Source organism: Helicoverpa zea, chromosome 20, assembly GCF_022581195.2.
Source record: "Helicoverpa zea isolate HzStark_Cry1AcR chromosome 20, ilHelZeax1.1, whole genome shotgun sequence".
NCBI lineage: Eukaryota > Metazoa > Arthropoda > Insecta > Lepidoptera > Noctuidae > Helicoverpa > Helicoverpa zea.
This window is the reverse complement of record NC_061471.1, coordinates 221,868-285,201: the sequence shown is the minus strand read 5'-3', so window position 1 is coordinate 285,201 and position 63,334 is coordinate 221,868. Positions and strand designations below refer to the sequence as shown.

At 39.1% G+C, this 63,334-nt stretch overlaps 4 protein-coding genes across 7 annotated transcripts; 2 read left to right on the top strand and 2 right to left on the bottom strand.

The window, feature by feature from the left end:
* Window positions 1–3,061: 3,061 nt before the first annotated feature.
* Window positions 3,062–27,231, bottom strand: LOC124640465 (paired box protein Pax-1-like). The gene is made up of 5 exons (XM_047178245.1): window positions 27,091–27,231; window positions 7,673–7,829; window positions 6,472–6,604; window positions 5,908–6,153; window positions 3,062–5,600 (listed from the first exon to the last, which is right to left on the bottom strand). Exons 1-5 carry the CDS (start codon window positions 27,170–27,172, stop codon window positions 5,508–5,510), a joined length of 711 nt encoding a protein of 236 aa, XP_047034201.1. The 5' UTR covers window positions 27,173–27,231; the 3' UTR covers window positions 3,062–5,507.
* A 14,709-nt stretch (window positions 27,232–41,940) lies between these two features.
* LOC124640368 (pinin) lies at window positions 41,941–45,306 on the top strand. The gene is made up of 6 exons (XM_047178110.1): window positions 41,941–42,166; window positions 42,237–42,374; window positions 42,858–43,080; window positions 43,167–43,461; window positions 43,905–44,174; window positions 44,296–45,306. The coding sequence occupies exons 1-6, from the start codon at window positions 42,039–42,041 to the stop codon at window positions 44,436–44,438; spliced, it is 1,197 nt and encodes a 398-aa protein (XP_047034066.1). The 5' UTR covers window positions 41,941–42,038; the 3' UTR covers window positions 44,439–45,306.
* LOC124640369 (ADP-ribosylation factor-like protein 2) lies at window positions 45,258–47,442 on the bottom strand. Its single transcript, XM_047178111.1, has 4 exons — window positions 47,173–47,442; window positions 46,937–47,092; window positions 46,180–46,378; window positions 45,258–45,928 (listed from the first exon to the last, which is right to left on the bottom strand). Exons 1-4 carry the CDS (start codon window positions 47,235–47,237, stop codon window positions 45,794–45,796), a joined length of 555 nt encoding a protein of 184 aa, XP_047034067.1. The 5' UTR covers window positions 47,238–47,442; the 3' UTR covers window positions 45,258–45,793.
* A 265-nt stretch (window positions 47,443–47,707) lies between these two features.
* On the top strand, window positions 47,708–57,743 carry LOC124640367 (protein kinase C). Of its 4 annotated transcripts, none has more exons than XM_047178108.1 (19): window positions 47,708–48,012; window positions 48,186–48,318; window positions 48,689–48,803; window positions 49,862–49,922; window positions 50,524–50,710; window positions 50,962–50,993; window positions 51,071–51,141; window positions 51,559–51,709; window positions 51,953–52,089; window positions 52,501–52,588; window positions 53,534–53,602; window positions 54,564–54,682; window positions 55,005–55,237; window positions 55,377–55,525; window positions 55,875–55,927; window positions 56,192–56,378; window positions 56,739–56,878; window positions 57,182–57,280; window positions 57,370–57,743. In XM_047178108.1, exons 1-19 carry the CDS (start codon window positions 47,916–47,918, stop codon window positions 57,445–57,447), a joined length of 2,199 nt encoding a protein of 732 aa, XP_047034064.1. In that variant the 5' UTR covers window positions 47,708–47,915; the 3' UTR covers window positions 57,448–57,743. The 4 variants fall into 4 exon arrangements, with proteins under 4 accessions (XP_047034064.1, XP_047034063.1, XP_047034062.1 ...); XM_047178107.1 differs by having other exon boundaries at window positions 47,709–48,012; window positions 51,071–51,147; window positions 57,185–57,280; XM_047178106.1 differs by having other exon boundaries at window positions 47,710–48,012; window positions 51,071–51,147.
* Window positions 57,744–63,334: the final 5,591 nt, after the last annotated feature.

Here is a 63,334-nt window from a genome sequence, read left to right as displayed (position 1 = left end):
GCGAATAAAAGCAATTCGGCTTCGCTATTATAGCACAATTTACCTGTATAATAGCAAATCGAATGCGTTTATTGAACTAAATATCCTATATACCACTTTTACTCAAATCTTACCGCATGTTTTAGTTGCTTACTCAGCGCTTATTCCACTTTAATAGGACTTTAGTCTGAATAATTTGCGCCTTTTTCGCGTTGAGTAAACGTTTCGAGCACTTTTACTCGACTGTTTTTAGGACTTTTATTGAACTTAAAGGCGAAAATAGAACGTGCCCTCGACCATTATAGCACGTCTATTTGCTGCTTGGGCGCACATTGGATTCGATATTATATTTTGAAGACATTGATTGCACTTGTTACTTATATTATAACAGCTGATTTGCTCTTCAGATTTATTGTTTTTTAATTCATTGTCCGAGTTTTGGATTATTTTTTCTTGACGTAAAAAGAGCCCCCTCTAAAGTAAAAAGAGATAAGTTTTTACTGTAGGAAATTCAGATCATTTTGTATTGTGTCAAGAAAGATCTAGGAAGCCTTGAAAATAAACCGCCTCTAGATACCATGCCAATACCAGTATAAAATGAGACATGTTAATATTTGTACAACGTTCTAACTGGCGCCAAATCTTAAAACAGTAAATAAAAACTTATTTTTATATATAGGAAAGATTAGCTCTAAAGAGGTTCTATAAATACTAAACAACGAATGAGTTCTGGTTGATTTGGTAGAAAAAAATGTTAAAAAGCCATTAAAATAAAATAAAAACATATAAATTAAAAATAAAATTCTAATGGCTTTTCAAAATTATTTTCACGAATGACGGCCAGGGTCTCACTTTAAATATGGAAAACCATGGAGTTTACGTCAATGTCATTGACCTTCTTGAATTTATTTTGTCATAAAACTTTAAATAAATAAGGGCTTATTCATTTCTAAATAACCGTATAAATTTAAAAATATATTCAGAATTTAATAATTATTTATACTGTAGGAGTTTTGATTCTTTATTTTTAAGCTGTGGTTTTAATTTAGAAACTGTGAATGAACTCTTTGTTAGTGGAGATTGTGATGTTATCTTGAGGAAAAAATACTATTGTAAATAGGTTTGGAGTCATCATGTTGTTGCGCTGTGATTCCGATTCAATATGGTACTTATAACATATTAGGAAGAAAGTAGGTATGTTTTACCATCGTGCTTTCGTGCCATAGCGGTCCTTATACAAAAATTGTACCTACCTACATATATATTCGGAAGTAGCTGATAGAATTCGAATTCCCAAAATTCGACAATTATTTACCGATTTCTCTAAAAGTGTTTATCTACAAGACCCATTCGAACACAACTTATATAAGAAGTTGTGTCAGATTCCTTTACTCATCTTATGATAATTTAGTTATAGTGTAAAATTAAAACGGAAACGAAAACTGCGAGCCATTTATTAGTGATTGTTTGTTTTTTTTTTGAAGGGCATCATCATCATCTCCTGAGCCTTTTCCAAACTAAGTATGTTGGGTTCGACTTCCAGTCTAACCGGATTCAGCTGAGTACCAGTGCTATACAAGGAACGACTGCCTATCTGACTTCCTCACAAAGTTACCCGGGTAACCCGAACCCGATTTTTTTTAAGATCTTGGATCATGTTTTAAGAAGAGTGTTGAGTCATTGAAAAAGACCAAAACAAACGATAGAAGAAACAGACAGAATTTAATTTTATTATGTAACTGGACTACGCTACTTTCTTGAAGACTTGAATCATACCTACCTACATATTTTTCACCACGACACATATTATTCATGAATAGCGACTATGGGACAGGATTTCACGGCAGCGCATACACATTATAATATAGGTAAGTCTCAATAGTGACCGCTGAGAACACAAAGGCGCCGCCAGGCGTTGCTGCAGTTTTAATTACGTTCTGACCCCATCACGTGGAGCCTGCAGGGCTGACAACCGCCCGCCTCTTGAGGAACGAACTTGCAGGTCTCTAAATAACCTAAGGAGATCCTGTTTCATCTAAAATACCTGCGTGAATAGCATTCATTGTTTAAGGTCTGCTTATTTCCTATTAGATTTTATAGAGCCCGCTGGGTGTCACAACGGAATGAGCAATCTAAATAGGCACATCATACGGAAGTCATATTAGAAAAGTAGGTAAAGGTAGGTAATTACCACATCTTCTTAACGGTTCTGATTCTTTTCCTAGCTCTTGGTTGAAGAAAAAAGAATGGAGCTGCTTTAAATCCGTAATGGTGTTGAAAAACAGCTGCAAATTCTTGACATTTGCAGATTTTTGCCAAGCTCTCGGATTTATTTATTGGGTCTTGCTCTGAAAGCATTTACCAAGAACTGACTTCCGATAATTGAGCTCGCTGTGTGTGACCCTGCGCAGGCGCAGGCGGCGGGCGGTGCGCGGACGTGGTCGGCGTCAAATGTCATTTTAACAGCGCGCCCGTCGCCATCATATTTTTTGCTCCCGCGCATTTTCGAGCGCGATCATAAAATTTTGTTATTAATACAGTTAAATTTTCGGATTAGGTAGTATTAAATTCGAAACAAAGCAGGGATTTAATTGGTAAGTCGTGTCCGAGGGACGCTATACGAATATTTGTACGCGACCAATATCCGTTCGTTTATTGTTTTCGGTTGTAAAGTCGATTCGGGACGCGGCGAGTGCGCGCGGCGAGCGTCGGACGTCGGGCGGCGGCATTGTGCGCGCCATTCAATTAGCCACTGAATTTTTAATGAAATATCACGTTGTACAGGCGTAATTAAACCGCAGCTCGCCACTCAAAATAGAGGATTTATTTGCGGAGCATTGTGGCGGCGGCAGCGGCCGGTGTGCGCGCGCCCTAATCAATGGACGGTTTATGACGGACGCAGGGCTGCTCGGACGACTTTTTGCTCAAATATTACACTCGACGTTCATTATTGATTTCGTTTCATATTCTATTTTGGTTTATTTGCAATTAAGATTACAATAGCAAGGTACAACGTAAAAATAACACACAAGATGAAATCAAAATAGTTTCCTGAAAGGGGACAAATAAGAACGGCAACATATTGTATGAACAAACCAATTTATTTTCTATACTTTGACCAATAAAGCTATGTTTAAATAATATCGAGTAGTTTAACATCTAGTTTGTACAGATTTATATTTTTATAAATACCTACATGAAGGCAGTACCAAGACACAATGACACATTTGTCTAATTTGCGATCTTAATATATGGTTCACTCGTCCAAAGTGACCAACAGTCATCGGATCAATTCTGGATGGATGAAGTGGCGACAGGTAACTAGCGCTATCTGTGACCCGCGGATGCCCCTCAAACTGAAGGGCAAAATTTACAAATCCGTCATTAGACTTGTCGTCCTGTATGGATCGGAGTGTTGGGCATTGAAAAAGAGGTGTGAGAAGAGAGTGCACGTAGCAGAAATGAGAATGCTGAGATGGATGTTGAGAATGATGGATGGTGTCACAAGAATGGATAAAGTGAGGAATGATTAAATTAGAGGAAGTCTGAAAGTAGCGCCAGTTACAGAAAAGATGAGGAGTAGAAGATTATCATGGTATGTATGGGCATGTAATAAGGAGGGATGATACGCATGCAACAAAGTGTGTGCTAAGTATGAATGTAGATGGATGGAGAGGAAGAGGAAGACCTAAGAAAAGATGGATGGATTGTCTGAAAGATGACATCAATAGGAAGAGAGTGAGTGTCAGTATAGCGAGTGAGGGGAAAATGGAAGAAAATGACATATTGCGACCCCAAGTAAAATTGGGAACAGGGCAGGAGAAAGAAGAATACACGAAGTCTTGTAAACTTGCAACCTACCTTGTAACCCCAAGCAGATTAAACAAATGCCTTTAAGTTACACGAAAACTAATGTACCTAGTGTGAGAAATTGTTTTCTATGAATCAATAAACATTTAAGTTGATTTTAGTTTTCAGTAGTTTCAGTAATAGTAGAGTTGAGTATACATTGCAGCATTGTATCACGCTGAGCTTGCAGAACTTCTGGGTGAAAAAAGGATTCACAGCGGAATACCAAAATAAAAGAAAATATTGAAATTGACTTACAAATAACGTCCTGCGATTAGAAAAGAGATAATCCAACTTCTTGTTCAAAAGAATTCGTAAATAAGAAGAAATTAAAAATGCTGTACTATTTATCATAGTGTACCTATGTATAAGAATAAGTACATGTGTGTCGTATTATTGAGAATATTTACATCGTTGCGCCCACACTTACATAAATAGTTGACTTCGCTCGCTTACTCCCTAGCTAATGTAATATCTACAACCACTGGAGGATTAACATCACAAATTATAAGTAACTAAGAGATAACCAAGATTAAATAAGATTATTGAGCAATAGCTTCCACCCATGCCCGAAGGGATCTACCTTCTTCCCGCGTCGGAACAAAAGTGTTAAGTATTAGGTATGATGATTAACTTTCACAATGGACTACTATCATGGAAACCCGTTCAGCCTTGAAAGCATAATCGAGGAACAAACATCAAAATCTACAAACTTCCAGGTTAATATCAAACAGGATTTTTTGTAGCTTTCCGTCGGAGCACGAATGTATAGAGGATGTCATGCTGAAATATTGCTTGTTTTTGATTAAATAATTGACGGAGATTAATTAGTTTTGATAAAAAGCGAGTGCTTACGCTCATCATTGTGACGTTAATACAATCTATAAACTGATAATTTGGCTTAATCTGAACGCTAATCCGTCGGTGCCGCTGCCGACGGACGCTTATACTGCAGTGACCTCACACGCTATTTCTGTTTATCTCACCAGATTACAGTACATTATGTAATCATTACATGGCATAATTAATCCTTATCTCTTCAGCTAAACATTCAACAATCTTCCCACTAGTTCATTATCTCCGCCTCCTTTAAATAAATCTGTGGCATTAATCCTCGCGTGAAAATATAAAGTCTATGTATCTTACACGTGATAACGTATTTACAATAATAATATAATACTTTTTTATCAACAACTATCATTATTTATCACTAAAAGATCAGTTTTCACTTTTATATCACTCTGCACTTCTAACTGGAGAGATTTCAACTGAATTATAAACTGCATTTATCACACTCATATTTTCTGCTCAGCTGTGTCATTATGCAGAATATTTTTTGAGATTTATTTTCATATTTATGAGCTTCAGCATCTTTCATGTTCACACATATTTTCATAAATGTATCACTATATAATTTCAGATTCGGTCAAATTTCTTATTCAGAAACTCCACAACCGCAACATTCCACAAAAACTCATAAATACGAAACATTCACAACATTATTATTATTAACTGAACATTTCTGTCGTGCAGTGATGACTATTTTACGCTACTAATCTCAGTCGCACGAGTGTCCTGTCACCACTAAACGTACCACGTATCACACGTATCACATGATGATCACTGGTGATGATCAGGCGTGATGATCACCGGTCGTGGTTGGTGGCGAGGCGCGCATGTCAGAGCGCATGCGCGTGCGCATGGTGCGGCGGCGGCGGCTGCTGGTGAGGGTGCGGTAACGCGTGGGGGTTGCCTGCCGTGTGCTGCCGACCCTGGGGAGGAAAGTACAAGGTTAGGAATATGCTGCAATAAGTAGAATAATGAGAAAACAGGTTGTAGTTTTTTGAGGCAACTACTAAACATAAAAAGTGGTTTAGAAAACACTTTAGAACTCAAAGCTTTCCAATGTCATTAACATAACCACACAGGTGCCTATACAAATCTTCAATTGATTACTGCTAAAATTGAAGATCAAACTGTTATAGGTAATCATAGAACCACAGTATAGTATTCCACAAAAACTTATAGCCAGTCTAAAAAGATATGAATATATCAAGACACGCATAAATGTCACATTACCTGTAAATAAACATAGTAGTCATACGGCTGATGCAGCGGCCAGCACCTCTGCGGCGGCACGGGGTAGAGCGGCGGCACCGGGTACAGCGCGCCGCCGCCGAGCTTGTTGCGCAGGATGCGGCTGATGCTGGACACCGACGGCACGTTGTACTTGTCGCACACGCCGTCCGCCAGCAGCCGGTCGCGGATCTCCCACGCGAAGATGCCCGGGTCCTTCGCTTTTAGCTGCTTTATGTATGACACCACCTAGGAACGACAAATGCATTGAGATATGCGGGAATGCGTATGCACCAAGAATATAGGTAGGTACTTAACCTAACCTGATATGCTCAACTAGCCAGTTCCCAATGCAATAATATGTCTCTGAGTTGTGAAACTTGTCGCCTACTGGACCCAGAAATCAAGATAGCAAACCTCAAGTTTTGTAATAAGCAGCTTTGCACAAAAAGGCATTTTCTAAATCTATTCACGGTTCGACAAAAACGGTTTATCGTTAGTAACCCAATTGAACGCCTCTGGACGAGTAGTGTAGCTGAACCAAAGTTCAACTTGAGAGGTACTGACCTTAGGCGTGGTGACCCTGGGCTTGGAGCCGCCGATGGCGCCGGGCAGGATGGAGCCGGTCTCGTGGTAGCGCGCCAGGATCTTGGAGACACAGCCGTGCGACACGCGCAGCTGTCGGCTGATGTCGCATGGCCTGGGGGCAAGGAACTATGTTATAATTCTCATAAACGTTGATCTTACATTTCTAATAACTTATGCTTTTAATATGCAGATATGTAAACAATAGACTTAAACAGTCATCTCTAACCTCTAGCCGCAAAAATAAAGTGAAGTCACAGTTTTTCCGAACAAAAACTAAATAATGAAAAAACTGCTCAAGATAGTCAGTTCTCATGAAAAACGAAACGGTTCAAACCAAAGTACATAGCTACTCCTAGATCCAGCGTTTTCATTTACGTTATATCGAGAAAGGTTACTTACTATCGCTTAATTCCAGATTATCAAAGGTTACACAAACACTGTATTAGTTTATGTTATTAAACTTTAGATAAGAAATAATAGCTGATCTCCTGATAGAGCGAAAATAGAAAATGTTAACGCATAACATTAAGAGATATCGCTATCTACTAAATTACATCGTTTTATGGAAATACCTACTGTTGCCGAGTTAAAAATGCAATTTCACTGTTATTATGTGTTACTCAAATTCCGTATCTTTAATCAGTATTCGTCATAAGACACAATTTTAAACATTACAATAGAGTTTATTAAAGGGTAAGCGATTGATAATCAAGAGATAAGATAACTCTTACACGCTATTGATGAGCTAATCCAAAAAGTTATGTTAAAGATTACATTTAAATCGGCAAATTATTATCAAGAAAACGTTATAATGAGTGAAAATCTGGTATCGCCATTTTCTGACAGATAATTTTAACAAAGTCGTGATAACATTATGTATCTGTTTGACTTTGATTATATGAATGCTGTTTGATTACATTAAAGAAGCACAAAAGTAGTCTCACAGTTCTCCGAGACCGGAGAACCAAATCCAGCAAATAAAACCTCAGGACATTGCGGTCACTAAAAGTCTATTTCACAACAGGTGCATCTTCCTATCTCACGACATTATCTCTCGGATTCATACCTATATTTACAGCACATGTGGTTAATAACGATAACGTATTTCAACATTCCGCCGATGTTCCTCTTTTCCAATTGAACAAACATATAGCCTGTAGATACTATCACTCCATCTCACCTGATCCCCAGCTGCGCGAGCTCCACTATCCTGAGCCTGACGGCGTTGGGCAGGGGTCTTCCATTCACAAACACTCCTCCCAGCTGGTTCACCTCACCGTACTGCTGGGTGCCCGTGCCGGCCACGCCGGGGTTGCCCATGCCGGCGGCACTGGGGTCTGTGGACAAGGGGATACGAGTTAATTTTACATTGCCAGGAGCTGAAAATGTGAGGGGTGTGAGTTTCAAAATAAAGGTAAAAATCTGGTATTGAGATCAATTTGACCCTTCTTGGAGCTGCATCGATAGTTTCAGGCTACAAACTCAGTTACAGACTAGAAAGTTTTTAGTTAGTGAACCTAATTCACTGCGATTTATACAACACCCCATAAACTTCAGCAAAAATGAAGAATTCGTCATCTTCCTGGCTTAATCCCAATTAATATGTGTCGGCGCAAGTTAAGTAAAAAATTGACATGTTAAGTAACTTTTTTCTATTACATTAATTAATTAGTTTCACCCAGTCATAGTTGTAGCAACATAACCCTAAGCCCGTCTAGCTCATAATAAAGTCAAAGGGTCGAGTGTCACCCGACACCCACTTTGATGTCGCCACCGCCGACACTCGTCATTTTGTGTCGACACTTGACACCTGGGCGGGCGCACCGCTGCTGTCGTAAAACGTTAGCTTGTTAAATTCTAAGATAGACCGTTTGATATTATAATCTGCGGTTATCTATAGCCCAACGATGTGAAAATACCTTAGTATGAAACCAGTGTTTTCCTGAAAATGCGCATTCGTTGATAATAATAGATAGCGAGTGCTGTGATTGTTACTTAATTTTCAGTTTCGAATTCTTATTCCAACTTATATGGAGTACCTAATTAAATACATGCTACATTAAAAAAAAGCATGTTTTTAGTTTCTTCTTTAGAGTCGGTCTCCATCAACGAAGATCGTATTAATAACATCGTACATAAATCATTAATAGCAACTTTGATAAGCCTGTATTTAAAGTAAACACAAAATTGGTATCATGTTACACTTAATAACAAACATCGAACTACTTCAGTTACAGCTGTCATGCTCACGCGCAGCTCCCGTTGCATCCGTCCGACACGTCACGTCACGTCAGACGGCGGGCCGTCACGTCACCCTGACGGACTCGATCCGTCACGTTGCGGTGACACCGAGACACTCAACAACAAATGACTGTAACCCTACACCGCTCATGATAATTTTCAGTATGTTTTGTGAAAACATTTATCTCGGCAGCTGCGAGGGGGTTATAATTAACGGAGGCCGATCTGTCCATGATATTGCTGATTTATAGAAGTGATGCTAGTCAATCGTTATTAATTAAAGGTGGTTGGTTGTTTCGTTAAGTTATTATGTGATGTTCATTTATACCTATGTAATTTGTCGGTTCATGTTATAAATTAATTTGCGTAATATATTTATCCTGTCCATTAATTTTACAACGAATTCTTAATTTATCAAAGCTTGCTGCTGTCACTTATAAAGGAACTGATAAAATGTAAGATCCCTTCGATTAGGTTTTACACTTGAAGGAAAATAAACCAATCAACAAGCGATGTGGTAAGTAAGTACCGTGAGTGTAGTCTCCACACCCAAATACACCAAAAAATGAGCAAAAGCGAGCTCATTATTTATCCTCGCTGGGCATATCTGTGACAAACTACAGGAGAGCAAATAAAGCGAGCACTCCTCGCTCGTCGAGCTACAAATTAGCGGAGCACTGAACAAAATGCTTGACTAATGTGCGCCCGCGTCGCTGTCTTGTTGCGGCGCGCGCGCAACTGACGGAATACCGCGTCACCAGATTATTTATACGCGTGCACTTATTTCTGTACACCTCGCCGCTGAATTACGGCTGTGCCGATCGATTGATATATGAGGTTAAGCTACTCTCGTCGTGGTTTGTACATGGATGGGCGGATATGGTTAACACCTAGACGCAATTGTATCTTAATTGAAATAGTCTATAGGATATATTACCTATAAAGCATATTGGAAAACATGCTTACTGAAGCTTCACATTTCGAAAATTGCAATAGCTTTATAGAAAATTAAAGTTGGATATATTTTCAGCAGGTTACATATTGCAGGTATCCACTTAGATATAAGAGTTTTTCCCTGACTTACATTTCATTAACATCAGGACATTAAGCATAACGACTGCATTTAAACTGCCTGAATCGATATATCTCATGCTGCTACGAGATGTCTTGAATGAAAATAACAAAAAAATCAAAAAAAATCGGCAGCATTGCTCACATAAATTAATAATTTTATTCGAATTTCAGACACTTATTGCAGCTGTCACTTGCTTGCTTATTATTAGTGTTTGTTAATTCACAAGACTATTTCCCAAATGTATAAGACATTAGTGGCACTTCTTCGAAGTCTTTCTTACATAAGAACCAAAAAACTTCATATTATCTACCTAAAGGCCCGATCCTTAATAAGGTAGCATTTTTAAAATAACTAAAGTCATATATTGCATAGGTACCTGACGGTAATTACTGTAACCACTGGACAAATAGAGGTCAATTTTCAATAAGACTCGAGACTCCATCAATAAAGTCCAATAGACAGGATAAACCTAGCATTGATTTAATAACTACCGTCAAAGGTCATCAGCCCCCGAGTCCTGCAAGCGACCCGTGACGACGTGGTCACGTAATTACAATGTGGCGGCCAATGGCGGCACATCAAAGCAGGGGGCGTGGCCGGTTCCGCCTCGACACATGCGCCGCACTTGTCGCTACACAAAGTTACTGAAGTGCCGACTGTAGGACGGCTACTGACTTAGAACTAAGAAGTTTAAAATATGAGTCTGGGAGAAGTTTTGATGGTTTCTAAAGAAGAGTAAGTAGTATTTGGTGGAAGAAAAACTTCGGAGAAGCTTTTTTCACCTTGATAGGGCCCTCAAACTTAGGTATAGATACGATGGCTTTTACGATGACTCATAAGTCAATTTAGAGAACAATTTCCGTGTTTATCTCGGAGTGAATATCTAGCAATATGACGGCTACTTGTGTGCAACTTTTTTTTAACTATGAAGATAAGAAGAAGCCGACACAAGCCGTGATCAGCTGGTGTCCGGGTTCAGGGGCGGGGCAGTCACGCCTCGACACGTGTGAGTATACTGTCATCAGCTTACAATGGACAAATATGATGTATTGTTTTAGCTATTGAGGATTTTTTCCCATAATTTGTGATTTATTAGCGCAAAGCGGTTCGTATCCTAAGAAAATCACAAATGAGCAAAAATGTGACCAAGTATAACAAATTGCATTAGCAGCTGAGCTGTGCCTAGGTAGGTAGGTGGAAAAACCCTTTAATATTTTCGAAACACTACGTGAGAAATGTTAGTTCCCACTCTGTCAATTGAATGACTCTGTAGAAAGAAAATTACTCATTTGCAGTTTAGGTCTCTACTTAAAAAATACTATCATGTTCATTCGGTTATTATACCTAGTTATAAAAAACTTGTCATTTCGACTCTTAACCTTCAGTAGTACGTTACAGTCATACCACCCAAACTGTAGCGCTATGTCGTCTGCGCAGGCGCACGTGTGTGCAGTTTTTGTTGGTTCTGCGAACGTCCGTCACGGTCGGCGGCTGACGCCACATCAAAGGGTACACAATGTCACATACACCGCGCTATCAACCTGCTTTGTGGGTTTGCTTCTTTTTTGTACGATATTTTATGATCTTAGAACTGAGGACTTGTTTGGTTGTAGAAAATAAGGAAAGGAGATGTAGATATTTGACAAAAGTTCAAACTAGACTATTTATTTGCTCTAAGAAAAATACATATGAATAATTGACGTATATAACACGATTTTACATAGTTATCAAGAGCGTTAATTTGCAAAACCGAAATCATTACAATGAATTTTTGGTTTTAGGTAGAGCATTCAAATATTACTATCTATAGGCTATATAAGGCACCTAACCTCTTAAAATTAGTGTCCGATTTAATTACATAATTTTGATTAAAACGAACTACCTTATAGGGCGTTACTAAACTGAAAGTACTGAACCCAGGTAAAGCACACCGGAAAATCTGGAAAATCCGTCTTACATGAAACAAAGTGTAAAGGGAAAGCGACACAAATATCAGTTCTGCGCCATAAACGATTAGTTGGCAGAGCAGCGCGCACATTGGCGGGTAAGTGCGTGTGTCGAATGCGCCGACGCGCGTGTGACCCGCAATGTATGCAACATAGTGTACATTGTCGCGTTGATGGTAATGCGGTGGAAAATGACGCGCTGTTTACGACAACTGGGAGGGAGCATCAACATATTAGAGCTTCACTAGTGATGAGTAATGATTTGTGATTATCGATGGTTGTTACTGATATTTTTCATAAAGAAATTTTTGTTTTGACAACTTTTATTACAATTTAAAAGAGGCATTAAAATTGGCAATAAGTAAATACCATCACATTGATGAAGAGTTTTCACAGGTCTACTAACCACCTACAACCGATGACATCCAGAACTTAATATTGCTGGCGTCAAGAATTCTCGGCAAAAGGTTGCTCGACGATTATGATAACTTGTTTTGGGGCTTTTTCTAGATCTACAAAAATGGCAACAGTAAAGTCAATACATTTTCATAAAATAAATTAAAATTTTCAATTTAAACATTGAAATTACACCGAGGTAAATAATTAAAAATTAAAAAAACAATTACAATTGTATCTCGCCGATAACTGAAACTATCAATAAAACGCAACACTACATATATAAAATCGAATCGTTTCTTTGAAATATTACTAATTGCTTCTAAAAAGGGACAAAGGCATTTGAGTAGTGACTTGTGGAAGGGGGATAGAGTATCATAAGGCGGGAAACATCTTTCTTTCGGCGGGTAATTTACGACGCGCCTTTGACGTTCTCTCGCTGACAGTTACTGTGTACCATACGAGTGTAAAGCATTCATTAATTCGAGCGAAACTCCACAAATTTAATATCGCTCGAAATACATAGCTCTCTCCGTTTGAACTGCCGAACTTCGCACAACAACAAAGGCAGCAATGGTTCGTTAAAATTGCGATGTGGCTGCTTCTCCCTTTGTGTTGAATGTAAAATATAAAAATACACGTCGTTCCGTGTTCTCTTCAGTATAGCGATTAATTAATAGCCGCAGCTTTGAGCTGAAGCCGCTCAAAGTATTTTATGAGACTGTTTTGGGTAAGCTTTGATATTAAAAAGAAATATCTGTGTAATATTACGTGTAAATGTGTTTGATGGTGAGAAAATTAACAATTCGTTTGTCAGCTGAACTATGCGAAGATAGCTGCATTTTGAATGTTGAAGAGAACCGTGTTAATGAAACCAGCTGAAAACAAGAATAAGCTCTCACATTCAGCTGCTTGATCACACTCGACTAGTCAATACCTACACCGTATTCTCAAATTCGTAAGCCTCTTAAATTGAGAATGTAAATGAAGTTTAGGTACCATTGTGTATTGGAAACTTTCAGGAAACATACTTCTAAATTATTAATTATGAAATTCCCGGAACATAAGAGCAAATGGACACCACCACATGTATTCTACTGAAATATCAATTTCGCCTAAACAATACCCATATGATCGATAGTTCACAGTCTATCCAACATCCAATTTGATAGCACAGGCGTATTCTACGCGTCCAAACGAGCGCATCAGCTCAGCAGTAAGTACTTTACAAGGAACAGTTCAAAGACAATGAGTAACCGCATCACTTCACACTGCGTTTACTTCGCACTGGTTTACGATCAGCAACCTCAGTTATCGGTTCTAGGAACAGCCAGTAGTTAGCTGAGAAAAATATCTAGTACCTACATAGTTGTTGGGACCGTGAAGGATTTAACGCGTAATAAGACAAAATGATGTTCTGGAATCCTTCATGAGATAAGATGTGGTTAAATAAGATAGAATAATTTAAGTATTTATTGAGAAAGTTAAGTATGGGCATGTGATGAGACGGTGACATGGCGCATGCTATAAAGAGTGTGCTAAGTATGAATGTGGAAGGATGGAGAGGCAGAGGTAGACATTATTATTCTTTATTGTACCCAAAAACATATAAAAAATACACACAACACAGAGAAGACATGCACAAAGGCGAGCTTAACCCAGAACTGGGTTCTCTAACAGCAAATCTTAGAGCGATAGAGAGATGCGATAGGGAAGAGAAAATTAAAAGTGCACAACATTAAACAAAACAAAGATAAAACTACATAACATAAAATATAGGTATAAATATATACCTATAAATAAAACATAAAATATAATAAATAAATAAATACATACATACAAATAAGGTCATGTTGACAGGAAATGTCGTTCTTTAATTCCGAGAAAGGAAATGAAAATGAAATGTTCTTTAAGACCGAGGTAAAGATGGATTGATTGCCTGAAAGAGGACATGAAGCAGAAGGGAGTGGATGTAAGTATGACGTCTGACAGAGAGGAATGGAAGAAAAAGACATGTTGCGCCGACCCCAAATGACTTGGGAACAGGGCAGGAAGATGATGATGATTGAGAAAGTTAAGTAACAACTACAGTTAGAACCTGAAATATGTGTATATTGTTATGTATATGTGGTCCCTTCTTAGAAACATCTAACTAGTGAGCCCAGTAGATTCCATTGAATGGGTACAGGGTTTGATATGCCTATTTATCGACCTTTTTAGCCTCAGTTGACTACAAAACCAGCAACTAATAAAGGGAGTCAAACTGCAAAACATTGTTGCTTGGTACACATAATATAGAACTAGCAACATACATTTAAATAAAATCAAAACTAAATAAACAAAGCTTGGCATCGTCCTTGTTAACGTTATCGACGAGCGATGGCGGATGAACGCGCCTGTTTACGTACACTTTTACGAGTGGCGCGGCCAATCAGCGGCCAGCGCTCGGTGCGCGCGCGCATACTAATCAACTTTCTATTACAGATGTACTGTAACGGCGCGCATATCGCGTACTTCGCGTAATTACATACGCGTTTGATTTACGCGATAAAGTTTTCCGTGTTTTCTGTACGCGAGGACATTGTAGTCGCTTGATTTAGTTTAGTTGTCAAATTCGCGACGCTCGTATCTCGACAGTCGTTGTTGCAGATATAATTTACTATTATTAATAATATGATTAAACTTATATTAGGATTTTTTGCACTGAGAAGTTGGTGATTCTATTTCAGCTTTGCTTATTCTTCCGCAGCCAAACTTATGTATCTGTGTCGTCCTATTAAACGGTTTGATTTCTTTTTGCTTTTATGTACGCGTTGTTTCTTTAGGATCGATTGCAAACTACCAAATATGGTTTACTATAGTTCGGCCATTCAGAGAATGCGTTCCTGACACGTCGCGATTGAACTGACGACGTAACTTTGCAATGGCGTTGCAGTTACGATAAAAATATTTTTGCTGGTTGTTTACCGTTTTAACAATTGAGGAGCATTAAAACAACATTATTATATCAATAATCAATGAATGTTATTACGTCGTCAGTTCAATCGCGACGTGTCAGGAACGCATTCTCTGAATGGCCGAACTATAACACTACACGAGTTAATAAACTTTTGACATTGCAGTCCAAATAACCAAATGTTTCTTAACTCTACCTCCGTATGACCTGCTCCAGCTGACCAATCAGAGCGCGTCGTTAGCAAAACCCGCCCAGAGGTGCACACACTTCGGTGCGATTTCATTATAGCTTGTTTTGATATTCGTGGCATGTAATATTGTTTGGTAAGTGAATATTTACTCGACATGGTTATGGTGATCCTTGACATACTTTAACTGTCGATATTGCCACGCTTACTGAATAACTTATTTCATTTTCGATTCTAATTGTGCAAAAGATTTAATAGCTGTGCTGTCTTCTCGGTCTGAGAAGAATTTATAGTAGTCAGAGACTATTAGTCTATTAACATACCGTTTCTTATGTTTTCACTTACTTTAGCCGGAATGAAGTAATTTTGAACATATTCTAGTCAGAAAATTGCACGATTTTTTTCCCAAATCATATCAGTTTCACATTCAGGTATTTAGAACCTGCTGTATTTCTGGTCTATAAATTGTGCGAGCGTGTAGCAACTGACACATGTCTGTCACAATTCGCGACTCGCCGTGACAGCCGCCGTCACCACTCACCACCCACCAACGTTACTGGCGTGGATTGTGAATGTCTGACTGTCAGTCTATACCTACATATTATTGTTTAGATACTAAACGTTGTCAGGGCAAGGATAGCAGCTGTTCTGAGAGGAATAGTTGTAATTGAGAAGGTTGTAATTTTGGTAAGAAGCGGTACTGATTTTGTCGAAAATCTCTTGTTTCGTTTCCCAACATATTGCACTGTTCTGGTCCTAAACAGTTTTAGTCACTTTGGTCACTCAATAAATAAACAAATAAATAGAACACATTTTCCAACAAGTGTGATAAGCAGCTGCTTTAAGGCAAGTTCCATTTAAAACGTTTTTGTGCTTCGTAAAACAGTTACCTCCGTGTACAAGCTTTAGCTATACCGCTGCTGTGCTCAAAGTGTCCCAGCTTTAGTACTAAGTACAGCTAATAGATTACAAAGTTTAAAATGCCGTTAATAAACATAAAGTTGACTCTATAAACTGAATAATAGCTCTTGTAACAAGGGTCCTAACAGTCCAAGTCACGGTTTATAGTAATGGCCATCACCGTGACCTGAACTAGGCGATCACAATATATTTATCTATGATGTTTTCCGTAATTGAAGTGTCCCTGGCGACCACACAGGGCGACAGGGGGCCGACAAACAGGCCGCTATGCAAACACGCGCTACTGCGGGCCGCGGCGCACGTAGCTCGTCTGAAGAGGCCTTACCGTCGAGAGGACAGCCCGGTTAATGGCGGTAGCCTCGGCATAGTGTTTGCTCTGCTGGCGTTTTGTTTTGAATTAGATGCGTACCGTAAAGACCGGTGCGGTGGTCTGTATTGCTCATCTTTGCTTTTATCCTCGAATCCTCGTCATATTAAGAACGAATTTGTAAACTTATTAAGAAGTTGTTAAATTAGACCCTATTGTTTTACATCAGTGTAATTATTTTAATCTCATATTGAATGATGATTCATTTATGTCATTAAATAGGCATAACTTTTTCAGCGAATCGATTGTTTAAACTTTGCGCCCGGAGTTTTTAGGGACTTCTCACTCCATGTACCTACTTGACACCAGAAAATAATGAAGTCAGATTATCCTCTGGAAATTATTCAGATGAGACATTAAAAATTGAGTCACGTTCACAAACTAATTAACCGCATTAATTAACATAGTAATAACGACAAACACTACAAAAGGCATGTTAAAGTCAAGCTCAATCAAAATGTGGTATTTGTAGTCTAAATATAGTCGAACATGTATCTAGTGAAACATCATTGACATTCCGGCGCAGTAATGGCATTGGCAAGACATCATCTGCCCCTTATTAACCTCTATAAACACTGTCAAAGTATTCTCCCATATCCCATAAGTCACTGTAACTAATTATTGGGCCGGCGCGTGCCACAGAGGCGCAGCACACGGTACATTTCCTCCGGGCGGGACCAGCGTGCCCAGCTCGCCGTGAGACTATTAGTTATCCTGTGGCAGTGTTGTGATTTTCATTTGTTGGCGCTATTTCTGTATATCCGCACGTGTCAGCTGGACCTCGTGCTGGGTGGGAACATAAGGAATTTGGATGGTGTTTACTGATATTGTCTAGTTTCAGATCAGTTGCTTTCCTGTCAATTTTCAACTCGGACAAAAATGTAAAGATCTTCATCTTAACCGCACGCGGTCGTGCATGGATGCTTTGTGAATGTTTAAGATTGTCCATAATAATAATGACAACACTTTATATTCTCATAACTCTGAAATTATGAAAAAAATGTGAGCAGCCTTCATTGACTTACAAATAAAATAGCCACAGGTTTCAATCGTATAGGTACAATATTAAATGCGCATTTCTAAATAAGTATCGAATAATGGAAATATAGATTAAACAGCATCAGACGAAGGGCAGCATTGTAATCGCAAAGCTATTAATTTCTCGCTGGGCGACCGTAATGCAGCCTCGTACAATAATGTAATACGCTGCACTCACTGTTCACTGGTACTATTACTTTTTGATAACTAGTAGCTAAACTATGGGCTTCTGTGGCTACTGAGTTTGGTCTTAATTGGTTCAACATTGCATCATAAAAGTATAACAATCGCTTTTGAGAATGGATACCAAGTTTGGCTAGGGGACTTGAGAATCCTGATTTATCTAGCAGAAGACTAATTGACTATCATCGATAACCTGTTTAAAGTTTTGGCAAACATTAACCGTCTTACCACAAAAACTTTTAAACGTCAGTTTAAGACTTGTTAAAAAAATGACAGACTATGACGTTGACATATGGTTCATTTTGCAGCCACAATTTTTTAGACAAGTGTAAAACAGACGTTTAAGTTTTTAGTGAGGCCATTAAGATCTTTAGGCCAGTCACTTTGAGCTGACTGCACTCAAAGAGGAGTACATATGGTTGACAAAAATAAAAAGTGGCTGGCTACATGTATTTAAGGGCAGTTCAAATGATCCTCATAGCGTGTAGCTTAATACTTTGTCACTAAAAAAATTCGAATATTTTGCGGATTCACTCTTGAAACATTGCCCAACTATCACAACCAGCTTGTAATAAGCATAACTTATCAGCAGATTTGACTTGTTCAGAAAATCTGTAGGTACTACTTTCCTTTTTCAGTTCAAATCAATAAGTTCATCTCAAAACATTCTCAACGGAACACGTCAGCCGGCGGTCCCGTTGCGCCGGGGCATCTGTCAACTCAGTAGCCTTGCGGGGGGGTGACGAGGCAGGGAGGGGGAGGCGGGTACTGTTTGCCGCCATTACGCTGTTGACACGAGGCGGGCGGCTAATGCGTGCGCAAACAATGACTGTCACTCGGCCTGGCTGACTGGCGAAACAGATACACTACAATCATTAGCTGCCTAGAACTGTTTTTGAAGAGCTGATAGTTTTTGGGCGATAGAACCTTTCGAGGACATGTGTATAGGAGCAGAAAATTATATGAGATGTTAGCTTGTATATCCATTGGTCAAGATAATATTGCACCTTGCTTAAGAAGGCGAGGACGGTAGATTTTTGAACTTCTGAAGATTTCGCTTTGTTTATTTCAATCGATCAGCAAATCCTAATGGATCCTTTGTAATCAAACATTGTACAACTAAGAGGGGTTCACCGTTATATTTAGTTTCCTACTTTGTATGCGCGAAATGAGATGGTTGGTCATGTAACCATTTACATAAAACGAAACAAAGTGTAGTGGGATTTCCAGCAAATGACGACATACTGGAATTTCGAACCTGATAATCAAATACTGAGTACGGATCCTGCATCTGATTCCGTTTCAAGTACGGCAGAAACAATTGAGAGCTGAAGCAATTTACTCTATTAAAAAGATCATAATGAAGGCGGAAGGGTTTTATAATGTTAACTTCATTAATAATTTGAAGAGCCGGATGTTGCCATTCATAGCTAAAGAACAGCCTACAAATTGTAGAACAAATAGAGCTGCACCGGAATTGTCTCAAATCAAATAGTGGTGCGATCACGTTTTATCGATATTCGGTGTAAAAGTGTTTGGTTTCGGTAGCTGGGTGCGCCCGCGCATGACTTAATGATCATCCATCGGAAGAGGAGTGTCGTTGCACTGTTTACTAATTTAGTAAAACTGTGAGAACTATTTAGGTAACTATTTGCCAAGTACCTAACTTTGAACAATTTCAAAGGAAAGCTTACCTATAAAAATCTTTTAATATGCAGTTTTAAATATAAGAATGCAGAATGTTTCACGATGATGAGATGTTCCTACACTCACCTATGCGTCACTAAACTATTTATGCCATCGTCTATTTAAGAAACTGTTTTCAATATTGCTTTGGATTTCAGCATGTGCATTTAACACTTACCTAATAGAACACCTTTGTACAGATCCTATCGCCTATATTAACAGAGAAATAAAACGCTAAACACGTCACTAGCGGCTTGATCATCATATATTTCGGACCCAATATTGCTTATACATATTCATATTAGTAGCTATTAGCAACTTCTAATATCTTTACAAACTTTAAGCTCTATGTAAACCAGGTCCCACCGGTCTCGCCAATTGTTTGCGTACACGTCTGTACAAACTGCCCTGTACCCCAAATGTAACCGAACACCTTCAGCAAATGTACAAATCGGCCGACAGTACTTATCCTTTTATTACCTCCCCAAATAAACCAGGACCAAACACGCTTATTGCTACTGCCTTAAGGTTCATTTTACTAGAGCCTGGAGCAACAGGAGAGAATCAGAGTGGACAAACAAAGGTAATTGACAGGAAATTGTAACATTATTCTCTGTTTGTGCGAGAGCTTAGACTTCTGTTTAGTTTTAAGTTACGGAGCGAAATTGGTTTTGCTTCTGAAGTTTATACGTATGTGAAGCTGTCGTGTTCAGGAATTTCATTTATATGCTCTGGAAATTGGAACAGAGAATTCTCTTCTCTACACTGTAGCTAATCAGCTAGGTACAGTCTAATGCAATCGCATTGCTGAACTTAAGAATCAGATACAGAAGAAATGTAACAAACAATGCATCAAAGACCCGCATAGTTATTAATGTCATGCTTGTTCCTCTCATGAGAAATTAATGGTGCCCTAAATCTTATAACTGAAAATTCTTCTGCAACTTGTTTTTTTTAAGGATTTATAATAAGTACGGATATCTGTGTCTGGGCACTGAACGGCTCTTGGTAACCGATGCCGACGGCAAAAGCTTAATGCGCACAGAGTAAACACAGACTAGACGTACACCGGCTTACAAAGTACAGCAAACTATTGTTTACGGGAGCCGTATGATTATTATCTCGAAGTCGAAGTCGTTGTCCCCAATCCCACGCCATCTTGGTCCAGTAGCGTTGTTTGAGGTGCGCCCGCGCCGTCGCGCCGCACAAACAGCCGGCTCCGCGCTCAAACACGCGCTGTTTGACCTATTAGAGAACAAACTACCGAATATTTATTATACTAGATTTTTGCTAGATTAGCTTATTACTTAAATGTACCGTTAGGTGAGTAGTGGTTTAAGATTTGGGATTTTTCGGTGCTTGTTTTTGTCGTTAATTTTACATTTTCAATATCACCATGGAGATAAAATATTTATGTTCTAGATTGGTTCCAGTCAATTTATTCCGTAACATATTTTATGTAATATTTCAGCTAACAAGTAGGTAATGTCTGAAGCTCCGCCTCGTGCCTACACTTGCGTACACTTTCAGTCGAGGTTACAACAGGAAAATATTATTTTATAAACTTTTGGCCTACAAGAGTTTCCGGCGCGATGTTAATAATATCTTCAGACCCGCGTGACGTCACAACAGTCTTCAATCCTCTTAATTTATTGCCATTAAAATCATGTCGTTACATTATTTATTTTGTTTATGTGTCTTGTGACATGTACTGACGGATGTGTTATAGTTACAAATTCCGGACAAAATATATTTTGAGCCTCTATTTACTGACAAAAAAGCTACACGTCGGTAGAAGTTTTTACTTCATAAAAAATCTGAAAAGTAATTACATGTTTATTAATATGTGTGTGGGCAATAGGTATTGGTAAAACAAAAACTTATTTTTCGTATGTGGAATTTACCTACTGCCTACACCTGAACAGTCGACTTAATGTTTCTGAACATTGTCGAACTTCAGTTCGCTTTTCCTTATTTGGCACTTGCGTATGGTACTGCGGGCGTTGTGTTTTTTCCAAATTAAAATACCAATACCTAGGAAGTTAGGCACTTGCTCACATGCCTCAGTACTTTTTACGGTACATTACATCATAAAAGGAACATGACTAAAAAATTTTATTTCTTTCACTTATTACCTAAATAAGTTGAAGACCATAAACGACATAAATAAATAAAATATGTGTAATTAAAATGAAGTTTAACAGCGAAGTGTGTGCGTGGCTCGTGCTGTTTAACGCGCGTCGGATAACCCCGCGATAACCGGCCGATTATCGGCGACCCCTCTCGATACGGCGCCGTATGAACGATGTCGATACCTTTTGCTAACGTTCACATCACTAACGCGTTACTTTAGGGCTGCCAGTGCCAGGAGATTTAAGGCTGTCGAGGGCCTAGGTGCAGCAGTATGGAAATTTGCATCGGTCTTTTGGGTAATCCTATGTCTATATACTTCACCATACATTTTATGTTCTACTTTAAATTAGTAGATAATTATGTAAAAAGTATATAGGGCTTGGTACAGCTGCCTTTCTGAAATCCGTCTGTACTGCCTGATGTCCCATTGTTTGGCTTTGCACGGCCGCTTTAAACCTTTCTAGTAAAACTTACAGTCTGTCTTATGTAAAAGATGTGTTTCAAGATATTTTCATTTTTTTATGTAGGTACATTTTGTGTAGAGTCATACGTTTACAAACTACGCATCAAAAATTGTATGTAGGTAACGTATTAACAGATTTTGAAAGCATAAAGTTATACAATAAGCTTAGTGACGCGCAATGGTCCCGTTTTATCGCAGTTATCGATAACCCTTGACGCCCTCTGACATGTCGATAAACCGCTCGCGTTTAGTGTGGCGCTGCGTCTGCGCCGCTGTTGTGCCGATTTTAACTAAACCAGGTAATTAACTGTTACTTTTTTAACACGATAACGTAGTGCTTAATTAATTTAATGTTACTTTTGACACATTTTTATGTAGTTGAAAATCGGGTGGTGACAAACAGCAACAACAATAAGAAGACTTCAAATCGACCGACATCGACAGCTTGATTGATCAATAAAAATGGGATTAGAAACTGGAAGACATTATTCTGAAACCCGCTGTACAATTGCAAAAAATGTCTTGATTGTTTTGTATAGGTTAGGCACATACCTATTCACTGGATTCCAAATCGGCTATCGGAAAACGTTGAAACGTTCAGCCATCCAGATAGAACGTGACTATATTTTGGCCTAGATGTCAGATCACATTATTATTATTTCACGAAATTCATTTATTCACAAAATCCAATTCAAGTCAAAAAAATTTTAGCATAGACATTCCCACTTAGCAAAATTGACATTTACAAATAAATTCGAACATACAGACAAATGCAAAAATATATAATTAGTTAAGAAATTGATAAGAAATCCAAGAATACCTAGTAGGTATCAGAATACCTACTGGTTAATGTCGTAGTATATTATCTCACTCTACGTACTACCGATTATTCATTTACCAACATTTTTAAAATTCTTTCAAGTTTTGGGTATTCTAGATAATCTAGATATACAGTTTTGTATTTAGTGTTAATTTTCCAGATAGATGACAGATCAAGAAGAGTTTAAGTATTGAACAAAGAACTAACAACACAGTTTCAATCAGCATATCGGTTTGATAAACCTCGTGTAGGTTCTAAGAAACTTCATTCAAGTGTGTCTCCATTAATTGCAGTACTACAATAAGATTTGAATTAATATAAATAACTATTCATGTACTTTAAGTATTCATCATTCAAAAATCAAGTTAACCAACAACAGAGGATTCCACAAAGACTAGTCTTAACTAGAATCTAATCCCACAAGCTCGGCTCCAGCCTGTCTTATGACGTGCGGGTAACGAGCACACGCACGGCAGATAACAAATGTGCGAAGATAGCTAATTAATACAAAGATAGACAGGAACGACAATGGGCAATATGTTAAGGCATTTCACTTGCATGACGCAGGATCGGCTAATGAGGTAAACTGTATTGTCCAGATGTAAGGGTGGTATGGGATGTCAATGATGATAATATATCGCTTCATCTAGAAAAATAACACAGACAAAACCTGCTTACTAAATTAGAAACCGTTGCTCACGTAGAGATTGGAGTTATACCTAATTATGTAGAGTTATGCAATAATAATAACAATTAAACGGTTATAACAAGACTTTGCGCAATGTTGTTTTAGAAAGATAAACAAAATTCCAAGTTAAACAAGAATAATTTAGTTAGGCAACTAAATGGTAAATGGATACCTAGTATGACTATAAATAAGTTGCTTCAGAATAAATCCCAATTTAAGGAAGCATCAGGGGTGGAAATGAACTGTACACACTCAAAAATGAACATAAACTAATCGAAGATCAAAACGAACAAATTAGGGGAACATGAAGATATACACCCACTAGGACGGCCCTTTTTAAAACAGTAGGGTGGCACTTCCTGAATACAGATATATGTAGATTGTAGGTGTAGATTGGGAGTTAACGAATCAAACATTAGGGGGCGGGAATACGACAGATGGAAGCCTCATGATTTCGGTTTCCTGAAACCACGATGAGACAATTTCATCAATTTCCGATCACACCTCTTTTATGCAGTGCCATTCATGTCTCACCGTAAGATGTTGACCCTTTATCGAGCTCGACCTGAGTTATCGACAGTTTGCGTCACATCACTATCTATTATACTGCGGCGCTAATTAATTGTGCTAATATTGGTAAACATGTGTTGTTCTTTATCGGGACAATAAACATTAGGATTTATCTCGCTGCATATTGTACTGTATCAGCTGATAGTACGTCATCGGTTCATCGCACAATCTGTTATCGTTATGTCACAAGTCAGCTGGAGAGTTTGCACTGAGGTCACGAGTGCGGCAAATAATAGTAGGTAATTAAAAATGTATTTTTGTCGCGTGACATCAAATCTGTCAAGTAAACAATGAGGAAAAAAATAGAACACACTAACAGCAATAATAAATAAAAAACCGGTCAGAAAATCAGAGTCCCTACAAAAAATTAGCCGAGTTACGTCTTTAGTATAAATCCTCAGCTAATATTACATTTTTAAGCTTGACGAGCTCCTTTGACAACCATCACAGACAAATAAATTTTAAGCCATCCAACATTTATATCTCATTTATGATTTTAACTTTCACGACTCATTTGATAACAACAAGCATAGTATCCGATAGTCTAAGCTATGGGCTGTAGTTACCACCTTATATATCTTTATCTATCTAGTTCCTAATAAACAGACAAGCAAGTCTTTTTAATAAAATATGTATAAAGGGGTAAATTTCTCTCTTTTAACATATCTCTCGTCTGTTCACCAAAATTGTACTGCTGACATCTAACCTTTTCAGTAAAAAGGCTACTGATGAAATAATAATATATAGGTTTGTATATAATATAGTTGTCGGGCGCTAGTTTTCCAGATTAAACCAGTATACAGCGCGATGTTATCTGGTAACCGACTTGGAACTGCCGATCTTTGTGAGCACTACAATTAAAATAAGACAAAGTTATGCAACAAAGACATTTTGAATATTCTAGTTCAAGTAAATGTAATTTAAAGTAGTAAAAGTAATTTCCTAGATCTCTCCATTGCTCACACAGACAATGATGATTTGAAATTCATAGGGTGAGTTGTAACATGGGTAACATGTAAACATGGGTTATCGTCATATTTATATGGTGTAGCTCACCCTTAGGTACCTTCTAATAAGTGGGATATAACAGAGAGAAATCGTGAATGTTTTATTATTTATATCGAAGGATCCCAAAATGGTGTTCCGCACTGTTACGATATTCTTTCTGATCTTTTAAGTCATTATTTTTTTTTTTTCAATTCATGGTCCTACCTAAATATTCAATTTGTTCTCGGCTTCCATTATTCATTGTTCATACTTCCAGACATTTTAATTTACAGAAATCAGAATTTTTAAGAAACACTTTGAAATATCAGTCCATTAAAAAATACACAGAAATTCTGTAATTTCTGCGTTAACTAACTACATACTTCAGAACGAATGTTTTAGGTTTGTTTGACGAATATTGTTTCAATTTAATTACTTGTTTTACTAAGGTGGCACATTAGTAGAACTGTTCAGTTAGCAAGCCGTCGTTACTGAGTGTTACAAGTCAGGTAAATAACAACCACCACTTACATGCTGTTTTCTTGCTTTATAACTAATTTATTGTTTATCAATAATAAGCACTAAGATCGTTCAGAACTAGGTGTTATCCAAGTAGCCCGGCTAGCTGGTCAACCAGGTACCATGGAGAATAATGTTATGGTCATTTGTCTGATTTCTTTTGAAGATTGATGAGGAGACGTTAACCCTTTTCCATCGGGGAGAGATTAGACGTAGCGCTTAGTATCGTAGCACAGCCTTCTGCTCTCCGATGCTCGAAGGGATGTCAATTAATTTATTAGGAAAACTGTCGGAAAGAAAGCTAGATGGTATGCATCATCACCGCTAGCATAGCTGAATTTTGCTAATTGATCCATACGGGTTTTCGGAGCTACGGGTTGAAAGAGCCACTCCCGTGATTGGAGAGGAAGTTAAGCCTTCGGTCTTGCGCCAAATCAATATCTTGTGGTAGGTATCGGATTGCCGTCACATCAGAATATGAGTGAGGAAATAGACGCTGCACTTGTTTCTGCGCATACGCCTGTATGCGCTACTATAATACGGTATGCGAAATTAGCTTCCAAGAAAATGTATTCAAGAACAGCTGCCATGACCCAAAATCAGTCTGGAGGATCTCTTCGATAGCTTCTAGTTTTAAAAGTTTCTAGTTATACTGATTAATCATTGCCGTGCAAGAAATCATGCAGTCATTTGGCAAATATTGTTTGTGATAAGACAACATTGATTAAAACTATTAATTGTAATCTTTATTGTAAAACAAAGGTATTGGTGTGTTAATTCTTGGGAATTCCCACAGTTTATGAATCGGCTTGATAAATGAAATATAGAGCTTGATCACAAAGGTATGAACTAATAATAATTATTTGAATATTTTTTTTAAAGATAACGGAAGTGCAGAATAATTTGATTAGATAAGCGAAAATAAAGAGATTTTGTCTGCGATTTTTATTCATGATTAGCCTCTTTACCAGCCTGTTTCAACGAGATGTATACCTAAGAAGCCTACTTATTATTGTTGTTACCTATATATTTACTGACGATAATCTTCTCCCTCATAAGACTGTATTTCCTGGAGCAATTTGTCAACCATCTTGAATACTTAAGGATATTTGTAACACTTAAATTGGTTTTGCATAGCTGGATTTTTATAACCAGTTGCCGCAAAGATATTCTTATAAGGTTTATTTATTTATTAACGTTTGAACCAACAAGCGATGATATTAAGAAAGGCCTAACTGGATGACAGGTAACTACCGACGCGGCGGTGAATGGTATACTTAATTCAGGTTTATTAATGCCAAAAATGCACTCAGGTGAACAGCTTATTCTTCTATAGAATTTTTGAAAGCTGAATTTACATATTTTGCTGAAGAGAGTAAAACTATTTATTTATAGAAATGTATAGTGAGGATGTGGACTCACCGGTTTCCATAGCATATCCCGCGGCGGCGGCTGCGGCGTGCAGTGCCCCGTACTCCTTGCCGTCCATGCCGCCCAGCATCATGTCAGTTGTCACTTCACTTCACATGGACACCGCGGCACTCACGTTCGTCGCGCGACGCGAAGCCGCCACATGTGCGCGCGCGCCGCCGCCGCGCCGCCAGCCAGAGCCCGCCCCGCCCCCCGCCGCCATTGGCCCGCACCGGCCAATCGCCGCGCTTCATTTCGAACGCTTTCCTTTTTCCATGTCGCGTTCTATTTGAAGCGTGTTGATGCATCTTTACTTTGTAGTGATCGAAATTCAACCTTATCTGTTGGAGGTAGCGTCGAGATTTGGTCTTGAGGTTGTGCAGAAGTATGTCTGTTTTCCCGTTCGGTCGGATGCGCTCGGGCAGCGAGCGAGACGAGAGCCGAGGAAAATGCGTGCCGCTCGAGTAGGCTGGCTGCGCTGGTCGGAGCGCCGCTATGTACGCGCTGCTCGACACGGCTCTATGTACTATGTACTTAGGTACGCTCTTTGTAATTGATATTTTTTATGTTCGTTAATTCGTGTTGCTAACTAATGTTCTGTGACTGACAATGATACGAGGAACTGATACGCCGATATACGCAAACACTCGACACATGTAACGATTTATTGTGTTGGTGTTGTTTGTGTATTTTATTTTAATTAGGCTGAAGTGGAGCCGTTACTCGGCTGTAGGTTCACAATTAATCAGTTGAACTCAGCGCAGCGCGGAGCTATCGGTCGCGCGCTCGCCTCACTCCCATCTGATAAGAACTTAATTAATTGTTCACTATGTGTTGCTGAAAATTTAAATGCTTGCCAGACAAGCAAATGATTTAGGTAGGTACTTACATAGAGAGATGATGACTTTGATGTAATGCTAGAACAGAATAAATAATGATAATTGCGCATCGCCAATTTTGACTGACAGCCAGTTTCTTCATCAAAAGTAAAAGCCAAAATAATGTCATAAAGTAAAAGTAACGGTCAAATAACGTTTTTCACGATTTTATCTAAGTATTAGTTTTGCTGTTACTTTAGCCTGAAAAAAAAACGAAAATTACCGTTACTTTAACTTTATGACATTATTTTAGCTTTTACCTTTGATGAAGAAACTGGCTGTAAGTGTGTAAAATAAATACGAAAATTCTTTGGTAGGTCAGAAAATAAAACGCGGTCTAGTTACCTACGTTTCCGGAATGCCTAGGCAAGTATACCTACATTACAGGTACACGTAACCCCACCTGTGCAGCGTGTGGGTACCTGTATCAGCTGGATTTGTTTGTACCTTAGAGCATAGGGTGTTATTATCCTTCTTACTTAGGTGTATGTAGGTTATTTATGGATCCATCAGATCAACCTACAAAATTTCTATCATCTAAGTATCTACTCTACAGAATACAAAAGGTTTCTATGTATAAAAAATATTACGGAAAATAGAAAACTACTCAGATATCTACCTATAAGTATATGATTTACAAAAACAATCGAAAAAACTAGCCGAACCTATTCAAAAACACAGAAGACGCTGCCAAAACTATGTTTTTGTAAGTGAGAAACTAATTATTTTAGAAAAACGTCACTCAAAAGCCAATTAAAACTGAAAAATTCTTGAAATACTCGTAAAACTGGCGTAAGTCGGAAACACATGGCAGAAATCAAATTCATGAGATCATGGGACCTTGTGAGACGCCGCCCTTGTCTGTTAATTACCCCAAATATGTCGCTTATTTGTGTAAAAACGGTGGTTTGCTTTGATTCGCCGCTGCGTGCGCGGGCGGATGGGAGCAAATTGGCGCGCGCAAATGAAGCGGCGCGCGCGCACAGACGCGCCGACGGACAGAACTGTTGGCTTTGTTCTGATTCAGCTGATGCCGAGAGGGTTCATGAGCTAGAGTCATCGCTATCTACTTGGATGAATGAATATGTCTCTGGGTGCAAATATCCATGTCTAGCTGAAGTACCTATATTGCACTTTCAGTAAATTCTTTTGTTATCAAAAGTTCTGTGTCACATACCATGGTATAAGAAAATACTACCTACTAGGTAAATAATACCAAAATATGTTGCAGGTAACTATTTATATCAAATTGTTATTAATTATTTGAGTGGCATGAGCATTGTAAATAATTTTAACCCAAAGTAAAGAGTTGGTACCCCGCACACTGCAAACTTTTAGTCGGCCGATAGTTAGTTTTGACTCATAATCAGTATGAAGATATGTAGTAGTACGCACGTAAGAAAGATCAGGTATTTAGGCAGCACCACACCGCCGGTAATTATTATTTTTACCAGCCATCACATACCAGACAGTTTATCACCATCGACCAACTATTTAATCCGCAGTGTGTGGGTATTCTTAATCTCAAAAAATGTATTGCTCCAAAATGGTAATTCAATCAATTTAACGGTCCTTTGAAAAATATGAAAGTAGATTTACTAGTTTGTCACAAAAACTGATTAGGTATGAGCTTTAGCGGTGCCCGATTTTGGAAAAAGGAAAATCGCCGTTGAGTGTCTTTTGTAAAGAAATTATTTTATAACAAGGTTTCACGGCTTTTAATTTATTTCATCTTTGAAACGCGAGTTAATATCTTATATATATATATGTAACACTTTTAATCTATTACAAGCTCTTGGGTAGAAATATCGAGTGCACAAAATGGCGTGAACGAACACAATTACATAACGTGATAACTTAGCAATCGCTTCAATTTACACTTCTCTGTACAGATTTGCTTCACTTGGAAACAACGCAATAATATTTCCATATTACCATGTTTTTCAAAATTGACAATTTAGCTCGACTGACTGCGTAAATGTATTTACCTATCTAGAAGTATTGCAGTAAGTAAGTACCTAATCCGCAATCCGCATAAAGTGACATTGGATTCAAGTTTTAGAAGCTTTTTTGTGGTAGACGAAAAATATTTTGGTTGCTTCAAATACTTAGGCCTCTAAAAGCTCTTGAAACGTGAAACAGACCGTACATACTAGGTAGTAGTCTCTTACTATCAAAACTAAGTATAAATATAATGTATTTAGACAGAGCTATATAAACATATTATAACTCTTTTTAAACAAGGATACCTACCTATGATGATGAATATCCTGTGTGCGACTGCTAAAGAATGTGAGAAATGCAACCACGTCAGGATTTCCTTCCTATAGAAACACTAACTTATGGAAAACTAGCCTCGCAGGCGTTGCTCCCAGGGTGCCCATTGTACAGTTTTCATAATCTGTGCACTTCGCACCTCGTACTGGCGAACACAAACTTACTTTGATGCTGATGGGAATGCTTTACAAATGTGATAACATGGTTAAATTGTACTTCTGTGATAGGGAAAGTGGTGGACGGGACGTCAGCCATCACGAGGATTGGAGAATGAAAAAGCATACTGACATAAATTAGTTTCTAATTTCATTAGTAAACTTCATGTAGGTGCTCATTTAGTTTGCTCGAAAGATGATCGAACAAAAAAATATTAAAAAAATGACACCATGAAACTTTAAGATTAGAGTCACGAATTAAACAAAATAATATCTATAAGTAAATATATAACTCAAATAAAATATCAATAACAAGCTCGTTTGTATGAAATTATATCGTAGAATATTACAAGAGTTTCGGTGGCTGCGGCCGCGCACGTTACAACCTTAATAAATAACCTATAAAGCGCATTGTTCTCGGTCAGCCGGCGTGGATAATACCCGATTGTCTCAGGCCCGAGTCAACCACCATTTATAATCCCCACGCAGCATTGTTCAGCTTTTATCTTTTCTATAGCTCATATTTATAGCAGTCGTTAAAGCTGCATTTTTCACGAAAATTAAATGTTTAGTTCAGATTAGCAAAGGTGGTGCGGAACGTAACAGATTTTGATATCAGCCCGTGAAGATATCGCTCTCGCCTTCAAATGATTACTCTTTATCACAGAATATAAAACATGCCACTTCATAGCTTTACGCTTTTTATGTTTCGCCATTTTTATAGTTTATACTGAAATTGTCTTTGGTTTGGCTTGTGGCTCCGACTGGTTGCTGGTGCACACGGGTACTACAGTGGCCTGTTCTTTCCTCGACTCTTACAATCATATCGGGGTAACGTTGGTTGGATCAAAATAACTTAAATTCAAGTTTGTCACTTAAATATTAACTAGTTTTCAGTTAGCAGTTAGCTGCTCCGTCGTACTGCTTAAAGATGAGGAAGAAATTTTCAAATTATCAGTCAGTTTTCAAATTGAAAATGAGATAGTTTGACAAAAACTTATCGTTCATTAAAAATTAATATACCCATACCCATGCTGAAAAACATACAAACACTCAGCCACCACTGGCATATTAATTTAATGTTACAGGAAAATGCAGGTTGTTCATGGTATACCTAGAATCATGCTGAAATATCTTAGTGTATGTAAACATAGGTTTTCCTGACTGTCATTTCTCGATTCTAACTTTTACTGCACGTTTACCACATCTTCATAACTACAATCCGAGAACTTTAAAGTAAATGATTACCATTGTTAGTTGAATACAACTCCTTCAGCATTGTCGTGTAAAAACTAGGTATACGAGCCAGTGACTGGTTTTATTTGATTCCCGCGACATAGCCATAACGTACTAGATGTGATATCCAAGTGAAGTGAAGGGGCACCAATATGCGCATATCGATATTAAATCAATTTGTGTCGAGATGTTTTATTTATTTTTATGATCCTTTAGACATATTTATTTGATTGTCATGCTAATCTGCCAGCGGTGGTAATAACTGGTCTGATGCAAATTGTATTATAACTCTGGAAGAATCGATTCTGTACTTGGAAGTGGTTCGAGATTACCTCATTTATTTATCTGAGTGTTTCAATAGGCATTTAGCAAATGCATCCGATTTACGTGGGAGGTTTCAGGTGTACGATATAGAAGTCAGTACAAAGCCTAAGTTACCCCCTCCCTATATACATAAAGATTATAATTTATATCCAGTCGCACAACTACGTGTTTTGTTCTCTACGAGGCTACGGAGTAGTCTTGCTCATGCTAGCTGAAATAATGGGTAACAAATGACGTTGCTAAGGCCATGGGTTTTATGGATGTTCAGCATTTTAGTCCAGAATAGCCAACAATGATAGCACTGTGACAACATCCTACCTGCCTGTATAAATAGCCTGTCAGGCAGACGCGGCGGCGCGCGCGCAGGATTGTTTTAATCAGCGTGATCGCGCGCCGCCGACTGCGACCACTGCCCGCTATTCATAGAACACCTGGCTTTTATGTGGTTACCAGCCATCGAAGAGTTGATGACAGAAGTATCACTTACTGCCCAGTGAGAATTCAGTTGTTCAGAGGCGATGTTGGAGATTAGAAGATTTGACCAGATAAAGGCACTGCGATTAGTTTTCGGAGTTTTTTACCAAGCGGTAACCAAAAATATTTCTAAAACTGCTTATTTATCTATCACGTCTATCCGCAATAATATTTCATTTTTAAATGCCCTACTGTTTTGAGTGCTTCTGTGTCTTCGCTGCGCAATAATATAATATAATAGCTAATCTCCTGACATGAGAACACCCGCCATAGCCGATAATCGGCTAGGAGGACATCATCATCATCATCACTGTTTTGAGGGGCAGAACGATGGACATGTTTAGGGAAGTCTTTAGTTATGTAGGTACTGTACTTAGTACTTTTCGTTACTGTATGAACGAATATCATCAAATCAATCCTCACTTCTTTGACCTATAGAGAAACTTTTATGACAGTTCTAAAATTTCGAGAAGTCTGGTAAGTAAGGGATTGTCAAGAATTGTTCACTAGTTGTCCTTCTGTACGTAGTTGGTCGCACTGTATGCATCTAACTGTGTGGCTGAAAGCTGTCTGTTGTGTGAGGACAGGATTGTAATGAGGAGGAGTGACGCGGTGAAGGGTGACACCCAGTGGGTGCTCCGTGATAAGTGCCTATCTATAGTAAGTAATGTGTTGAGATAGGCACTCCTTTGTTGTGCTGCTAGGGTGGTAACGGCAAAGGTTCTTATACGTGCATTGACAAGGCAGATCTAAGACTCTTTTCATAATGTGTACCTACTGACGATTTTGTTTAGACCTAAAAAAACTTATCTGAGTATCTATAGACATTTCCTTAGGATTATTTTTCTTTAGTCAAGGATACTTTGGTGCTGGTGATCATTTAAGTATTCGGTAAAAACCCTATTTTCCATTCACCAGAAAAGGTTCGATTGTCTCCCGAGGGGCTCGTAGAGAGGAGAATGAAATTCGATAACTTCATTCACTGCCCTGCTTTTAGCCACTATACCCCCTACACTAAAACCCCCGCACAACATTATTACCGTCAGCGTGCGCTTGCGCAGTATCTTGCGCCCTATTAATATGCGCGGGCGCTTCCCATGCGCCTCAGATCTCAGCGGCGGGCGCCACGCTCCACCGCCAGCGGTAATCGGGCCGCCTACCTTACCCCTTACAGGAACTCCTCTCTTATAAAACCAACCTTATGCTGTAGGGAATATAGCTCATTATAGTTAGCCTCATACTATTGGGTAGTCAATATGTTCAGATGCTATCAGATCTTGAACGTTCTGCTTTTGATTTTAAGGTCGATTTTCAGTTGTTAATGTTCGAAGGGCGTAAAACAACGGAAGCAGTGTAGATGGTATCTGTGCCTTTAATTAGATATTTAATTAAACCAACAGTTGCCTAAAGCGATAATTGGATCATCAATTTGTGTTCAGCAGTCATGTGTCTTTGTTAATGTTTATACCTCGTAGTGAGGAATGAAAATAAGAGAAGTAAAGAATAAAGGTCTTCTCTTCATCATGGTTCGGATATAAACTCGTTGGGTTTAATTGACCATTACTGTGAACTGTAATGGCATTTGTACCAAAATGCATGAGAAATATTCAAAAAAGCAACTAGTTAAGTACCTGTGCGTGTAATATTTTTTTATGTAAGCATGCAGCAACATAGCCAACGTTTCATGCAGTTTAGATATTTTAAATTGGACCAAGTTTTGCATTTATGCAATCTTTAGCTAGGTACAGATCAGATCAAAAACCTAAGAAATGCAATACGTAAGTACTTATTAAGTTTCAAGTTTAGTGTCGAGGAGTTAAAAAGCAATACCAGCCGAGAATAGCCTATCGAATTAAAAGATAAACTTTACGATTAGAACACATTGCCAAACTGTTTCGAAATAGTTGCAGTTTTGATTGAAAAAATAAAGTCTAATTGGGTATAGTATATGCCGAGTTTCTCTGTTTCTCAGTGTTACCTCTTAAATAATTTAAGTAGCATGTAGGTATAACCCATATAAATTGGTTTAAAAGAGAACAATATGCTAGTTTCCCATAGACATTATAAACTGTTGCTATGAAATTATCAACCGACAGGCAATTGAAAGGGAATCAATCTACATACTTCCGAGTTCCCAGTTCAAATATCTTAGGCGCCACGAACAAACACGGGACAAATCCGTTTTTCATAACAAAACGCCGCAGCCGTCACGCTGACGACACGCACGTCAAACTCGTCGGCACACACACAAACAGACACGCAGACAGATACGTGTAACACATAGGGACATGTCACAATGTGTAGATGTGACAGCCCTTGCGGTATCGATATCAAAGACGCCGCCCTTCCCACCAAGTCCTGAGATCATGTCACAGGGTTACCAGAGAATTGCTTTGTGAAAATCAAACGGAGGAGCCAGTCGATTCAGCGAAAATACTTTTTCCGATGTTGTAGAATTCCAATAGTGTATACCTACGTGTAAACTATAGTTGAATGTTATTATTAATCATATGCGTGCTGTACAAATATTTGCACGACTGAAGCTGGGGTAGCCACTAAAAAGTCTGTGACCTCTACCTTATCTAGTAGTCTTATTCAATCAATAGCCTTCCTCGACATGTGCGCCGTGAAACAATTTCTGATATCAGACCAGAAACTCTTGAGATGAGTATGATCAAACAAACAAACAAACTGATCCACTTTATAGCACTAAGACAGAAAATTCTCATCTCATTTAATTCTAAGAGAGCTGAACAGCATTTATGATGCTAAATTATCGGTATCTACCCACTTCAATAATTTCCCTCGATTGTTTCAAGATGACAGACTGCAGCAGATAGTAGTACTGGCAGCCCTGTAAGTGGATCTGATATCACAGTCGTCATGTGATGTTCATTAACTGCTCCCTGTAACTGCAAGTGTTGTGTTTCAGCCACAAACTAACTGTCGCGCCTCTTGTTAACCTTTTTACTAAGATTCCGGGTTACTTAGTTTCCTTGTGTAATTCTACTCCTTAAATTCCACACATTTCAAAAGCATGAACATTGCTTTACTTATGAAAACACGGTTAAAGTAAACTTTAATCGGGAGCACGGAAGACGCGTCGGCTCAGTAGCTGTAATCATTGATGATCAATAATTCAATAAAAGAAGTTAATGTAGGATGACTGTAGAAAAACAGTTAGCGAACAGAAGCTTTCCCGAGCACAAACACGGGCTACTCGCTTGAGCAAATGTTTGAGAGTCGGTATTTGCCGAGCGGCGAGCGTGCCGCCTCACTCGGCCGCCTCCGGTCGCCCTCGGCTGCGGTCGGCCGCGCGACGGTGCACCTCTGCGCCCGCGCAGTATCTGCTACGCTTTTAATTCGGTTACATTATTGCGTTTTTTTTTTAAATTATGTAAGATTGAGTTGTTTTGCAGTACTTAGTATTAAGCTGTGAACAGAATAGTACCTATAAAATATCCTTTTATCTATAGGCCAAAGTGTCTGACGGCGGCACGAAAAGTGCTGAAAACTTACGGAAAGTTTAAAAAGTTAATAATCCGTGAAACATCTGTAAAACTATTTTGATTTAATATTGTCGTAAACAGCAATCATTACATCAGTTAGTGCACTGAATTATTATGTTATTTGTTTACGCCATGAACCAATAGGTACCTAAGTTACCTACTACTGTAGTACTACTGTAGTACCAGCCAGTTATTACTTAGGTACTTTCTTGAAACAACTTCATCTTCAGTTGTTCGCGCAAAATGTATATTATGATTATTGATTTTCTTGGAATATGGAATGATTGATACATAGGTACAAGTATTACACACCTAGTGCTGTTACCTGCTGATACATGTTCGGCCGTAACATCGGCTGAAAAATTATCACTTTATCGAAACTCGATAATGAATACTAAGTATTAACTTGAAAAATATAAAAAGTTCAGTATGCAAGGTTCCAACTTTGCGTTTGGTTACAAATGGTCATTGTAGTACATTTCTCTAAAATATGAGTTCACATATATGATAATCACTTTGCTGAGCTATAAACTGAAATTATCAATTCTCTATCCTGGATTTATTACTGCAGGGGTCATAAGCCTGCACCCTCTGTGCACTACACTACTTCGTCCCGCGTCTCCGTCTGTCTGTCGAAGCATTTGAAGTGACGCCTCGTAAATCTGCCAACCAGCGATGCGCTCGCGCAGCCACTAACGTCTACCTCCGGAGAAGGTCTAGTGAAGTTCGTCATTGTTCAAGTTCACCAAATTAAGGAAATTATTTTCACAGTATGAAATTTTTTTAATTATTGAAAATCTACTCTGAACTCAACAATTTCTCATTCATGAATGAATCCAAATAATCTGTAATATAGAGCCATATTATAAATGAATCAAATCATTATTATAAATAACATATAACAACATAACTATAAATAAAGCAGGCCGCACACTAGATCTAGCGGTTCCCAGCCGCGCGTAACCGCGTCCGTCCGACCGTAGGTTCTGGGAAGCGCGCTTTCAAGTCGCGTGTGTACGCGGAACAGCCATTCATACGACGACGTTCATCTACTGATTTATGATATTAATGCTCACAGCTTGCCAAAATGTAATTGGGTACGCAACGTTAACTCGTGTTTTTCCAGATAAGTGTAAGTTTACAGCGCGGGGAAAATCGAGTTTGAGGAAAACACATGACTGCTGTTATGTAATGTTAGTCAGCTCATCTGATGTGTGTATTAGTGGGAACGCTAATTAACTTACGCTAATACTTTTTTAGTAAGAAATGCCAGCATTTAAAACGTAGGTATAGTTACTTACCTTTCAGCAATTCTAGTCACATAATGGAGGATGGTGGGTGTCGGATCATTACGGAAGACAATTAATTTTATACATTGTCGATTTTGCTATCAGATAATCGTTCGTTATACAAGGAAAAGCTGAATACAAATGTTTACAGGGTAAATACATATATATTGCAATACTGGTATGTAGCCAGCTCCTTACAAGCTCATTCATACAAAATGATATCTTGTGAGACAGCCAATTTCCGACCACACCAGGCAGCACCTACTCGGATAAAAATTAATGTTCCTATCATAAATTAGTTGCAGAGCCAACTATGATGAGCACAATGAGCCCAGCACGTCCAATTAGCTCGCTAAGTGCGTGCAGCGCGCGCAGGTCCGCGCTCCGCTGCGACTCGCTGCGAGTGGCTGCGAGCCATTGCGCGCGCGCAGTTACACCTTGTTGCCGCCACATGTAGCGTACCTGCCGGCCGATGCCTCATTGCCGCACAAACGTATTGCGTGATGCCTGATTGTCCAAACGTGACGTTGATGAGTGGCCACTTCTGTGCCACTCCTAAATCATACCACTGACATCTGAAATTTCCGCAAGCAGAGATTGGTCAGATCTGGAACTTTCTATGAACTGAAATTAAAAATCTAAAACAGATAAACAGACTACGAGTAGGTATATCTACGATTAATTGGAAATGTGTTTCCATGACACTAATGTATTTCTTCGTCTAGCCATTGCTCTATTGTGTACACATTTCCCAGTAGCTAATTATAAATAAGTAGGTAATAATGAGACCATTAGGTGAAAAAACTCGTAAAACAAGTCGAGAAAATTCTTTGAAAAATCAACACGATTACTCATTACATTACGAAGGTATTAGAACTATTTAATTTCTGTTTTACACCTCAAAGATTTATTTAATTCGTTCCGACAGACTTGAATTAAAAATACGTTTCGTTCCGCGGTACGCCTCACTTGTCACACTAAAACATTTTAGTTCTGGGCCTGTTCTTAGCGCACATTTTTTCATTTTCAGCGCCGTTCTAAAGATATTAACAGACAAACCGTGACAGACGGCCGGAGTTATTCGTAATGTGCGTCGCAATTAATCAGCATAAGCGTTTTATTAGCTGGGCATCGTGCGCATGCTCAGTTCCGCCAAATACGTCGCGCCGACTGACAGCGCACGAACAACAAGATGGCGGCGCTCGTTTTGGCGGGAAGCGAAGTAAATGGCGGCGGCGGCGCTTTGATCGCGCACGTCGAGCCGCCCTGATTCATGGCGAGCTAACTGTCCCACCTCGTTACTAATTATTTGGGACAGACCAACATTACTGACAGATACAAAGGTGCTGACATCTGTGCCTACCTAACTATATACCTACATACTATGTGATCGATCGTAGCCAGCTATCTGCTTACATCTACTGCACAATGTTTAAAAATCAAAAGACTGTTTCACGATCATACCTCATGCCTAGATACTTATTTCAAAAATATCTTTGTCTACGTATGTAGCCAAATGGTACTTTCTTCCGAATGACGATATACCTACTCAATAGGAGATACGAGTGAGAGTCAAACAACCGGAAGCATGAGTCGGTCCTTTGTTTTGGAGTACAAATAGCTGCGAGGGTAGACGAGCTGGTGACCATCAATTACTGTAAGCAAGCGTGGCGGGACGACACAAAAATGTGTGATCCTACACAAACAACTGAAACGCACCGTACATGCGCACGCGCAAGTGATACGTCGGCAGGCGATTTGAACTGGCATGTTTTGGGTAAATTGAGGTATTTTGAGCTTAAAATATTTATAAAGACTGCATGTTTTTATGAGACAATATAACTGTACAGTTTTATATGTGCCTCTTTAGAATGTTTGGACCTCACAATGCTGCGGCTAATGTAGCGGCGCGGCTACGCGCTACGAGCAGGTCCTACGAGGTCTACGACGTAAGCGTAGCGAAGCGTGTCTGAATTTGCTACGTCAAATGAAACGAAATACATATTTCAACTTTTTTTTATTAATTAGATGCATATTTATTTTTAAAATGTTTGTTAGGGCATTAAAAAAGTTTTAAAACTACTAACTAAAACTTCCACTGTTTCATTAAAAAAAAACTTATTTTTAATTTAAGCTATACCTATTTGTTTCATGAATTAACAAAACTTTTGAGACTGCATACTTAAAAACTTTACAAAAAAAAAAAACTTGTAGCTATTAAATACAAGCCCATACACAAGATTTTTTCTAATTAAATTCTAACCGCAGCATGTCATCACTCAAAATAGCATAAGATTTCACGCGAACGAATGTATTTGTAATGACATCAAAGCTGAAAGTATCAATTCCTGATGGCGTAGATGCGCGCGAGTGTCCCCAGTAAGTGCGCCGACCATTTTTCATATCACGCGTGAACGCTCGGCCGAACGCGACGGATTTAGACGAAACTACAGCTCAGACACGCTGCAGGGCTGCCCCAAGAGCCCTTTGGGGGAAAGGCACGGGTTTCAGAGTTGGAAATATTTATTGTTCATTCATGTAAAGTTGGAGCCCACAATTTTTATTTTGGCTAATTATTAAGTGATTCGAAGTTGATTTTTAGATGAAACAGATTCATATTTTGTGTATACTTAACAATGCATTCAAAAAAAATTGTCATCTTGTGTACCTAGAGATATTTTTTTTACAAAAATAAAACCGACCGCCTATTAGCTAAAAAAAAATAATTTTCCCTAAACCAAATTAACGTGGCATCCCTAAGACCGCATTTTAGCTAATTGCTTTTTTCATAATAGGTCCGATGCGCCGGCGCAGGGAGGATGCACGCGCCGCGGAGCGTGATGCACTCGCGATCGGTACGGGACGTAAGATGTCGACTTGTAGGGAAAACTATCGGATTCTACTGGCTTTACCATACATGGGACATTGCACTTGATAATAATGTTGGAATTTTAGGAACATCAAGATGATAAAAACTTGTAAAGTTGAGTTATACTTCTTTATTTTCAATATTTACAATTCACATTTAAAACATTACTATTATACACATTAAGTACCTGTGTACACTTACTATGAATAAACAATTACTGTAGAGTTACTTAAATATACCCATACTTAAATAGAACATGATTACGCTAAGACGAGTAAGGTTTTGATACTAACTGACTCATTTACAAAATATAGAGATATTGTGTCCTGCAGATATGGGACCCTAATAAAATAGCCGTCAAAACACATAGTCAGGTTACACCTAAGTACATATCCGTGGACCATTCGTGTCGTTATCTCGATAGCTTTGTAAAATAACACTTATGTATGCCTATGACTGATTTCCAATGTCAAAGAGCTCTACAGGACATTCAACGAGATGAACTGAATCATGTAAAAACCACTAAGTTTTAAATGTCCAGAGTCTAGAGTTATATATACCTTTCGACCCACCTTAGTGCAGGTAATCCACAATCTTGCAAGCGCATAATCACATAGATATAATAAAACTGCACGTGCTGTAGGCAACTACTACTCTTATCTCGAGAACATTTCGTTTTTGTTCGGTTTCTTTACACATTAATTTAATTTTAAACAGAAACTAGATTATTTTATAAACTGATCAAGTACGTTTTTCAAGAACTTCTAAAAAGAGCAAAGAGTTACCATGGAATAATATTGGTCAAAAGCAGAGTTTACAACATGTTGATAGCAAGCAACCGAAAATAATGAAAACACATGGAGGTATCCGAATTGAGAACCTTTTCCTTTTTGGGAGATACAATAGGGATCCTGAAAACTGTTGTGCGAATTAGACGGAGTTCTCTCAGAAGAAACCGACCTCACCTTCCTGCATTCTATTTTGTTTTATTTCATGTAAAATACTTATATAGCTACTAACTATACTTTGATTATCTGCGAATCCGCAAAAAAATCTGCAAAAAAATATTTTGTGATAATGAGCAATCTACATCATAAGTAAACCTTCATTCCAACACTGAAATAAGAATTATTCTTTTCCTTATGGGTATGGATTCATTTTTATTCTTGGGTGTGCCTTTTTCAAACCAGTAGTGACCTCTAGTATCGAGTAGCTGAGTATCAGAGTTAGCGCCATCTGGTTTTCATTTGTAACATCTGTAATTTTTCATAGCAAATTGTTTTATAGTCTGTTTTTTAATCTCGTAGACTAAATTGACACTTGCAAAATGTCAAACTTTCTAATAATTTTGCTAGGTCTGTGGTGCAGTGTTGTACTTACGATACCGGTTCGTTGAATCGTAACTTTTTACAATAAGTCATCCTGAAATAATGGGCTTAACCTTGATGATTACGCATGGCTTTGCGTGGTCAGATATCCCTGGCAGTTTGTAGCACGTCGTACAGCCATGTGTACGTACGTGAATTTTAAATATAAAACTTTGAATGAATATTAAAATCGTCTATTATAGATAAAAAGTTACGATTCAACGAACCGGTATCGTAAGTACAACACTGCACCACAGAGCTAGCAAAATTATTAGAAAGTTTGACATTTTGCAAGTGTCAATTTAGTCTACGAGATTAAAAAACAGACTATAGATTAGATTTAAAATACCAACTTCGTCACTTAAATAATTAACAGGATTTTTATGATACCGCATTGAATTTTGTAAAGTTGATAATAAAGTTATAAGTAGTTATTCAAATTGCAGTTTGTTAAAGATTGACACCATGATGGACTAAACTAAACGCAGTTATTTCTAATCTGTGGAACGCTGTTAAAGCGATTAAATTAAAAAAGCCCGAGTGCTAAATGAATATTGTATTTTTCCATTATTAAACAGTAAAATGGGGACAGAAGTAGCTATATCGTTTAGTTCTTTACGTGCTCAACTAGAAAATGAGAAAAGCAGCTTGTTTAAAATAGACGAAAACATTAAAAAAATAGTTCAAACCACCGGAAGATTCAATGATAGGTTAGCAATCACCTTGAATGTAAATGTTTAATTTTGTGTTTATGTTATTAACTCGACATGTTTTTTCTAGATTTAATTCTACGGGTGAATATCCTCGAGGTAACAATCGTATAGGCGGCCGAAACGCTTTCCCAGATGGAGGGAACAACTTCAAAAATGATGATCAGTTTGCAAAACGAAAACATGAGACCAAAACAGTTTTCAGCAGGTATAGAGATTGTTTTGTGTGACTAATTGGCCACGGCAAGTAATCAACATTGCACTCTAGCGTTGCATTAAAGTTACGTAATGTTACAACTCGTGTGCAGTCGGAATCTTGATCTTTAGTTCACGTCACATAAAGTGCATGTTTTCGGTTTTATATTCCGTATCTGTTGTATCTTCGTCAGGCTTTACAAATTTTTAAACCATTTTTCCCCTTTGTACGGGTGTTAATAGATAGAGTATGACGAATCTTAGGAAAATACGTGAAGTGGTTCCTTAGCAACATACTATCTTACTGTTTGCTGATGATAAAGTATGTTTTAGTTGTTGTTACTTTACAATATTCATAATGTTCGTGTGTTATGAAGAATGTAAAGTAGTATTTAATATCGATGAATACTAGGCAATTGCATCTAGTTTCAATGTAAACTCCTTGTTATTAAAAAGTATGTTGTGAAATCTAATAGAATTCTTTCTATATTTCCAGATTATCAGCCCGTGTACATGACAGTGATGGAGAAGATGACGGGCCTGGAGCCAAGAGAGCCCGGGTTCCTTCAGCTGTGTGCAGAGAGCTGCCCACTAGGGCTGCAGTGCTAAGGGCCCAGGGTGACGATGAGCAGGCTAGAACACGGAACAGACGCATATTCGGATCACTCCTCGGAACATTACAGAAATTCAAGCAGGAAGAAATTGTACTACAAACTAAGGTTAATATAAAAAATATATACTCAGATGTTTGCACATTTTGTTTAAGGGACTCCTGGATATCATATTGTTTGTTTCTCTTTTACAGGAAGATAAAAAAGCACAAGTGGAACGTAAAATAGAAGAACAAGCCAGACTAGAGAAGGAAAGAGAACAGAAAGAAAGAAAGACTTTATTTGCTGAGAGAGAACATAAAAAGGCCACAATTAAAGCATTAGAAGCCAAAATGGCGCGAGTTCAGGAGTTTGAGAAGTGGGAGGAGTCACAGAAAAGCCTTGCTAACTTCATCCTGACCAAGGCTAAGCCTCACGTATACTGGCTGCCCAAAAAGATGTCCGATAAGGCTAATGAGAAATTAGAATCAAGTAGAAAGTATCATGAGAGTGAGTTTTATTGTCATGCGTTAAAATAAAAGACTAGTGGTACAAGTAGAGATACCTAATACTATTAATAGTTCAAGGTTTTTCTTTATTAGACTTATGTTTAGTATGAAACTTATATAAATTTACAATTTACAGCAAAATATGGTCCATTGTATCGCAGTGAGTAGTTAAAAGACATATTTGTTTTATATTATTCAACAAAACAAACCTTTCTTTCAGCTAAAGGTAGGTTCTACAGGTTTGTAACCCGCCAAAAGTGCAAACAGAAAACTTAAATGTCCCATCTACATAGTTTCATTTCTCATGGAATCAGACGTCTGGAGCTTGTCTAAATTAGAACATGCCTGCCCTGAAACATCGCAGGCATTGCAGTGGCATCATCCACTTTTCTAAAAGTCATTAAAATTATAAACTATTGACCAAATATACTCTGCTCTCCACAGAATGCATGGTGAAGAAGCGTCAAGAACTCCAGGAAGAACTACAACGGATAGAGCAGAGGTGTCTCCGGCCACGAGGACCTGGCACCAAGGAGAATGACCCTGACAATCATGATGCAGAGGACCAGAAGGATGTTGATATGGCAAATAAGGATGAGAGGAAGAAGCGAGACAAGTTCGCAGCTGATGTTGATGAGAAGGAGGACAGTGATGGTGATGACAGACATGAAGAGGAGACTAAAGATAAACAGCCAGAGCCTCCGCAACAGATGGGTAAGGGAAAACACTTGCATAACTTTTGTAGAAAATGGAAAAGTAAAATTTTTTTTTTTTGTATTATTCTTATTTTGACACATTGTTCTTGTAAGTTTAAAAGTTAATTTTATATTTTCAGAAACAGAAGAAATCAAAGTAGAGATAAACACAGTACAGAATACAACAATGGACACAGAAGTTGCAAATGACAGCAGCCAGCTATCCCTGGAGACTACCCTGAATGACACTCAAGCATCCCTCGATACACAGAACCATTCCTAACGCGACAGCCCCGCGCCTCGCGCCCATGTCTCAAGTTATACCGGCTGCAGCACACATCTCGTGTGGACAGTCCTGCTTACTGTACGGGTTGTGAGACCATGATCATGTTTGTTGGTGTGCATGTCTAGTAAGGGGTTTTGGTAATAGTAACAACTACAATTGAACATTTCTCATTACTGTTATTCAAATACCAGTCGAAATTAGAACCATTTGTAGGTTCTAACATCGTTAGGGTTTAATAGTGAGTGATAGTCAATTGACAAATAGCTATATTGACATTGATCAAAAACGCTGCAAAATAACATTAGAATGTGTGTTTATTGTGTTAAGATTATGATATTTTAGTATTATATGGATCTTAAAAATTAAGTAGGTAAACATTGGTATTGAATAACTGCAATACACCTACATAATGTAATAAACCTGAAACACCAAAGCTATCACTTGTTCCATATTTAGAGAAGTATATGAGTGCCCGTCCATGTGTCCTTCTGTATAACTTGAAACATAATGGCCTGGCTGAGCGCGTTGACTTGATCTGTATGGACCAACACCAAACCAATAAAAGCTTTATTTTACTGAGATGTATAATGCAGTTCTATAAGTCAACGCGTCGCCTTACAACTCAACATACGTTCTAGGTGGTTGCGATACGTTACGCGTAAACAGTCCGACGTAATCTTCACGAAGATATTCGCGGCATCACAATGTTGATACGTCTCCTAGGACGTGTGGTGTGTACTCATACATGCATAGTGATACAAATGATATTTTACAGTTCCACATGTAACACATATAGGCATGAAATAAAACAATGTGTTGGTTAAAAAAGTTTATAGGTAATTATAAACTTAATAATTTACAAAAACATCACAGTTTTATTTGCTTTACATTACGAAGCGAGTGCAGTTTGGAATGAAATACACACTTTTTAGGCATTTTCTAAATTATCTTAGAAAGCAAATACAAAATAAGAGACTAACAATACAAATATTGAGATGCTTGAACATTACAAATATTTCTATAATCAGTCTAATTTATTATTTTAGAAAAGAATAGATTAATTTGAGATTATGTAAGATTAAATATTAAAATAATTAGCAAAACTTTCTTAAGGAGGAGTTATTTTTATAGACAGCATTTCATAGCACAGATGCAATTACCTTAAATTCAGTTCTAGTTTTTGACATGGGTCTGTCTTATGCAACTTCATCAGCAGGGAGATATTTAGTTCATCAAATAAAAGCTATTAATTAACTTTTATCAAAAGAAGCATTCTATATCCTGTTATGCACCTTTTTGTTTTTCCTTGCTTTCCGTTTTCTTTCAATATAAATATAGAATATTAGTAAGTGCTAGTCGAGCGTGAAGATCCTGGAGGCGATGTCGTCGAGCATCCAGTCCATGCCTTCCAGAAGGTTCTCTCCAGTGACGGCGGAACAGCGCACGATGCGCCAGTGGTGCGTCTTGATGCTGTCCAGGTCTAATGCCTGAACATTCATGGAAGATAGAAGAAGTGTTTAAACAAAATTGTTTATCTAACTTAAAAAAAAAAGCAGTTTTGTTATTTATTCAACCAGTGTTTTTGGGCATTCCTTTTAATTTAGAAATTGGGTTTGCATTCACAGTTACTACCTCTATATTGGACCCAAAATATACTCTCTGCCTAGCTATTCATGGAAAGTCAGTTGTTTAGTCTTAATTTATTCAAGGTTTTTTAATTAGGGCTTAAATATGTTACCTCTCTAATTTCCTGAGATGTGAGTGCTCCAGGGAGGTCAGATTTGTTAGCTAGCACCAGCAGGGTGGCTCCGGCCAGCCTCTCCTCTCGCAGCAGGGAGTGTAGCTCCCGCGCGCAGTCCCACAGGCGTCGCGCGTCAGCACTGTCCACCACCCATGCCACTCCATCTGTGCTCTCAAAGTAGTTCTTCCAATATGACCTGAAACATGGTGAACAATCATTGGTATAATGGCTGAACTAATAAAGATAAAGTCTACTGGTATGTTGCCATCGGTAGTAGATTACTCAGGTGAATAAAAAATATTCTGGAAAGTTCTTGGCTTGAAAAGTAAAGTTCAAAAGTTTCATCAAACTACACTGCATACTATGTAATATAAACTAATCAGACCTCCATAGTTTTTTTTAAATTAGTACAAAGAATTGAAATTGCTATAAATTACAATTTAAGCACCACTAGATGTAGCCCCAGGCTCCAAGCTGTTTCGGATTTCTTAGATGCTTTTAGGCTAATCAGGAAAGTAGTAGTAATAAAAATTACAGGATATTTCTTTAATTAAAATATCACACTCGAGTTAACTTAGAGTTACAAGTCTTAAAGGCATTGGTTACTCAGCCAGAGGGGAATCCAAAACCAGATGGTACGAGTTTAGCTACAATGACAATCAGCTGATGGTGTGAAATGTTTACAAATATTATTTTTTAGTTATCAAACAGAAAGAAGTGTTCTAACCAAAGAATATAGGGAGTACGGGCCTACCTCAAAGATTTTTGTCCTCCGACGTCCCAAATATTGAGTTTATACCCGCGGTGTTCCAATGTCTTGATGTTGAACCCCAGGGTCGGAGATATGGTGTCGATGGGCTCACCGTTAAAACGCTTCAGTATCGTTGTCTTACCGGCATTATCTAAACCTCTGAGGAAGTCAAGCTAAGGAAATCAAACAATGAAGATGGAACAATGAGGTTAAAATGATATCTGGTTTTAAAAGGATACAACATGAGTATTCTCATCTCCTTCTCCTTCTGCCGTAACTTCTTCAATATTGTTAAGAACCCCATAGTGTTTGACTATAATTTACAGCAACAGGAATTATTTATTTCATTATTTTATCGACAACAACAATTCACTCACCTTCTTGACAAGTTGTCATTTTTTATTATTTTTTATTCGCGATCAGTAGATAACATAATTTTAATTTTATATAATTGAAAATATTTATATTTTTCAATTTCAAAACCTTACGATGTTAATTAATGCAATCATTAAATCCCTAAATTATTTAAAGATTTCAGTTTTCATTTATTCTAGCCTGGAAAGAAATAATTATGCATGAACAAATATTTTATTTGGATACTATTTAATTTTTAAAACATCAAAATTACATTCGTAAGCTCTTCGAAGCTATTGTAAATATCGATAAGATATTTTTTGTAAAGAAATATACTGATAAGCTTTTAACATGATTTTAAATGGGATTATGGGAGTGTTATCCTTTTGTTTTATCTGTAGATACCATAGTCAAATCCCATAACATTCTTCAGGAAATCGAAATTGGAATCCATTAGTAACCATAGAGAAAAATATCCATCCATGGCCGATTTTGTCGCTGTCAAGACTTTTATTTAATTTCTGTTTCTATTATGAAGCACCTTCAATGATTTTAAGTGGGTTTATAGTGTGGAAGTGATCGTGTGGCGGCGCGGTCTCGGTGATACTGCTCGTTGGCCGGCAGCACCATGTTCAGTGGCACGGTGCGAGTACGGGTTTGCGAGGCGACGGGTCTTAGGCCGACCGACTTTCAGAAACGGCATAACATGACCTTCGGGAAGCCAGGTGAGCCTCATCTAACGACTCGGGTGCCTCCCCAATATATCATTGCGGATGATTATGCAGAGATTTTTGACATAGAAATATGATTTAGACGTAATTTGGTGTATAAAGTAGGTGTAGCGTGTTTACCGAGATGGGTGTTGGTGTTAATATGTAAATACGGGGTATGGTTGCAGACGACCAGCCGATAGATCCGTACGTGTCGATAGACGCCGACGAGCACCATCTAGACCGTTCCAGCACCAAGCCCAAGACATTCGACCCTGTGTGGAATGAGACCTTCATTCACGAAGTCCATAATGTTGGCAGGTATGTTATCATCCCATTGATTACTTGTTTGACATGTTATTCCTATTTGATTGTACAATATCAATTGGGTCAAGTTTTGTTGTTTTATGTTTTAAGAAATCTAAAATAAACAACATTTTATTGTTTAATTTACTTTTGTTTTGTGCTGGCACTGTAATTGTATTATTTAGGTAGATAAAAGGTAATGTTTAAAGTATAAACTGTGAACAGCTGAATTTATTAAACATGACCAAAATAATTCTTATTGGAATGTGAAACTTCTGACAATGACATCATGTTATGACTCATATGGGAATCAAACCCTATAGTTGTATAAAACAATAACACATTATCTATATGTAACAGTTGATGATTGTATGGTTTGGCATAGTTTGGGGATCACAGTGTTCCACGATGCTGCAATACCTCCAGATGACTTTGTTGCCAACTGCACTATTCCATTTGAAGATCTTATGCACCGGGACAAGGACGCCACAGACTTTTGGGTGAGTGCCTCTAGTTACCTGATCACTGTGTATTTATGTAGCCCCACTTCCTTCAACTGGGAATATTTGCAAGCACTTGAGCTAGTCACTGCTGGCTTGAGCTGGCTGCCTATCAAACTTTTTCAATATTTTTATTTGGAATTGAGATGTAAGAATCCAAACATTTATTTTGTCACTGTTCCAACATTTGAGGAATGTTTCAAACGAGAATTATATGGCAGTAATGAACTTATGACATAAAAACACCAAACTACCAGTTTGATAAAAATTCACCGCAAGACTGATTAGCAAGATCTTTAGATCAGTGGTGTTTATCTAGTGTAATCCACAGATAAGATATAGAGTTCCATATTTGTCTTGCAAGCATGTTATCAACAATTGACATAATATTTGTTTTGTTTGATAAGCCATTTTAGTAACTCTACACGGCTAGTATGTGCTGCTTACTCTTGAGTCTCAGTGTACCGAGATGAATAATTTTAAGAGAAGATTTTCATGTCCGGACCCTAAATATGTACAGTTGCAGGAAGAGGTGTATTTTTATGCTTGTTTGTTTGTGTGGAGATTGTTGATCTGTGAATCAGTAATGTTCATTGAGTTTCCTGGTTTGTGAGGGTCGTGCTGCTAGTATTTATGTAATTGTGTGGGTACATTGAATGATTTAACTAGCTTGATGATTTAACTACTTGTTTCTGTGATGTGATATGATTCACTCATATTGTCTGAGTTGTGTCAATGATGATAGTGTTGATATGTACTGGGTTTTAACTTTCCTCATGGTACAGCATCATAATACACACCAAGATAGATCTGTTTCCAAAATTCATTATATTTGGTCAATTTTACTATTTTTCAACTCTACCAGGAAACTTTTGCATAGTAATAGAATGGTTTAACTTACACAAGATAAATAATAAGTTCATTATTTTTCCTTTTATCCTTTTTTGTTGGCAACTATGCCAAAAATAAGGTCAAAAAGTTTCCAATTTGTAAAGCTTTGTCCTGTTGTGATAAAAATTTGAAATATATGGAATGTACATAATATGGAATGTTTGTAGGTGGACCTAGAACCTCAGGGAAAACTGCATCTCAAGATAGATCTGAAATGGAATTCTCAAGGTGAGTTTATATCCTATTTATTTTGTATGTAAATAATGAAGTCCTAGATGATTTTCGGCCACGGCAGCTGTTTATATATAAGTAGACCAGCCAGCTTGCAGGACATATTATAGTGCACTAGCATTAGCACAGAGACATGTGCACTCACTATTCCTTCACTCTCATAGCCCAATGGGATGGCAATCCGACACCACCGGAGAGAAATCAGGCGCAGGACCGACAGTTACGTGCTCTCCGATGCACGGGTGTATCAATCACCAACTTCCAGACTGCAGAATGCTTTGTGAGTTTGCAAAGCGATTTCAGCCTGTCTCGGGAATCGAATCCGAGACCTCTTGCACAGTAGTCGCATTATGCGACAACTAAAGCAGTGAGACAGATATACATGTATATTATTTTAGTACTAAGACGAGTGATTTAAAAGCTATTGTGTCAAAATCCAAAAGCGTTTATTCAAAGAAGGCTGTGAAACAGAATTTTTCAATCGTCAGATGTTGTTGTAGCAGCAACAAAAACAATAGATGAATTGAAATGAACAATTAACTGTTACTGAGGATGAAGGGTTGATTCCAAGCTAACCAGCTGAGTGTAATGTGTGCAGCGGGCGTGGAGGCGCCGCGGGGCGGGGCGGGCGCGGGCGCGGGCGGGCGCGAGTTCAAGGAGGGCGCGGGCTTCGCGCGGCGCCGCGGGGCCATGCGCCGCCGCGTGCACCAGGTCAACGGACACAAGTTCATGGCCACCTTCCTGCGCCAGCCCACCTTCTGCAGCCACTGCCGCGAGTTCATCTGGTAACATTATACTTTACTCATACACTGCTTCTTGATGTCAAATGACTCTGTTCTCAGACTTATTCACCCTTCATATTGACCGTTTAAGACTTAATTTACTCATTGATTTAACTACTTGTAACTTGAAAGTTGATGAATAAAATCATAAAGCTTCAAAGAACTGAACATTAATTCAAACTTAATTTTTCCCTATTTAACAGTTAAAAATTGCTCCAGTACATATTTTTGACACTGACTCTTCTTTTCCACAGGGGTCTGGGTAAACAGGGATACCAGTGCCAAGGTAAGTTCCCTCACCATAAGGTTGTCACAACATGTCCGACAGTGTGCCCCGTTCTAAAGCTAGTGTTACCCCGGCAGTGTGCACGTGCGTGGTGCACAAGCGCTGCCACTCCAGCGTCGTCACCAAGTGCCCCGGCATGAAGGAAGAGGTAAGAGTAAGTAAACCAATCACTGTATTATACTTACACTTTAATGTTTTACACTATTGCTAGTCATGCTGATGTTGCCGTCAATTATACACTATTTCAGTTTTGAGTGTTTTCGCAATAGTTGCAAAGTTACTAGTTTGTGAATTAGAAACTGAAAACACTTTTTCACTAATTTCATTTTTAACCCTCAACTGTTTGTTATTGTTTTTATTTGTCACGATGTTCAGATGTAAACCCTAACTATCATTTCATCAGCATTCATATTTCATGCGTTTTTTTAAACCATCGAATTGCTTCTCATTGGTAACTTGATGAGAAACCAATACTTCTCAACGAGCAAACTAAGATTGTCGCTTTTGTGTGTGTCTTGGCACTGGCACCAATCAAATAACTAAGCGTTTCCGTTGTGTTGTGCAGCAACAGAGCGCGGTGGGCGTGTCGGGCGGGCAGCGCTTCAACGTGAACGTGCCGCATCGCTTCGTGGTGCACTCCTACAAGCGCTTCACCTTCTGCGACCACTGCGGCTCGCTGCTCTACGGCCTCATCAAGCAGGGCCTGCAGTGCGAAGGTAAACATTATACACCAACATGTAATAAATAATAATGACTTTCACTGCTGATTTCGGCCATGGTGGCTGTTGCATGGGTGAATCAATCACCTACATCCAGACTACGGACTGCTTTGTAAAAGTTTCTAAACCCACAAAGCGATTTCGTTCCGACCCGGGAATTGAACCCGAGGCCTCGTGTACAGCAGTCGACCACTAGACCAACAAGGCAGTCGAAATGCTTATTACATATTTGTATTGTAGTATGTTCGATGAACGTGCACAAGCGGTGTCACAAGAACGTGGCGAACAACTGCGGTATCAACACCAAGATGATGGCCGAGATCCTCAACGAGATGGGCATCTCGCCCGACAAGAACCCACGCCCCAGACCTTCCAAGGTGAGATAGCTTCACGATACTGCAGGATGGTCCTGTGCTGTTATTGCGTTATCCACATACACACATCCACATATATTAATTTACCTAACTTAGGATTTAAATTGTGATTCTGTACATTGAGAGTGAAAATTTGTTTAGCCCAAATTCGACTGAGGCTTGGTATAATATGCACTTCTTCAACATCTATTTAACAATAACAGACATACAAAGATATTCAATCCCAGAAGAAGTAGTAATAACTCCTCTCTAAAGTCTGTTTTTCTTAAAACTGTTTACTTTGAAACTTGAAGTTGAAAATTCACAGAAAACAGTAGTTTTAAAAACACTGACGTTTACGTAGTAGGTGAACTTAGACCTGGATCACCTATTTATTTTATGACACTCACTTGTATAATTTGTTTGTTGCGTCAGTACCTGAACGCGACGCTGATGGAGGGCGGCGCGGAGCTGGCGGCGGGCGGCGAGGCGGACAAGGAGCCCGGCAAGGACGACGACAAAGGTAACCTCAAGTATATTGACGACGACGACTAGCCCACCACCACACTACTGGCTCACTTGTCTTGTGACATACAATCAAGCAGTTATTCAATCTAAAATACTTTCTCTCGGTGTTTTTAGCTTAGGATGCCTCTCAACAAAACCCAATCTTTAGGTACACGGAATTAAAACATTAATTTAACATGGCAATAAAAGGAAAAAATAAGATTTCACATGTTACATATGGCATTACTGAAAGTCCAATTATCCACACAATGACAAGTCATCCAGTATATCGAAGTGGCTGTAGTATTTATTCAGATATTTGCTTGCTAGTTTTTTATAATATTATCTACCGTCCAGTAGAGTTTTGCGATATATCCCAGTACAATGTATTTATGTAGACATAAGATATATCTATATTTTGTAGCTGTGTGATATCATAGGCTTTTGTGAGTGTTCACTTTATGCTGTAGGTTGACTACACGAGGAGGGGTAGAAAATAGTTCAAATAATATTATATTTAAAGAAAACATATTTGTGAGAATAGAAAAGATCATCATAGTTTGCAATGAAATGAGCCCTTAACTCAATTAAGGGAAAACAGATTCTATTGCCCTGCCGTAAGATACAATATAGATTCGTGTAGTCAGCTCGCTACGTACGCATAGTTTACCAGTAGTCCATTATTACGCTACTGTTGTTGCACTGTGTGTTTGTTACTGTTATATACCAGTACCGCTTATTTTATATTTTTATACCCATGTATATTTATTTGTTTTGTTCCAATAAAGCTTTCCTTTACTTTTAGTTGTTTCAATTACGTTTGAACAGCATGAAACAACATACATTAGACTGAAAAAAAAAAACAATTCCCCTATTTTTTTTTTGAACATTTTTTATACAAGTACCCACATAGATGGTTTAGTTGACGTATGTTTTCTGTTGCGTTGTGTGTGGGGCACAGGTGTACAGCTGGCGGGCGGCTGGCGCTCGCACTGGGACGAGCTGGAGGAGATATTCACGTGCTACGAAGGTGCTGTGTGTCCCAGGGCTTGCCTTATGTTGTCTAGTTGTACTGCCCTCTAGAACTATCTCGCTTTGTATGTTGTGCTATATGTATTGTTGGCCTAGATTATCGGACGCGGTAAGTATGCCGGGTATCTTGTGGTGCCAAGGGATAGATGTAATTACAATTTATTCAGTGTATTAAGTAACCTTTAGGTGGTTTTAACATAGAACATTATATTGGTTGGTTAAAAAGTTGGCACATAGCTACGCTTTTGTCGTGAAACACCAGATTTGGATGTGAGCGTTATCAGTAATATAAGTATTATTTATTGTATTTATATCTTTGTAGCTGAAGTGATTTCTATTGCTGGTGACGGCTAAATCTCTACTCTATGTATTACGGGACTTGTTAACTCAGATCTACGGCTTTATACTACAGCAACAATGCGGACATGCGCATGAGTGGAGCTTTTAACAACTTCTTACACTCTGGGCCTGTAACGGTTTACAATAATAGCATTTTCAGCACAAGTAACTGTTTCTTCTAATTTGGTATATCTGTGGTGGCGATATTAAATTTCAAGAGACTTTCACAGTCGGCTTACTTTGGTTCTACGAAAAGCTTACTTCTAAAATTGTACTATGTAACTGGCTTCCATTTCCAGGCATTTAACTAAATACGCGATGTCTCCTAGCTGCGACTCAGTAGCTTCGTTATTGTCTTACTTTATAAAGGCGCCTTTTACACAGGCATGGAATCGCGCGTTCTCTTGAACCCACAATCCCGTGACATATTTTTAAAGTATTACTTATGAAATTAAGTGACTGACGTTTCAAATGAAAAAATATTGATAATATTTTTGTTAGATGTTTTTTCTTATTCTCTGAATATTGTTTAGTGAGTGTTTAAAGGCGTTTTTGAATATCGCGGCTGGGTGAGCATCACGTTCAATATGTACTGGTATTATAAGTAATGGTATGTGCAGGCGGGTCGGGCGCGGGCGGGCAGGACAAGGTGTCGCTGGACGACTTCCACTTCATCAAGGTGCTCGGCAAGGGCTCCTTCGGGAAGGTCATGCTGGCCGAGAAGAAGGGCACCGATGAGGTACGACCAAATTGACAATATTGATATGTCGTAATTATTTAAATGAGATTGAGGTAGCAAGTTGCAGCTTACGTTATGCTTTTTTTATCCTGTCTTGCAGCAGGTGTATATTCTACACTATAACGCTAATTTATGTATATGTTGTATACATTTATTAATTAACAAATAATAATTATTTAATTCGAAAAACTAAATGATGTCAATAATTCAAGTTTCAAAAATAGGGAGATATTATATTTTCTTTTAGAGAATAGGTAGCATTTCATTTTGGAATCGAAGTTGTTATGTTTTAGTGAGACTGTACCTATATTCTCTCGTGCAGGTGTACGCGGTGAAGGTGCTGAAGAAGGACGCGATCATCCAGGACGACGACGTGGAGTGCACGCTGACGGAGCGGCGCGTGCTGGCGCTGGCGGCGCGGCACCCCTTCCTCACGGCGCTGCACTCCGCCTTCCAGACGCGCGAGCGCCTGTTCTTCGTCATGGAGTACGTGGACGGCGGCGACCTCATGTTCCAGATCCAGCGCGCGCGCAAGTTCGACGAGCCCCGCGCCAGGTACTACTCAACACATGCACGCGAGACGTCAAAACTCGCGATAAAATAACCTACTTATTGAGCTATACTTAAATCAGACCAGTACTTCCTTTGTTTATTGAAAAAAACTAAGTAACTGCAACATGATCTTGTGTCGCAGGTTCTACGCTGCAGAGGTGACGCTCGCGCTGCAGTTCCTGCACTCGCACGGCGTCATCTACCGCGACCTGAAGCTGGACAACATCCTGCTGGACAGCGACGGACACTGCAAGCTCGCTGACTTCGGCATGTGCAAGGAAGGCATACTCGGTCAGTGCTACATACTAAACGGATATGGAGCTTAGCCATTAACATGTGTTGATTATAATAATCATAGGTTTTTAACTATAATAAGCAGGTATAGAATTACTGCAACTTCCTTTTGGAGCTTTGTAAAAACCTATACCAGGTATATTAATAAAAAATTGAATGGTAAAATCGCCCAATGACGAAAAAAAGCGCTTGGAGGGGGACCGATCCCGGTTACTTATGTGACCGGCACGCGGGGCTGCCCCGTGACTGTCAGATTATGAGATCTGAGGGCTCACTGCACTCCTTGTGTAGTCATACGGCACGTCGCGTGTGGTCAGTGTTGCCAGTAATGATGTGTTTGTTTCAGAGGGCACCACGACCACCACTTTCTGCGGGACTCCTGACTACATCGCGCCGGAGGTAAGTCACGCTAAGGTTTATTATTAATATTCGCCGCGATCCCATGTAGACACGGACGTGTAGATAACAATAAGCGCGCTATTGTCAGTTGGCAAAAGAAATATTTTCGTTGTCTATAATAAATTAAGCTGTCTTATTCCTAACTGTATATGTGTAATATTGAAATTGAACTCGGTACGTGTTGGTTTACTGTTGGTTTTATAACACGCAGTTTATAGTTTTTATCGCTTGATGAAAGTGAACCGTTGTGGTTTCGGGGTTCAGATCTTGCAGGAGCTGGAGTACGGGCCGTCGGTGGACTGGTGGGCGCTGGGGGTGCTGCTGTACGAGATGCTGGCGGGGCAGCCGCCCTTCGAGGCCGACAACGAGGACGACCTGTTCGAGTCCATCCTGCACGACGACGTGCTTTACCCCGTCTGGCTCTCCAAGGAGGCCGTCTCCATACTCAAAGGTACATTCGCCCATACGTCAGTGATAGCCATAGAGAACAAAATGACTAGCAGAAGTGTCATAACTGAAAAATGCCCAAGAAAGTAGCGCGACAAAATGCGAGTGAGCGGGGAACGAGGAACGGTTTTCGCCCTTATGCGAGTACCTGCTTTGGACCCGAATTTTTTTTGTAATATGTACCAAATCGTTGACAGGTGTCTCAATGAACTCGAACGTCTCGTTATTTCCTATATAACTGATCGTTTTGATCATGCTCACCGTACGAATTTGATTTAGAAGAGCATTTCATTGATACTGTTTTTTATTGGCCTCAATACCTGATATAATAGGTCTGTATAACATGATATGTGTGTTGGTGCAGGCTTCATGACGAAGAACCCAGCGCGTCGCCTGGGCGTGCTGGGCGGCGCGGGCGGCATCCGCGCGCACGTGTTCTTCAAGGACATGGACTGGGACGCGCTGGCGCAGCGCCGCCTGCGCCCGCCCTTCCGGCCCAAAGTCGTCAGTATACACATACTCTATATACACTACTAACATACTGCTCATTTATTATTTAAGTATTTTACTGCTGTCGCTATATTTTATATCAATATTTTTTTATTGACAATAAAAAAATGTTTTAATATTTCTGTTTTTAATTTGTTTTTATAAATATTTTAATACGTCAATTACTGCTGGATTTCAATTTTTTTTTTCATTCACAAAGTTTAAACTCCAACTTTTAACTCTTATTGCGCCGTTTCTTCTCACTGTACATGTGGTAATAATGTATGGATATGAAACTGTGTGTTGTTTGTGTTAAAGAAGAGCAAGCGCGAGGCGGCCAACTTCGACGCGGAGTTCACGAAGGAGGAGCCCGTCCTCACGCCTGTGCCCAACGACGTCGTCCGCGCCATCAACCAGGTACATGCACATACTTATACTTCTGTGTTCATATTATACTGACGTGTACTTGCTGCGTGCTTGTACTGACGCGGCTTGTCGTGTTGCAGGAGGAGTTCCGCGGCTTCTCCTTCGTCAACAAGGACTTCAACCCCGCGCCCGCCGTGGAGAAGCCGCCGCAGGCCTGAGGGCTGCGGCCTGCGGGCGCCCGGGGCTGCGGCCTGCGGGCTGCGGCCCACGCGCCGACACTCTCATTTTTTACATATTTTAAGTGCAATGCCAACATCTGTCTAGTCATGACGATGCGTAATTTAAGCGCAAACGCTGTTTTTATTTTAATTCTAGTAGTAGCGCGCGACGATTTTTAGTATCGACGTCGGTCGAAGTATTATTTTTTATTACGTTTTTATTTTGTACGTTTTTTGAATGTACGTCGTCTGTCTTTTAGTGTATGTTAGTGTAGGAGCGTCGAGTCTCTCGGCTCGTGACGTCACCGGCGCCGGCGGCTGCCGCGGGTACGACCTCCAGGTATCCAAGCAATATTACTGATGATACGTCTAGCATTCCCGCGGTATGTTTGCCGAGTGTGACAATTTTAAAAGGAATATCTCAACAAACTGCTTGGTGATTACGCGAGCTGATCTAAAGTTACCATTGAATATACGCTAGCTCGTGTAACGCACACTAGGCAAGTGCAGGTTGAGCGACTACAGGCCGTACTCGTGGCTCTCGTGGAACACCAGCTTTAAATACCTCGTAACATTGTACAGACGTTGCCAAACTTGAGTTGAAACACGGTTTTCTTATGATCGTTTCTGTCCACTAGTTCATTCGACGGTTACTTATCGAGCAGGCCGGGACGTGCCGAGTTCTTGTGTACATATGCGTGAACTACCCACTAGCGAGTGTCGCGCGGACCCGGCCAATCGCACAAATCTCGCTCGTTCATAAATCACTTCGCATCACATAAATAAATATATAAATTGTAAAAAAAAACAACGTTTTTGTTGATTCGATGAGTATATTTTCCATTGAGTCCTATATTGAAGATATAGAGCAATTATCGATTGTTGTAAATATTGAACAATACATAGTTAGCGCCGCGCGTGCAGTGCCGCGCACGTGTGCAGTCTGGCGCGTGCGAGTGCTACAGCAACACGTGCGAGTGCTGCAGCAACACGTGCGAGTGCTGCAGCAATACGTGCGAGTGCTGCAGCAACACGTGCGAGTGCTGCAGCAATACGTGCGAGTGCTGCAGCAACACGTGCGAGTGCTGCAGCAACACGTGCGAATGCTGCAGCAACACGTGCGAGTGCTGCAGCAACACGTGCGAGTGCTGCAGCAATACGTGCGAGTGCTGCAGCAACACGTGCGAGTGCTGCAGCAACGCGTGTGAGTGCGAGCGCAGCACCGCGGCACGTGCGGCGCGGAGGAAGCTGTAAACCCCATATGCGTAGTAGAGTGTTATATTGCGTGTGTGTGTGTACTGTGGCGTGTGTGTGTGCGGCTGTGTGTGGACGACTGTGGACGAGAGATAGCTGCAAAGTTCATTCTTTTTATTAAAGTTACGACGTACCTAGTAATCGGTGCTTTGAAATTAAACTTGATGTTTTTGTAATGATTGGGTGTTGTGTTCGTACAGGCTACTCCTTTTGCGCACTGTCATCCTACAAATTATATTATTTTCGAGAGATTTCGGTTGTTAGTCGAACGCGCATAATATTTACTACGTTAATAATAATTTTGTTAAGAAAATCTGCGATATTTTTACTGTGCTTACTCGCAGAGTATGTTTTACCGTTATAGAGTGTATTATTTATTTACAATGTTAGCATATTTCATATGCATTCAGGGGCTAAATAGCTTCAACGCTTACCAAACTATTATAATTCGAAAAATCGGCTGATGGATTATAATCCCAAAGCAGTGACAAACTTTGAACCACAGATATACATCAGACAGATATATTCTGTAGTACTACGAATATTCTGAATATTCCTTCAAAGTTATTTTAGAAATCACAAAGGATTATCCGACTTAGTTTACCAGATAATGTTTTGTGAAGCTTAAAATAATAAATAGAAAACGTTAGATGTTTCGTCATATTGATAAGGGAAGAGGGCTCAGCTTCACAATAAATGAAGTGGTGTCTAACACGTTGTAGTACTAGTGTCGTGTATATCTGTGGTGGCCCCGAGCGCTGCCAGTGAACAAGTACAGTAGCTTCTAGTCCCGCGATAGTCCCGCGAAGCGTCTCCTGCAATACTCATCACTTGTGTTACACCAGTATTTCGTGATCTTACGCCTCGCGCTGCGTCTGTGCGTAAACACGACACAAACCAAAGCGTTAACATTATTATAACTATTCGGTCAAATAGATAAATATATTTAATAGTTTACGTACAAATGCAGCGCGAGCATTTACCATTTAGTTGAGATTCTCTTTACATCATATTTTGTTAGATTTTTATAAAGTATTTTTAAATATATTTTTGTCGTACTCTAAGTACATAATACGTTATTTTTATCTTTGTCTGTGTATTTATATTCACGCCTTGTTTACTTTAGTAATCAAGTAGGTAATTATTTATAAATCAATATTTTATCACAGACAACATTGTAATAGAGATTTTATATTTGACATCACATTTGAACTGGAAACATACTCAGCGACCGCCACTGTGTTATTACTAGCGGGTACTTACGGCGGATTGTTGTGTGACGCGAGCTGAGTGTGTGTCCGGTGCCTGTCACGCATCGCGACAGTATTCTGATTTAAGTATTATTTAATTAGTTGTTAGTTGGATGTAATACCAAAGGTTTAAGTTTAATAGTTTAATGAAGTTGTGTTAAGTTGAGCTCGCTAGTTATGTTGTGCGGACACTCACGCCCCGAGAGCGACAGCACAAACGTATTGCTTTATGTAGTTGTTAGTGTATAATATTATAAAATAATATAAATATGTTAAATTATAAATCTCTGTACGTGTTCCCGTTATTATTGCTATATAAGTATCGTGTTTATGTTTCCGTCGGGTGCGTGGAGTGGCGTGTCGCCGGCGACTCGGTCACACTGGTTGCGTCTTATTGTCTGCGTACTAAAGCTTACTTTACTTTTTATTTCGTGGCCATTTTATTTTTAGGTCGCCGACAAGCTATCGGTTGGATACGTGCAATATAGTCTAAATATTTTTGTGGCAAATACCTGCAGGAATTGTCATTTACTTTGAGAAGTATCTGGAGTTATTCAGTGTTCACGAGGATTTGTTAGTTATTTATTACACTCACAAAGTATCCAGTCGGTAGGTTGTCAGCAGTTACATAAACCGTTGTAAGTGAGCAACCGAGCGCTGCGGCGTCGCTCGTGGCGCAGCGTGCGCGACTGCCGGCGTCACGCCGGGGTCTGCGCCGAGTGCACGCCGGGGTCTGCGCCGAGTGCACGCCGGGGTCTGTGCCGAGTGCACGCCGGGGTCTGCGCCGAGTGCACGCGGCAGCGCCCGCGTCGCGCGGCCGGACTGTCCGCCGCGACGCCGTCTGTTACCTAGATAACTTAAATGTATGTGGACAATTCATTTTTGATGTGAATCATACTAATATAAAATAAATTAAATAGTTTATAGAGTATAATAGTGGTATGTTACGCGTGTCGGCCCGGATCGGCACTGGTCATGTTATTAATTTATTCGTAAATATTTCATAGTTGTGTGTTGTTCACATTGTGGTTTTTTATTCGTACGCTGTGTGTGGATGTGTGCGTGCGCGTGTGTGTGTAGGAGCGCGTCGCTGGCGCCGCCGGCAGCGCCTGCACTCCACGCCGGGGATCACTTGCCAAGTCTGGAGCCAGTCTTTTAGCTGCGCAGCAGAGGTTTTACGAACAAAACCATACAGCGCATATAACGGGCTAAGTTCAGATTCGCCAGGTTATTTCTGCGTCATGTAGTGAGGGCAGTGAGTGTGGTGTCGCAGGGCGGCGTCGGGCGGCGCGTCGTGTCGCGTGCACGCGCCACTTGTACTTATTCTCGGCGGGACCGCCACGTCAGCTGCTGTGCTCAGTTGCCTACACTATAAACATGTTTGTCTGTAAACGACATCTTACCACAATCACAGGAACCTGGCTTTGTACAGGATACCCTTCAACTTGATTCGAAATGATTTGTTCAAGTTGCTTGTAACGCGGGCGAGCGTGGTGAGTCCCCGTAGGCGAGTGCACGCGGCCGGTAACTTTAGCTGTGATTACGTTGCTATTCATATGTACTGTTTGTTTCTGACGCACATGTGTTCTCATTTCCGACCTTATTGCAACAAAACTTAACAATTATGATCAAACATTTTTGAAAATTGTTTTTTAATTTTTTGAAAATTTACACGATTACTTTAATTTTATTGTGGGATTCGTCAAATGTTATATTGTTTGTTGGAGATATAAATTTATGAATATGACGTAATAGCTGATAATTAAAACGTAGTACAATTTAAAGTGTAGTGTGAGCGTACTGCAGTCGCTAAGTGTTATGTACAAACATGATGACCGAGCACTAAATAAAGCTATTTATATAGAGTTGAGCACATACCACATGTAGATAGATAACTATTATTTACGAGAACATATTTTTATTCTAGATACCATAGATTTACTAGACTTGGTGACAGCAAACCTTTGAGATTTGCCTTTTAGCTGAATTGTATGGGGATGAGCAGTAAGTGAGTTCCTCTACGATATACTACTAATGAAAGCTAAACAAACAATGAGTAAATGGTTCAGTTACTGCTTGTCATGTCTGTCTAGTTTGCCTTCCAAACTTTGATCTTATATTAATACCTGTCGAAAGAATTACCTCCTTAAATAATATTAATGAAAATATGACGCTTATTTATTTTGTCTGTCTGTCACCGACTGTGCCAAAGTATCCCTCGTGTTTAACAGGTGACCTGTCGGCAGAGGTGGGTCGCTGGCGGAGTACCCGTACTCATTAGTGAACATCTGTGAACAATCTCGGCGACCTCATTTGTAACGCGAACATTGTACTTAATGTAAGGACTCGTGTCGGTGACCCACCGCTGCCATCCACTACATCTGTTATAAATAGCTTGTTCTCACAGCTTAGTGCGAATATGTTGCGCTATGAAGCCGGCCTGACATCCCACATGACGACGCTACTCACCGACCCTATAATATATTCCAACACAATGATGGCGGCACGAGTACCTACTGATCACATGGAATGTCACGCCGGCTACAAGCTGAGTTAGGCAATAAAGACTTTCCATCTACTCTCATAATTAAATATTTCCTCTAACATTCAGGCCCTTCCCTCTGGCAAGATAAATACTAAATATCATGAACTATCAATTTTCCTCTTCTGAAAAAAGTTCTTGATTGGCCTAAATTTCCAGATGTATACTGATGACTTCCCTCTTTTCGACATAAATGTACTGACCATGTAAATAGTACCTGCAAAACTACAACACATTGCCTTACACTAGAATAGTATAAAGTATAAAACAAATTATATTAGCTATAGAGCAATATATTTTAAACAAAGATGCAACATGATACCAATGAATATAAGTCGTATTGCCCGACTCAGTGGCGCGCGTGCAGAGAAGTCGCTCGTCTGTCCAGTAACAGAAACGAAACGTAATAGTGTTACACTGTTTAATGCCATTTTGTAACATAAGCCATATTAACGCTAGCTGTAACTTGACATATCACGCTGTATTATTATTTGTTATCTATATATTCATATGACGTCCGCGGGCAGCACCTGCGCCCGCGGCGCATTCAGTCCGTGATCTATTTAGTACCAATATGTACTGTGTCAAACATAGCGCATTATTTTATGAGAACGTCGCCTGCTTGCAATCCTCGACACTAACGTGTAGCTAATCTGAAGCGGGTTCCACTTGGATGTAATGGCGGCCAAAGAAATTAACCAATAATATAAATATTTCAAAACACTTATTTACAGTAAGTTACGTTCACTATTTAAGGGTTTCAACTTTAAATCTTACAATATTCTTCTGCACAATATTTTTAAGTATGATACTTTAGGCTTGTTTGTCCGCCACTACGTGT

Excerpts from the sequence above, each read along its gene's own strand:
- LOC124640465 (XM_047178245.1), bottom strand. The coding sequence starts at position 27,172 with ATGATGCTGGGCGGCATGGACGGCAAGGAGTACGGGGCACTGCACGCC. Across the intron at positions 6,605-7,672 it reads CTCGCGCAGCTGGGGATCAG|GCCATGCGACATCAGCCGAC; the intron begins GTGAGATGGAGT and ends CCTTGCCCCCAG. Across the intron at positions 5,601-5,907 it reads ACTACTATGTTTATTTACAG|GGTCGGCAGCACACGGCAGG; the intron begins GTAATGTGACAT and ends TTTCCTCCCCAG.
- LOC124640368 (XM_047178110.1), top strand. The coding sequence starts at position 42,039 with ATGGGGACAGAAGTAGCTATATCGTTTAGTTCTTTACGTGCTCAACTA. Across the intron at positions 43,081-43,166 it reads AAATTGTACTACAAACTAAG|GAAGATAAAAAAGCACAAGT; the intron begins GTTAATATAAAA and ends TCTCTTTTACAG. Across the intron at positions 44,175-44,295 it reads AGAGCCTCCGCAACAGATGG|AAACAGAAGAAATCAAAGTA; the intron begins GTAAGGGAAAAC and ends TTATATTTTCAG.
- LOC124640369 (XM_047178111.1), bottom strand. The coding sequence starts at position 47,237 with ATGGGGTTCTTAACAATATTGAAGAAGTTACGGCAGAAGGAGAAGGAG. Across the intron at positions 47,093-47,172 it reads GAGATGAGAATACTCATGTT|AGGTTTAGATAATGCCGGTA; the intron begins GTATCCTTTTAA and ends TGACTTCCTCAG. Across the intron at positions 46,379-46,936 it reads GGAGGACAAAAATCTTTGAG|GTCATATTGGAAGAACTACT; the intron begins GTAGGCCCGTAC and ends ACCATGTTTCAG.
- LOC124640367 (XM_047178106.1), top strand. The coding sequence starts at position 47,916 with ATGTTCAGTGGCACGGTGCGAGTACGGGTTTGCGAGGCGACGGGTCTT. Across the intron at positions 50,711-50,961 it reads CACTGCCGCGAGTTCATCTG|GGGTCTGGGTAAACAGGGAT; the intron begins GTAACATTATAC and ends TCTTTTCCACAG. Across the intron at positions 50,994-51,070 it reads ACAGGGATACCAGTGCCAAG|TGTGCACGTGCGTGGTGCAC; the intron begins GTAAGTTCCCTC and ends TTACCCCGGCAG.